Source organism: Homo sapiens, chromosome 11, assembly GCF_000001405.40.
Source record: "Homo sapiens chromosome 11, GRCh38.p14 Primary Assembly".
Lineage (NCBI taxonomy): Eukaryota > Metazoa > Chordata > Mammalia > Primates > Hominidae > Homo > Homo sapiens.
The window spans coordinates 102,573,919-102,626,806 of record NC_000011.10 but is presented as its reverse complement, the minus strand read 5'-3'; the positions used below and the strand labels follow the sequence as shown (position 1 = coordinate 102,626,806).

The following is a 52,888-nucleotide window of genomic DNA, read 5'->3' as shown; positions in this document are numbered from 1 at the left end:
AAAGGAAAGAGGCTTAGTTGACTCACAGTTTTACATGGCTGGGGAGGCCTCAGGAAACTTAGAATCATGGTGCAAGGCAAAGGGGAAGCAGGCACCTTCTTGACAAGGCAGCAGGAGAGAGAAGATCAATGGAGGAACTTTCAAACACCTATAAAACCATCATATCTTGTGAGAACTCACTCATTGTCATGAGAACAGCATGACGGAACCACCCCCATGATCCAATCCCCTCCCTCCCTCAACACATGGGGATTACAATTCGAGATGAGATTTGGTTAGGGACACAGAGCCAAACCATATTAATGTGTGACAAACTCTTGTTCAGTGCCTGGGGTTGTACACTAGATACCAAACATTGGCTGTAACTCCACCATCTTCTCTTCCATGCAAAGAAAGCATATCAAAATGCAACAGAGTGAGAAAGACTATAGGAATTCACTGTATTCACTATAGGAATAACCTTGAATTTAGTCTAAAATCAAAATTAGGATTTGAATCCACATCTAGTGGATGCCAAGTGGTGCTTGCAGATGTCATGCTATATGTGTTACTCCATAACACTGAAAAGTTTATACATAGTAGTAGTATTGTCAGTCTTTTGTAGATTAAAAAAAACTTGATATTCAGAGATTAAATGACATACCCAACATCACACAGCTAGGAAATATCTTTTTAAATATTTAGTCTTGCTTTGTCTGACTCTAAGTGCTTTTCCCACCATATGACACCATTTCACCGTATCATCTCTGGATCCAAATCCATCTTAATCAGACCCAGGAAAAACAATATGACTCCAATTAACCAGAGTACACAGAGATTGGGGAGTTCTGGCTATTGTTTTGGTTAACGAAGACGTAACTCTTGCCTTAATTCATCCAAAAGCTTTCTAACAGTTACCAGTTCACTTTCCACCCTAAGTCAGCACAGTATAATGTAATCTTGCCTTGATGATTCAGGATCTTATGTGTCTCAGAGCCATCATTATGAACAGCAGTTGCTACTAAGAAATTTTGAAGTGAATGCAGGAGATACAGGCGATTGGGTTGAATGCATGGGGAGTTTGGGATTACTTGGAGGACAAATTCAATTATACTGTAATCATCTAACTTTTCTGTAATCAGAATGGAAAAAGGCCCCCAAATGAAGACTAATCAAATGTTTCAGTTGAGTTGGGTTCAAATCAATCAAGTTTACTTCAATTTTTGTAACTAGCTGACCAACTTCATTAAAAGTGACTGTTTTTCTCCTTTTGCCACTTGGTAAATAACAAAAAAAATATGAAGCTTTCCCTGATTCCTGTGTACAGTTGTGTTACCCCATCATCAGGGAGAGAAATGAGCTGTATAATTACTGTTTGAGACATGAATCATCCTTGCTCGGAGGGTCCAGACCTGTTTGACTCTATAAAAGGAGCTCAAGGTCGAAGTGCAAACGTGCACTGTCTGCCATCCCCCAGGCTGATATAATTACCAAGCTACTGTGAGGGGATGAAGGTGCTCCCTGCATCTGGCCTTGCTGTCTTCCTCATCATGGCTTTGAAGTTTTCCACTGCAGCCCCCTCCCTAGTTGCAGCCTCCCCCAGGACCTGGAGGAACAACTACCGCCTCGCACAGGTTTGTGAATTTTTGCCCAATTCCTTCTTGCTCCTCTGCCCTAGAAAACCTAAAAGGGCATAGTGAGAAAATAAGAAAAAAATTCTATTGTTCTTTTAAAATCATTTTATATAAGTCCATTGAAGTCTAACTGATGCTATCTTCTGTCCACCTAGATTGGTGTCTGGTGCATATTAGGTGTACCATGTTACATGACTGAATAAATACATGAGGATATATCTACCTAGCTATCTTGCTTCATAAAGAATTCCAGGTGGCTTGTGAAAACCATGCAATATAAAAGGAGCAAACAAGTACTTCCCGGGAATGATGTAGGAGGAAAAATAGAAGCAGAAAAATAAAAACCGAGGCATAATCCACACGCTAGAGGCAGGTTGTGAATTTAGTGCTAAGCTTTAGCGGTCACAACAAGGAGATTTCCTGTGTTTCCACTTTTTAAATGGCTCTTATATTCAAGGTAACCCTGATCAAAATTTAAAGTGGACTAAGTTCTTCCTGGGTGCCAACCCACTTCTCATTTGAAGGCCTTTTCTCCCTAAAGCATATTCCCCAATGAAGTAAAAGTTTATGTACAAAGTACATAACAAAGTTTATGTAGTAAGTACAAAGTACAACGTTTATGTACTTAAACTTTGTGTATTTTCCTCTTTTGAGATCTCTCCTCTATGACTGCTGGAAAGGGTCTGATAGAAATGATCCATATTCAAATATTTCACAAAGACTGCTTGACTCAAAATGATTTCTACATATATATATATATATATATATATATATATATATATATATATATATGCTTCCAAGCGTGTTTTGTTTTTAAAAGAAGGGTGGCATCCTTAACCTAAAGAAATGGATGTCTACGGATGGAATTTCCAACATTAGTGAAAGATATATAGAGGAAATGCTTTTGCACACAGGCCTCCCTTTCAAGAGTCTGCCAACATTACAGCACATCTGTGATCACCAGCTCCGCCTCAGGGCTGCTTTCCTGACTGCCAGGCTGCACCTGTGTACCGCTTGGCTGTCTGCATCGTAGAGCTGATTTGCACCCATGTGCAATGGCATGTCCCTACCGATTGTTTCTGCCACTCATCCTTATTAACTGGTCAGTTCCCCGGCCATACCAGTCATTAAACACTTAAATATCAGCCCCGCAGATGAACAGCACAGCTGATGCCCAGCACAACCATGTTGAACTGAACTTCTTTTGACTTTAGCCCACTTTTAGATGAACTAAATTCAAAATAACTCAGGATACTGGGATCCTTATTCAATTGTATTTTGTCCATGCCACCTAGCTTTAGGTGCCTTCTTCCCAAATGTAATTTTCCCTACCCTGCCTCATGCCACTGTGATTCTGAAACTAAAGAGGTTTTGTGACCTCCAGAAGGAGAGCCATGCTGAGGCCAGAATGGATCTGAGGTGTTGGGAGACCCCCCTTCTAATCCACAGTTCAGGAAAACTACAGTTGGCCCTGCCCCTTAGTTTACAGATTGTCTATGATTGCTTTTGTGCCACAATGGCAGAGGTTAGCCTAGAAGCAAAGAATATTAATTATTGGTCCTTTGCAGAAAAAATTAGTCACCCCTGACCAGTCTATTAAGGAATAAGGCTAGACCAGCCAAGCACCAGTTTCATAGAAGACAGTTTTTCATGGACGTGGGAAGTAGGAGGCTGGAGGGGTGATGGTTTTGGGACGAAACTGTTCCACCTCAGATCATCAGGCATAAGATTCTCAAAAGAGCATGCAACCTAGGTCCCTCACACATGCAGTTCACAATAGGGTTCTGCTCCTATGCGAATCTGATGACTCTGCTGATCTGACAGGAGGCAGAGCTCAGGAAGTAATGCTGGCCCGCCACTCACCTCCTGCTGTGGGGCCAGGTTCCTAACAGGCCACAGACTGGTTTCCGGGTGCAGCCCAGGATCAGGGGACCCCTGGGCTAGACACTCTTGGGTGGAGTCACTCTTGCTATTCTAGCTGGTCAGGAGTCAGCTAGGCACGTTTAGAAACAGTAGCATGGCCTGGGAATATTGGGGACCTTTAGTGATTCCTTACTTCTTCCTCTCCAAAATAAATCAACCCTTCTCTGTCTCCCTTATGACATACTCTCAGAAAGACCTTAGACCAAGGAGCAGGGAAACTTGTCCACATCTCCTCACCTGACACACAGCACCTTTGCTTGCAATGGCCCTGGTCCTCAGCTCTGGGCAGGGACACTCAGGAGCCTGGAATGATCTGGCTGAACCTCTAATGAGGATCACAATGACAGGAAACAATTATTTAATAACATCCCACCTTATAATTTATAGAAACATTATATAACAACCTCATCAGCCTCATAAAATCACAAACAAAAGCAGTAAAATAGGCAGCATAAGTTCATGTATTGAATGCTTACAGCATGGCATATGCTGGAGAAATATGAGAGAATCAAACAAATCAAGCCCCTGTTCTTATGCTCCTTCCATGAGGATGAGGGAGCTGGTGGGAAGGTGCTGGGAGAAGATAAACAAGTCAACCAATGAGTGCACAAGATGTTTCAGAAAGTGATCAGTGAGCCTGGAAAGAAGTTAATCAGGATGACAGAGTGTTGCTGACTGGGACAGTGGTCTGGTGAGGGAGTATTTTTAATGGCGTAGTCCAGGAAGTCCTCTCGGAGGAAGTGAACTTTGAGATGAACCTGAGCTGCATGAAAGAGCCAGTCACGTGAAGACCTGGAGATGGGGCAGTCCAGACGGAGGAAACAGCAGCTGCTTGGAATGCAATCATCAGGCCCATGTGACTAGAGCTCAGAGGTCAGGAAAGAGGGTCCCAGAGGAGTCCCAAGGACAGGTGAGGCCAGCAGGTCCTCTGGTGCCTGGTGGCCTGGGTCACGCTAAGCAGAGAGAGTGCTTAGGGATGCTCTCTTCTTGCTAAGTGATCTGTTAGGTCACTCGCTAAGAAAGAACAAATGGCTCCTGGAAACACCAGAGAGGCCACGTTTCCAAACACCATACACCTCTCCCTCCCCTAAAAAATCTACACTTGAAAAGATAAACAGCTTCTTGATTTATTTAATGTCCACTTGTGTCCTTTAAATTCTGATTTGCTAATTTGCCTAAATGCTTTGAAAATGGTAAGATGGCAAAATGCTTACCTATTCTCATAATCCAGGATTTTATTCTGGGTTTGTTTGTTTGTTAAACAAAATTAGTGTCAATATGACATTTAAAACATACTTTTTAAATTATGCTTAAAAATAAAAATTTTAACTACCACATTATTATGAACTCATAACTAAGGAAAATGAAAATACACACTGTTAATTCAGGTGTTTTTACTACCATTTTATTTTCTATGATAAAGACTTTTTAAAATTGTTACTGTCTTCAAAATGTGGTTTTTACTTTTCTAACTATTATGTCATAAGAAAATTTTGGTTTTATACTATTTTCATAACATCACTTTAAACAGTCAGAAATATTCCAGAATATGAGTTATAATTTATTTGACCATTTCCTTTAACAAATAGATTACTTCCATATGAATAAGGCTTCTATAAGCATCTTTGTACATCAAGCTAATTTAAACAATTATTTTTTCAGGATAGGTTTCCAGACATGGACTTAATGAGTAAAAGGGCATTTGAAAGTATTTTGTCACATTTAAAAGCATTCATATTGAGGACCTCATTGGATCCTCACACTCACGTAGCCAGTAGGGCAGAAACCACTCTATAGATGAGAAAACTGAAACCACAAGAAATTAAAAGAATTGCCCAAGCGTGTTAGTGACACAGCCTGGACTAGAACCTAGGATTTTTCAGACAGCTTTAAAAGTTCTCACAAATCTATTTGTGTGACTGTAAGGAACATGGCTGTGCTGCAGCCAAGCGGGCATAGGCCAAGGTAAACATCCTGCGTGACTCAGCGAGTTTAGGGTGCAGGCGTACATTTCCACTTGTTATCACAGCCATGTAGCCATAACATGGGAAGGCCATCACTTAGCTCTAAGCCACTATTGTCTGTAAAAGGTATAATTGCCCTGCTGACATTGTACAGGAGTCCTCTCACCCAGAGAAATAGAGAGAGAGCCAAAGGTATCCATCTTGCAGGCGGGTAGGAGGGAGCCAGGAACCGGCTTGTGCCCAGAGAGAGAAAGAGTTAAGCTGCTGACCCTGAAGGGTGGGCCAGCCACGCAGATGTGTGTGGGAGCAGCCGGCTCAAGCAGCCGAAACAGGGCGGACAGTGTGAGAAAGCTGCTGATGAGAGAGCTGCTGAATAAAACCATATTCATCTGCCTATGCCCTCACCCCCTCCCTGAGGATTCTTTCAGCTATCTGCCACCCACCCATTCCCCTCAGACCTCAGCATGGGCTGGAACCTGACACTGAGAATGACATTTAGTGTAGTCGTGGCCCCAAACCTGATCCTGGAACCTGACAGTGACTTTGCCAAAAAAGAAAAATGTTGAGGAAATGTACCTTAAGTTTCACCCTGTCCTGGAGCGTACTTAAACTGAGTTTTAAACTCTTAAGTCTCAGGAAGGACACTAGGAAAATGCACGGAATAAGGGCTTGGAAGGGAGACCTAAGCTGCTAGCCTGCAGGAATGGAACCCCTGGCCTCCTGTACTTTTATCTGTCAGATACCAGAAGAGAAGTGGAGAGAGGACCACCTGATAATTGACCCAAAAATCTACAATTTTAACAATGAGGAAGTGGGGAAGATTGGAGGGAAATGGGACAACTCTGGTGAATTCTGAATTCTTTGTCCCAGTGCCAACATTAAGTGCTGAGCCAACATATGCAAGTGTTAGAGCATCACATGAAAGCAATTCTAAGTACACACCTAAGTGCCTGATAGAATATTGTGACAGTGAAAAGTATGCCAAAACCTTGTCAGTAACTTTAGCAAGAAAGTGCCCAGAGTTCTGAGCTCTCAGTACTTCAGGATATCTGATAATTCTTCAAGGAAACATACTTTCATATTTTGCCTAAAGAAAAAGAGCTCAAACATTAACTGAGCATCTACTCTGAGCCTAGAACTGAGTCAAACACAGGGTTTGCATCTGTGAAGGCAAAACGGTGCCTGACTGGAAGGAGGTTGCAAACAAGCAGGTGAGAGTGATAAGAAATTGGTAGGAAGTGATGGTTTATGGTGCAATGAGACAAGTGTTTTACTAGAACAAGAATCACATCTTATGGAAGCACCAACTAGGGAGAGATTTTGTTTATATCACTGCAGTGATGAATTTTTGTTTTTAAGAAGGAATAGTTTCTAATTTTATTTTTACTTCATTAAAAGGTACTATTTCAATCCTGCCTATATGACCAGCCAGAAACCTTTTGTGCTCTAAGACTAACATTTTGTGCATATTTTAAAGAAACAAACAGCTGGTTATAAAAATTACGCAGGTTCATAGTAAAAAAAAAAAAAGTAAAAGCCCTATCTTTAAAAATACATCATCTTAAATCCATTATTAAGGTTTAACCACTGTTAGTCCCTTAGACTATATCTTTCATAATACTTTTCTATGATTCAGGGCCAGGATTAGTGTGAGACAACCAAAGCAGGAATGCATCCTGTATTTAAAATTTTGAAATTTTGTTTATCATGGATTTTTTTGGCATTTATTTTGTTTTTTTTAATTCTGCATTAAATTATGATTTATCTTGATTACGGAGTTTTTGGTAACCCACCACTGGCCTCATCTCAGCCCTGGTGATATGACTGGGATGGTGTGACTAGATACCACTTATGTTTATAAACATGGCTCATGTTGTAACAGCAGTGGTAAACACGGCAAACATGTTTTCCACTTAATTTATCATGAGCATCTTCCCTTATATAACCTATTTTGTGAAACAAAAACTAGAATGTAGAGTGTAATACATAACCTAACAGGAGAACAAAATATTTGAAATCAATGATCTCAGAGACACAGAGGACCTGGTCTTATACATGGAGCTTAACCCTGAGGAGTATAATTCAGACATTACCACAAGCATTGCATTATCACAGCATCAACTTGCACAGACAGGAACAATTCATCCCATCAACCTCATTTGCAAAAAAAAAAAGATGAGAAACATCAATACTTAAGGTGGTCTAACTAGAGACGGAATGGAACCAAATAGTCGCAGCTTTGTTTCAGAACACCTAGGCTAGGTTTCAGAGCCTGGGCACCCCATGTTCCCTCTCCCTTTTCCTCCTCTTGGCTTCTCATCTCACCTAAGGTTTTTACAAGGGACAACAATGGGGAAAGCGATCTTCTCTCACAGGAAGGGCAGGGAGTAAAGGATCAGCTGATCCTGCAGTGAAAAAATAGCGTACCCTCTCCAAACATGAGTGATACTTACTCCTTTTTATTTTTTCCCCAGCAGTAATGGTTCATGCTCATTGTAAAAACTTTTGGAATATAGGAAGGAATAAAGAATAAATTAAGTCATCTGTAATTTCATTACCCAGACATAATCAACATTAATATTCAGGCAGACTTCCTTTTATTATTGTATGTGTGTGCGTGTGTGTATATGCGTGTATATGTATGATTTATTCAGAAAATTATTATTATAACCTTATAAAGATTTCTCCTCTTCTTTTCTCAGTATATTGCCATTACATAAAGAGCATTCTTTCATACCATTAAATATTTATTTTTCAAAACTGATCTTAGTAGAGGCCTAGTACTGTCTCATATAAATATAGGATAATATATATAATAAATCCCCTGACATCAGACATTAAGGTTACTCCCAATTACTTATTATCTTTATATATATGTTAAAAATATGTGTGTATAATATGTAAGTAAACAATTTGCATAGTTTATATGTGGTAATATATGGTTAATATATAGGCTAATAATATGTAATTTATATCTAATAAATAAACATGTCTATACTATATAAATATAAAATTGTATATAATTAAATACAATCAGTGCTCTGTATCCATGGGATCTGTACACATGGAATCAAACAATTGTGGATTGAAAATATTCAGGAAAAAATCGACGGTTGCATCTGTTTCAGGGAAGACATGTTCAAAACAGACATTTTTTTTGTAGCTTTTCCCTAAACAATACAGTATAACAACTATTTACATAGCATTTATATTATAGTACATATTATAAGTAATTTAGAGATGATTTAAAGCATACAGGAGGCTGTACTTAAGTTGTATGCAAATATTATGCCATTTTATATCAGAGACTTGAGCATCTGTGGATTTAGGTATCTGAGAGAGGTCCTGGGACCAATTCCCCCATGGACATGAAAGGAGGACTGAACCCTTAGCTGCTCTTTGGTTATTTTCCTAAAATCAGCTGAGTAGGTGAAATTCCTGAGCCAAAGGCAGGCCTCAACCCTGTATTTGCATGCCCCTGCATCACTCGTTTTACCCTAATCCCAGCCCTGAGTCATAGAAAAGTGTTTTGAACAATATATACTGAGGGGCTTTATGTCTTTTTGTGCAAATGAAAGCCTTATAATTTATGGCTTATTTTATTTGCTTCAAGAGACAAAGAGCCTTGCCTAGGAAAGTTGTCTCATGGAAACAAAATCCAGCCCACATACTAAACACATCTGAACTCATTAAAATCCTCAGCTGAAAAAAAGGTGGACCCTCTGCCTTTGTAAAGTGTGAGAGGCTGGAATACAATGCCTTTAAGAGTTAAAAGCATACTGATCTTGCATTATGTACAATGGAAAGATGATACCAATAACTGTTTACCAAAGAAACCAGATAGCCTTTGTTTTGCAAATTGGGTAAAGAACTTCAGTGACAAATAAGTGATCCATGGAAATAATGTTCACATCAGCTTCCTTCCCTGAATTTTTTTCTTTTAAAAAAATTAGAAGCAAAAAGGCGTATTTGTTATATTCATTGCATTGTAGAAAAACTATAAAATGCAGGTGGACAAAAGGAAATAATTAAATAATCTATAATCCCCACTACCCAAAACCAATCATCGTTAATAATTTGGAGTATAGCTAAGCTTTATGTAAACAAATATGTCTACTTTTTTCATAAATGGGAAAATACTCTACACACTGCTTTTAATACATCAGGAATGCTGTCCCCTGCCTTACCTGAGCATGAGTATTTCCCAGACTACGCTGTAGACGCGTCAGCCTGCCTCTCCATTTCAGGCGTATCTTGACAAATATTACACAAATAAAGAAGGACACCAGATTGGTGAGATGGTTGCAAGAGGAAGCAATTCCATGATAAGGAAGATTAAGGAGCTACAAGCGTTCTTTGGCCTCCAAGTCACCGGGAAGTTAGACCAGACCACAATGAACGTGATCAAGAAGCCTCGCTGTGGAGTTCCTGATGTGGCCAATTATCGCCTCTTCCCTGGTGAACCCAAATGGAAAAAAAATACTTTGACATACAGGTAATGAGATCAAGTCTTTCCAAATTCAGAGAAAAACACCACCTCTCTCTTTTTCCCTTTTCTTGAAAAAATATTTTCCTTCTCATCCGTATAAAAATCCTGACACCTCACAACCATAAGAATAAGAACTTTTTACATCCATCCGTCAGGCAATGACAATGGGCAATTCACCAGAAAATACGGTTTTAGGATTATCATAATGACTGGCTATTTTAGGCATTCCAAACAATTTTACCAGCTAGAAACAACACAATTATCTTTAATCTAGTCTAGGATTAATGACCTGGCAGTACAAACCAGTTTTCTTAAAACAACCTGCTTAATGAGAAAGAAAAAAATAACCTACTAATAAAGTAATTTATTTCATTGATTCCAAAAATCTTTTATTGATGATTCAAGAAATGCATTCCATTTGAGGGTTATAAAGGTGAACAGGTCAACTTTCTTGACCTTAGGGAACTCACAGTCCTTTAAGGAGAGACAGACATGCAAACAGACAGCTGTAGCTCTGTGTGAAAAGTGCAAAAGCATAGCTCTAAGCAGTGAACTGTGGGACCACAGTTCACATGGACAGAGCTACCAAGTGGCCCAGGGACCAGCAGTAACATCTGAGCCTGATTCGAAGGCAAAGCAGAAGCAGTTCCACTCTTAGCCCCAAGCTCCCCTCACTCCTTCCCTGCCCTCTTTCTTCCCTCCCCTAATCCTCTGGCTTCATCCCTTATAAACCAAGGGGACACACCCAACCAGAACCTCTGTCCCTCCCTGCTGTGCTCAGGGTACGGAGTCTGGAATTCCCTCTCCCACAGCCAGACCTGATTCTGGGAGCCAGCGCAGACTTCCTCCCCAGGTTGGTCCAACCAAGGGCAAACTATGTATGGTACCTGCCCCTCAGCCTGAGGTAGGGGTGGATGGTGCCTGCCTGCGTGGGCCTCATGCATGACAGATGGGTGCAGGTCAGAAAAGAAGAGTGGACTCCACTCTTTGTGGTCCTGCCCCAGGCCTTGCACATGTAAGGAGTTTTCTAAGGAGAAAACCAGACCAAGCATATAGCAGCAGAGAGTGGACAGACTGGCATGTTGATGGGCAGCATTCCCACCACAAGTGCCTAGTGCATGCGGCTGCAGCAGAGGGTGCAGGAAGGGCAATGGCAGGAAATGAGCTGGAGGGGCAGCCTGAAGGGCAACTAGAGCGTGATGTCAAGGAGTTTGGACTTTATCCCCAGGGCGGTGGAGAGCCAGGCCAGGACCAGGATCAGATTTCCCTTTTAGGATGAGCACATCTAGATGATAACTGGAGATGGGGAAAGGCTGGACTCGTGCAATAGTCTAAGCAGTGGTATGGTAGAGCTGCCGCCTAATAGCTCACAGAAGCCAATCCTTAAAATGTCAGGAATTTTGCAGCCACTTGTTAAGCTCCCAAGAATTTTGTGAGCTGGTTGCTAAGACAGCCATTGTTAAATTATGTAAATTTACTATTAAATAAATCATATTACATTACATTAAATAAATTAAATTATATTATATTAAATAAATTATATTAAATAAGTATATTATTTCATATTTATATTTATTATTAAAATATATTTTTGTAGTAATAAATAAAATACTATTTATTAATAATATATTATTAAAACATTATTTTATAATAATAAATAAAATACGTTATTTATTATTATATGTTATATTATTTAATAGGTATAATTATTTAATAAATTACATTAAATTATATTAAATACATTATATTAAATAATTACATTAATATAATAAATTATATTAAATTATATTAAAAATAAAGGTAATAACATATTGCCTCTTATTTCACTACATTTTATTATTTTCTCTGTTCATGAGGCTATGTACATCTGTATAATCTGAGTGGTTCATTCATGCTCATCTCTTCACAACCTGGCATTCAGTGATGGTAAGTTGGTAGCTTGAATTAGCCATAGTGAGAATATTTACAACACAGAAATCAGCAAGTCATGCAAATCAAGTGGGTTTTTTTTTTTCTCCTTGTAGAGCCACTTGTTAACCTGTTCCAGCACACCAGTGAGTCCATTTGATCAAAGGAGGGGCCAGAATCCAGGGAACAGTCATGAATCCCCTAGGCCACTTGTTACCTGCTATCAGCCAATAAATCCATAAGGTGGCAGGCTGAACAAAAAAACAAAGCAATTGGGGGAGAAAAACCTCATAGGAGTTGAACACAAAAGTGATTCTGAAATAGTAAGAATAAGACAAGAAAAATGTGTACGCATCGACAGAGTCTTTTCATAGTTTTCTTAAAGTAAACTGTGTTCTGGAATTTTAGTCCATGACTATGTACAACAAAGACAAGAAGCCTGGGTCAAGATAATGTGATGCTTAGGGAAGTATAATATTCTTGTGATAAGCTGGGCAGTCTTAAAAACCCCTCAACACACACATTGCCTATCCACTCTTGCTCCCCAATAACTCTACCATCGCCTCCCCATGAAAAAGGACACTAGAGGCTATCACAGTACTCTGCCTGTGTAGCTACTGACTTTCAGAATAACTTCTTACAACATAACCCAGAGGATTACAAAAGGAAAAAAAATACAGCATAGTGCTTATATGCATAAGCTTTGGAGTCAGACAGAACTGGGCTCAAACCTGACTAATCATAACATGTAGATGATGATGATGATCTTCCTCTTAGGGGTCGAAGTGAGGATTAGATAAATGCCACATTAAAAAGTGCATACAGCAACAGCACATAGTGTGACTTCAAAGAATATTGGCTAGTATTACTATTGCTTTATCAAGCTCCAGACCCTGATTCGGGGATCCCTTTTTCCATGTTCTCTTCTTCTCTGGTGCTATCCCTCTCTCCTTCCTTGTCTTCTCCAGGCCAACACACAAAGTCAGCTCAAAGATATGGCTGACTTACCAAAAATGCGAGGGCATGTCAAAGTACTAAGTCCACCTAGTTGTGATAAATTGCAGACTCATATTATGCAGTGGGCTTGGCATATTTTGAAAGCATTAAATAGTCCCTTTAAGGGTCTGTCTGGTATCCCCCTTCAATTCTATAGCTCTCTTCTTTTGGCCCCAAACCTGGGGTTAAAGAGCTCCTTGTTCCTTCCCTCTCAAGTCCTGAATTGAGCTATTTGCTATCCTTTCTGTGGGCACAGTCCTTTCATTTGGGACCCTAGGATTACTGCTGTTGGTTTCTCATTGAAATTGCACCATCTGCATTATAATAACCTAAGATACCTTTCAAAACACAGATTTCTGGATCATACCTGTATTTTTAACAAGCTTCCTAGGTAATTATCACAGGTCCTAAACTTCGAGAGCCACTGAGTGGGCCCTAAAACAGCTAGCTTTAATTCTTTAATTCATTCATTTATTTATCAAGCAATTGCTAAGCATCTGCTATGTGCAAGGCACTAAACTAGGAGCTAGAGAGAGAGAGAGAAAGCAGGGCCGGTCCCTGCTCATGGGGTTGGCTCTCACAGACACAGCTTCTCACTTTGCATCATATTCCAGCCCAGCCCAAGGTCTCGGGTAGAAGTTGCCCTCCCTGCCTTTCCTTTGTGTGCTGCCAGAAATCCCCAGACCCTGGGCTTCAGAGCAGAAAGTTCTAACAATCACCAACTCTGACTCCACCCACAGTCCAAAAAGCACTACATTTTTCTGCCTTCAGGTGTCATCGTCACACCAGTAATTGCTGAAAGGCTCACCCTTTTTTCAATTCCAGTGAGCCTCCGTTTTTAAAGCTAGCCCTTCCTCTTTAAGAATGTATTATTTTGGGCTGGGGGCAGTGGCTCACGCCTGTAATCCGAGCACTTTGGGAGGCTGAGGAGGGCGGATCACCTGAGGTCAGCAGTTCAAGACCAGCCTGGCCAACATGGTGAAACCCCGTCTCCACCAAAAATATAAAAATTAGCCCGGCGTGGTGGCGGGCACCTATAATCCCAGCTACTCAGGAGGCTGAGGCAGGAGAATCAATTGAACCTGGGAGGCAGTGGTTGCAGTGAGCAGAGATCATGCCATTGCACTCCAGCCTGGGCGACAAGAGCAAAACTCCATCTCAAAAAAAAAAAAAAAGAAAGAAAAGAAAAAGAAAAAAGAAAAGAATGCATTATTCTGAGGGAAAAAAAAACCTTCCCCAATAGCCCTGGGGAAATCCTGAGGAGCTTTGAATAAGAATTAGCAAAACTTCAAAACTCCACATTTCTATTTTTTATAATTGAAAACATCCAGTCCCTTTGGGGAAAAAGAGGTCCTCTCTCAATGAAAACGACTTTAAGAAAAATTGACTACTTACTACCTGTAACATTTCACAAGTTTTATTTATCTTATTTATTTATTTAATTATTTTTGAGTGAAGTCTCACTGTGTCACCCAGGCTGGAGTGCAGTCGCCCGATCTTGGCTCACTGCAACCTCCACTTCCCAGGTTCAAATGATTCTTCTGCCTCAGCCTCCCAAGTAACTGGGACTACAGGTTTGCACCACCACGCCCAGCTAATTTTTGTATTTTTAGTAGAGATGGGGTTTCACCATCTTGGCTAGGCTGATCTCGAACTCTTGACCTCAAGTGATCCTCCCACCTCAGCCTTCCAAAGTGCTGGGATTACAGGCGTGAGCCACTGCGCCCGGCCACAAATTTTATTCTTTTAAGTCGGTGGTAGTATAATAACAATGAAAGCTAAATGGTTTCAGTACCGGATTATCCCAACTGTCTCTCATCTCTCCCTTTCATTTGTCTTGTTGTTTCATATGCAGAAATTTAACATATAATAAAGCAAAATAAGAATTATTATTTCAGAGAAAAATCTAAATTGTAGATTTACATTTAACATTTTTTGAATACAACATATAATTCTTGCCTTCTTCGGAGCAGTTACTGAAAAGAAAACATGTTCCTTCCGTTTTCACAGAATATCTAAATACACACCTTCCATGAGTTCTGTCGAGGTGGACAAAGCAGTGGAGATGGCCTTGCAGGCCTGGAGTAGCGCCGTCCCTCTGAGCTTTGTCAGAATAAACTCAGGAGAAGCGGATATTATGATATCTTTTGAAAATGGAGGTATTGTGGTACTTGGATTCCATCTACTAATTCAAAGGAGAGTTGTCCCAATACTGTTCCTTCTACATCTTTAATTCGAGTGATCACACACTCCTCCTTCGCACAGTGCTGTGATGGGCCAAGGCCAAGACCATGGCAAAGCCATGATCTTCATCTGGCCAGAAAATAGAACCAAAGGAGTTCTTAGCATGTCTTGTCATCATCAGACACAGCTGTAGAGTAGATTCACTGTAACAAACTTTCATTATGACTTTGCCCCACTAGGGGACAAATTCTTGCAGATTTTGCTTTCCCGTTAGCCACATGACCTCATCCATTCCCATGATAGTGTTTATCACTTATATAACCCCTTCTATATTAGCCAAGGATATCCTACCATGAATCCTCACTGAAGCAAATACCTTCCACAGTGACCTTGAAGCAGCTTTCCCCCTGCAGCAATGGTTAGGAAAGTATCGTTTCTGTCTTGCCCACACTTGCAGACCACCTTCTGGGAGATATGCAAGAGGTCTGCCTCCAACTTTCCCACTTCTTCTCCATTCCATTGCTCACCCTCCTCAGATAACATTTCTAGTGTCCTTGTCATTTCAAGCCCAGATCTTAATTTTAATCTGATGTCACTGGGGGGAAAACATGCTTAGGAGCTAGAAAAAAGAAGATCAAGCAAGTCCTGAGAATAAAGCCTTTAGAAATGGCCCTGGGCGTGACCTGGCCCAGGTTATGTCCTATTCCTCCCAGAAGAGAAAGGCCACCCCTGGTGAAGTGGCAGGGAAAGCAGTGTGACTCGGGGTAGCTTTGAAGGCCAAGGAATGAATGTCTGGCTCTCTCTTGATCTTTCAAGCTTACAGTCTGTCCCCTAATACACAAGCCAACCAGGGACTGTGCTGCCATTGCATGAAGTCCTCGGTGTGTGCACCTGAGTAGACTGCATTTCACTGAAACCTGAGAAATGCCATACCAAAACTTTGTTCTGTCGGCTTTTTAAAAAAAAAAAACAAACTAAAACTGGGTATCCTTACTAAGATTTTTTTAAGTGGTAAACTATATCCCTTATTTTGTTCTTCCTCCTCCTCTTCTATTAAATTTGTAATGAATTGTTAGTTAAAATAGATAATTAAACAAAAACTTAAAAAGCTTTAAAAGTTAGGATTTTATAAACACCTTTATGACTTTCATATGTTTTCCACATGAAAGTATGTCAAAATTACAGAGAGATTTTTGACACTTCCTTAAACTGTATTGTGCTATAGAAACAGAAAGCACACACTTGTTCAATTCACTATCACTGTCTCAGCTGAATCAAATTTGAAAGGTCATTCTGCTAACAGGTTCACATTCCAATCAGTGGGGTAGGTTTTGCTATCGAATGCCGCCCCCCCGCCGCCCCGCCCCGCCCCAGTCGTTCTCCTTTTGTAATCTGTGGCACATGCAAAGTCCACAGTATCCTATGTGTCAGTTAACAGATGTCATGATAGCAACAATAACCCAAAACAGGTGTTTTTTTATTGCTAATGCTTACTATCTTTGCAGTATGAATTAGCCTTTTTTATTTTTCAATGGGCTGTTACTCATTGACAAATGAACTTCCCATTATAACAAATAAATACTGAAAAGTGAATTTAAGTGTCAATGCTACTCAAAATGTCCCTTTTCTGTAATATGATGCGCCCCTCAGAATTTCTAGAAGGACTCAATCTTGTTGGCCTTTCTCCCCACTTGTTTAGATCACGGGGATTCCTATCCATTCGATGGGCCTCGGGGGACTCTAGCCCATGCATTTGCTCCTGGAGAAGGCCTGGGAGGAGATACACATTTCGACAATGCTGAGAAGTGGACTATGGGAACGAATGGTATATATGCACAATTCACCATAACCTGGAAAATATTGTACCTTCTTCTGGGCTCCATCATGAAACCTTGAGGTTCAACGTCCCAAGCCACCCTTTAACTAGGGGGGCTGGCTAGGAAAAACAAGTAAGCCAAAAATCCAAAAGGGATCACATAAGGGAAAAAAATCCACCCCAAATTGTGTTGTAGACTTGTCTGATCTGTTTCATAGCATATCATCTGAAGAACCAGTCATCCCCTTCTCAACGCACTGCTCTCGTTTCCTTCAACAACCTAGTATTTATGATTTCTTACTTATTCTTGGAAATGGGCTACATTCAGAAATGACCCAAGAGAATCAGTACTGTCCTGAGAAGTGTGTTGGGGATGGGAATAAAGTTTCCAGAATATCATACAGGTCATCTGGAAATCTTCAGTGTGAAACGTGTGGATCAAAAGGTGTAGGCTGTAATAGCAGGGAACTATTAAGGCATTTGTGGTCTAAATTTATGAATTATTGCCAAATAGCATTGCCACTATTTGTTCCAAGGCTCTGCTTTATCAGTCTACCAAACATCACTGATGATGAATAAAATGGATTGATGTGCATTTCTGTCCTCCCCCACCCCCAACCCCCTTCTAGCCAAGGGGGGAAGAATTAAAGTCACCAAAGCTAAGTGCCAGAATAACCTACCAACCTTTGAATAATCCAGTTAGGAGAAGGAGATGGGTTAACTGTAATGTGGGCATAAATTATACTATAAAGATGGAAGATGGAGAAAACAAAAACCTGTGTTGATACTGTTTTTTTCTCTCTCATATTGTCTAGGTTTTAATTTGTTTACCGTTGCTGCTCATGAATTTGGCCATGCCCTGGGCCTGGCCCATTCCACAGACCCATCAGCACTGATGTACCCAACTTATAAGTACAAGAATCCCTATGGATTCCACCTCCCCAAAGATGATGTGAAAGGGATCCAGGCATTATACGGTAAGATTATTACCTTCTTTGATGACTCACCCTGAAATTGGCAGGCATTCAGTCTCCGAATTAAAGAAAGTGCATTTTATCTGCATTGGTAAAGATCAATCTAGAAACCATAACCCCAACTATGCCTTCTTGTGAAGAGCTGATTTGCTAGTTATAAATATGTGTGTGATGTGTGATTAAATTTTGCATCTTTCCTTTACAGCATATTAGTCCTGGATAGCCTTAGAAAATATAGTCATTTGTCGGTTTATGTTTTTCCTTTGAGTGCAGGTTAGAATTTACACATTGGGAGAGGATGGATATAGTTTATAGTTCATATATGTGGTGCTTACCCATTTGCAGATAAGTGACCTTATCTCCCTAAAAATAGCAATCATGATTAAAATAACTCTGCACCCAGTCATGTAGCCAATCTGCAGTTTACAAAACAGGTTCATGTGTGTAGTCTTACACCAGCCTCACAACCAACCTGTGGGGTGTGAAGTGTTTTCCTCATTTGATAGCTGAGAAAGCTGAGGTTTGAAGACAGTAAGTATCCTAAGATATCCTAAGATAAGTTACCTCAAGTATTAATATTCTTCCAAAAGGTAATAAGGGATTATTAGAAACTCTGTATCCAATTTTCCTTAAGGGAAAAACAAACCAATTAATCCATCAGAAGGAATCTTGAAACATCCTTAGACCTTGACAATTTTTCTTTAATGGATAAAAGGCAAAAAGATCTAGGAAATTGCTTTTCCTTTGAGCCCTGGAGACCTGGTTATTAGGCTTCTGATTATCAGAGCTTCTCCCCATCTTCTCAGTGCCTAGAGACCCAGATCCCCCAACAGCTTCCTGGGGTGCTAGGAATCTGGCCCCAGGGGATCTGGAGGGTGGGAAGCCCAGAAATGGGCACACCATTCAAAATCAGTCAGATTTCACCTGAGGCACAAAAGACAAATTTCATCCCAAGAAGCTTTCAGCCAGCTCTATCCATTTCCAGGAGGGGGAAAGCACCAGATCTGCCTGACCCTTGAGGGACAGGAAAAATGCCATGAATGTCTCCATGTCACAAACTCAGCTCCAGAGCCTTGGTGGCAGTGTTCCAATGGGAAGCGATTCCTGTGGGCCACCGAGAAGGGCTGAGCTCAAACACTTGCCTTTGGAGGTCCTTGTGCCCTGGAAAGTCACTGCCTTCGGATGGCCACTGTCACTCAGCCAGGAGGCAAAGCACATATTTTGGCACAGCTATTATGACACAGGTGAACAAAATGTGAAAACATGGGTTTATGTTACAAGGGAGCATTCATATCACCCACCCGATCGCTTGCCGCTGCTGACCCTCTCCAATTTCCAGCTTCGATATTCTCCCAAAGCCTCACCCCGCCTCTGATCTTCGCCTTGATGCTAACCCTACTTCATCCCTGACCTCAAACCTCATCTGACCCTTATCAGAGGCCTGAACCTTTCCCTTCCCTGTGCCTCATTCCTTCCCTGACTCTCACCTGTAATTATGACGAGGCTTCATCAAAGAGCAGGAACCTGCCAGAGGTGACAGTCCAAGCTGTGCAGGCTCATTCTTCTGGAGCTGGGACACAGTCCTGAGAGATGCAGAGCAGGAGAGGAGACTCACTGATAGCTCTCGCAAGATTTGGGTCCATGTTTTCCAAGACGATCCACCAGAAGATACCTTTAAATAGCAAACACCTTCAGTGTACTTCAGTTTCACAAGAACTCGCTCAGTTTTTCCTGGATGCCTAGTAAAAGACAAAAGCACAGGGCAGGATGCCAAGGAGTCTATGAAAATAATAGGAAAACACACAAGAAAGTTTTCTTATTGAGAAAAAAAGAACTTAATTACAAACAAACAATCCATGCCAATTTTTAAATTACATTTCTAATTTGGAACACTTGTAGATATCAAAGAAGTTCTATAATAAAATAATAATCTTTAGAAGACTTACTATGTGCCAAGCACTCTGCTACCTGCTTTACAGGAATTATTTAATTCTCACAACAGCCTTCTGAGGTGAGTACTATTATTATCCCTCCCTTTTAACAAGTGAGGAAGCTGAGGCTTGCAAAGTTGAATAATGTGCCTCAAATCACACAGCTCAGCAACCAGGAGAGCCGGGACTCAAACCCATACCTGCCCTCAACAGCCATGATCATGATCACATGTCCAGCGTGAAAGTGTACAACCTCCCCTGGGGCTCTAGAGCAGAAGTGTGTGAACTCCAAATTCCCGTTACCATTTTGACCAACTCATTTTGAATCCTAGGACCTCGGAAAGTATTCCTGGGGAAGCCCACTCTGCCCCATGCCCCCCATCACAAGCCATCCATCCCTGACCTCTGTGACTCCAGCTCATCCTTTGACGCTGTGACAATGCTGGGGAAGGAGCTCCTGCTCTTCAAGGACCGGTAAGCCTCAGACACGCCACCGACTCTCATTGGGCCTCATCTCCACTCCCAGACAAACGTCGTCCCACAGGTCCTTGTTGCTGCCTTGTATGAAGATCATGCAGAAATGCTGTCCTATGCAGCAGAAGGGTGGTAGGCAGGGGTCTTTGGGGGAGATAGAGAACTGCCAAAACTACTGTTTGTGGTGCACCTACTGTGGTCTTGCTACTGTGCTAAGTTATGTCCATATATGGACAATATTTATTGTAACCTTTTTCACTGTAGAGATTAGAATCCCTAATGTGCAGATAAAGAAAGCAGCTCAAAGACAGCAAGCAAGTTTCCCAAGGTGACAGTTAAATGGCTGAGCTAGGACACCAGCCTGAATTGATCTGATGTCCATTTTGTTTACCACTTTATCCCTAGTGAGTGTGCATAGCAAATGCTCAATAAATATTTGGTGAATGAGGGTTGGCTAGCTGGACAGATGGACAGATAGGAGATTGGATAAAAGGATGGATGGATGGATGGATGATCAGATGGATAGATAGGTGGGTAGATAATTCCAAGGCCAGCATTCTTCCGAAACTGCTCCTTTTCAGTGCCTCCGGGCCTTTCACAGAGAAGGCAGATCCCTCTTCTCCCCCAACTCTGGTTTCTTGGGGAGTAAGGCTGTTGTCTCCATGATGCTGGTTACTCCAAATACTTCTTTCCATGGAGGCAAAGAGAAACATAGCAACATTCACCCCATTCCTCCCTTTGCTGGGGACAGAATTCAATCACACCAGAATAGGCAGAGGCATCTCAGGAGCATTCATGTGTGGCATTATTTTTTCTTCTTCTTCACTATTGCAAAAGTGTTTATGGAGCCCATTGTGGTTTTCAAGCAGTGTAGTCTCATGTATGAGAAGGTGTATGAGTAGGGGACTCCAAAAGCCCTGCAAGATAGTGAGACATGAGCTCTAAAAGTTAGGCCCATGAAACAAAACAAGAAGCAAGTACCTGGGAAGATCTAGAGAGAGTTCCCTGAGGAGCAGACGTTTGAGAAATGTGATGTTCCTTATCTTGTATGCTTTTGGGGATATATTGTTGAGCTACTATTATAAGAATACTTTTTGCTCCTTCAGCACAGAGAGAAAGTAACAAAGTATTTTTTAAAAAGCAAAATTTACCCAGAATCCCACCACCTGGAGTGTATCAGTCTGCAGGAGCTGCTATAACCAAGTACCATAGACCAGGTGGCTTAGACAACAGAAATGTATTCCTCACAGTTTTGGAGGGTAAGAAGTTCAAGATCAAGGTACTGCAAGGTAAGTTTCACCCCAAGGCCTCTTTTCCTGGCTTGTAGGCAGCCGCCATCTTGCTGTGAGCTCTCATGATCCCTTCATGTACAGAGAGAGAGGACTGAGATTTCCAGTTTCTCTTCTTATAAGTGCACTAGTCCCATCATGGGGCCCCCACCCTCATGACCTCATGAGTCAGGAATGTCCTCTTCCAGCACTAACCCTAATTACTTCTTGAAGGTAATACCATCCCATTGAAGGTAAAGGCTTCAGCATAGGAATTTGGAGGGCACATAACACAGAGCATTCCCATTGTTAAGCATATTGTTTTATGTCCCTCCTGACGTTTTCTCTGGATAGAGAGCTAGATATTGTACATATGGGAGTAGGGCGCAATGATTTCTAAAAAAATAGGATTTTACTAGTGGTGTTGATTTATAAACTTTTTCACTCACAAAATTTTATTTTTTCCTGTCAACGGATTTTAATTCTCATCCTTTATATATTATATGTTATTCCAATGAATAGATATATCATTACTTAATCAATCCCATACTGGATTATTTCTAATTTTTAAAAATTAGAAACAGTTTGAACTAAATCTTTGACAATGGACAGACATTCACTTTTCAAAGGCAAATTAGAGCTGAGCCCAGGAACCCAGGCTTTCACAGCAGAGTCAGTGGGTGGCCCTACTGCTTACTGATGAGGTGATCCCCAGCAAGTAATGTGCCAGACACATAGTGTCAATAAATGGCAGTTACTATTCTTAAGAGTGGGAATCAAAAAATATTTACAATGGCAGGGAGGCTTATAAACAACTTCAGGTATTTAGAGAACCCAATTTATTCTTTTGTGTTATTAATTTTCTGATGATTTTTTATTTTTAAGACACTGACCATTGACATTTTTCTTGAATATTACCAAAAAGTACACCAAATGGAATTGGTAAGCAATGACCCGGGAGTGGTAGACCAGGCAGGGCAGGAGGAGCTTGGAGCACAGATCTGAGTAAACTTGGCTTCACCTAAGGGATATCATTGTCAGGCTCCACACTCCCAGACACTGAAATAGCATGTAGCACTCATTCAGTGATAAAGCAGTGAGGTGCTAGCCATCATGCAGGGTGTAGCTTATTCTTGTGGTAAATATCAGAGGTTGCAGTGGGGGTAAAGGAGGTGGTGAAGTCAGACATATGATACCATTTCATTCAATGATCATTGTTTTCTTAAAAAAAAGCAAAAAAAAAAAACACCTCTGTTTATCAAACTGTGAGCATTTAGCAATTACTAATGACTACTTAAAGTCAATACATCTTTTGACATAGTCTTGATTATAAATACTGAGGGTGATAACAGACTAGTAAGTGAGACATTGGTGCAAGAGACGTCTAGAAATGAAAAATCAGCAGAGGGACCGCAGGAGAGATGGCCTGCTACAATGTACGTATCTGCTTAGTCACCACCTTCTCATCTTCTTCCATTTCAGATTCAATGAGCTACTGGGGTAGGGCAGATGATTCCAAAGAACTAGAACGAGCTATAAGCAGGATGGGGAGTCAGGAGTGGTCCCAGCACTGGACTTGCCACTAACTCACCGTGGCACCTGGAGCTTCTCTTCCTTTTCTATAAAGTGAGGGAGTTGTCTGTAATAATAGTGACTTAAAAGTGTTCAGTACTTATTATGCAAAGCACTATATTATCACATCCTTACAATTCCCCTGTGAGGCCTGAAGTATTATTCCTTTTACAAGTCATAGAAAGGATAAGCAACTTGTTCAAGAGTACATAGCTAGTAAGGGGTGGAGCTGGAATTCAAACCCAAACTAGCAAACTTCAGAATCCGTGCCCCTAACTACCCTGCCTCCTAAGGTGCTGTCCAGAGCTGGAATCCCATGACTCTATAGCTCTGATCCCCTACCAGCTGCCGCTAAAAGTCCCAGAGTGCTTGCTAAGCCTGGACAAAGAACAAAGAATTCTTTCAAGCCACAGTTCTAATGGCAACCAGGGAGCCACTGATTATGAAAGCGCTCCCAGTCTCTTCTCTCCCACTCAACAGCCTGGAATTCCCCGTCACCAACAATGATCTGTTGATGGGACATTTCAAGCTGTGGGCATAATAACCACATGGTTTGTTTCCAAAGCAAGATGGAATGCAGTACCTTTTAAAGTCACCGTGAGATTTGTCAGATATTCTCCATAGTGTATAAACGTACATTCAAATGTTCTGTGTGAAGAGAAATAAGTGTTAGCTATAATAAGTTGAGAGGCATATATATAGCTAGATATACTTAATGAACATACACTTACTTTTTATAATAGATGACAAATTTATTAAGGCTATATCACATTTCCTCAGTCACTTAGGGAAAATAAGAGAGAAATGACTGGAATTGTAGCCACACCAAAATTATATTTGCATCTATCATATTATGTTGGGTTTTGCCCAATATAATTTTAAGGGTAAAATCAAGAATATCACACACAATCATCTATAAATCTTAGAAGTACAATAGGTTTTACAAATAGAGTAAGCATAAAGGTTGATCATATCCAAATCCTTCAGTGTAGAGATAAGGAAAATAGGCACAGGTCTTTTAGCCTCAGCAGACCCTCCCATGAGACCCAGATCTTCTGACTCCAGTCCAGAATCTATCCTAGCACTAATATAGAAAGCTTTCTGCCTATGAAATGGAAATACCAAGAAAAGCACTGAAATTTAACCTGAATGAACATATGCCCATTGACTGTTATGCATTTGAGTTAGTAGGAAGAGCACTTCCGAGCTGTTCCTTTGCTTCCACACCCTCTGCTTGCAAGTGGGGCAACCAGCCACAAAGAGGAGGATGTTCATAGACTATCTAGGTTTCCCAAGGATGTCTAATATGTTTCTTCACATTTTTTTTTCCAAAATAGGATTCTATATATTTTTTTAATCTGTCACTAATTGTCACATTTTAAAAGATGTTATGTGTCTTAAATTAGAAGGCAAAGAAAAGCATTTTTGGCCGGGCGCGGTGGCTCAAGCCTGTAATCCCAGCACTTTGGGAGGCCGAGGTGGGCAGATCACAAGGTCAGGAGATGGAGACCATCCTGGCTAACATGGTGAAACCCCGTCTCTACTAAAAATACAAAAAAAAAAAAAAAAAAAAAAAAATTAGCCGGGCGTGGTGGTGGGCGCCTGTAATCCCAGCTACTCGGGAGGCTGAGGCAGGAGAATGGCGTGAACCCGGGAGGCGGAGCTTGTAGTGAGCCGAGATCGCGCCACTGCACTCCAGCCTGGGCGACAGAGCAAGACTCCGTCTCAAAAAAAAAAAAAAAAGAAAGAAAGAAAAGAAAAGCATTTTTAAGGGTTATGCAAGTAGGAATTGGAGAGAAGAATGGATGTATTAATAAAAGGCATTCTGAGGACTCACCAGTGGGATTAGGACACTAATTTGGTGAGAAGAACAATGGAAAAGGGAAAGTTAAAGCAGGTAGAAGCCTCATGGCTGAGAGTATAATATACAGCATTGTTCACTTAGAAAAATTCAGAGGATTTGTTGGGAACACGATGTAAAACAGGGTTAGATGTATCAGATTTAAAGCAATGACAATTTTCACGGAGTTTCATAGAAATAAGCTAGTGCTCAGGGAAGAGGTCACAGTTGGAGGCTTCGTGGGTTTTGAATCTCCCACATAAAGGAGACATTTAAAGATGTGGAGATGAAAAACAGCTCTGTAGAGAGAATGAGGAGAAAGAAAAAAAGTCTAAAGAATGAGCCTAGGAAATAGAAGAAAAGGATTTAATAACAACCAGAGAGATTCAGCACTCCGAAAATAATAACGATAAGAATAGCCGAGGCCGGGCGCGGTGGCTCACGCCTGTAATCCCAGCACTTTGGGAGGCCGAGGCGGGCGGATCACGAGGTCAGGAGATCGAGACCATCCCGGCTAAAACGGTGAAACCCCGTCTCTACTAAAAATACAAAAAATTAGCCGGGCGTAGTGGCGGGCGCCTGTAGTCCCAGCTACTTGGGAGGCTGAGGCAGGAGAATGGCGTGAACCCGGGAGGCGGAGCTTGCAGTGAGCCGAGATCCCGCCACTGCACTCCAGCCTGGGCGACAGAGCGAGACTCCGTCTCAAAAAAAAAAAAAAAAAAAAAAAAAGAATAGCCGACACTTCGTGGTCATTTGCAACGTGCTATGTGTTGTGCTAAGAATTTTACAGATATTCACTCATTTAATCCATACTGTCATTGTCCTCAGCTGGAATTATAACTTAGTTCTGTTTGACATCAGAGACAAAACCCCTGTGGTGAAATCCCAAATAAATCTGGGAAAAAAGGGTGTATTTTTTTTAAGTGATCAACAGTGGAAAATGTTGCCAAGGTCACCAGACTGAGGACTGAAGAAAAGGGACTGAGTGGCCAGGATAGTTTGGAATATAGTCACAGCAGAGCAGTGAGGAAGAAAGCCAGATCATGGAAAGGGGTTAAAGAGCAAATGGGGCCAGGCGCAATGGCTCACACCTGTAATCCCAGCACTTTGGGAGAGGCGGCGAGTGGATCACTGGAGGTCAGGAGTTCAAGACCAGCCTGGGAAACATGGTGAAACCCTGTCTCTACTAAAAATACAAAAAAAATTAGCCAGATGTGGTGGCAGTGCCTTGTAATCCCAGCTTCTCAGGAGGCTGAGGTGGGAGAATCACTTGAACCCTGGAGGCAGAGGTTGCAGTGAGCTGAGATTGCACCACTGCACTCCAGCCTGGGTGACAGAGCGAGACCCTATCTTAAAATAAATAAATAAATAATAAAAAGCAAATGGGGGGAAACAAAAGAGTTGAGATAGATCATTCATTTGAGAAGCTTGTTAATAACAAAAGAAGTTAAGATAATAGTTGGCAGTGGCAGCAGGGCCAAGACAGGATTTCAAAGAGGGAACTGTTCATGTTTGAAGACAGTGGAGAAAAAGAAATACAAGATGCTACAGGAAGGAAAACAATAACAGTAACCACTATTTCTGGAGAGTAGATTTGAAATTGGGAATTCCCAGGATGCCATGGGCTTGAGGTAAGCCCACCATGGAACAGGAGGAAGTCTTCCTCCTTCGCATTCTCCCTGGGAATGTGTCTTTTCTGGCTGTAAGATTACTTCCCTGAAAGCCAACAAATGGCATTGTGTTTACTTAGAGCGGTTCTCTGTGATCTATTAAGAATTCAGATAAAGAAGCAGAGGTGAAGTAACATCCCTGACTCATTGTCATTTCTTCTGAACCACCTGATTCTGAGAGAGGAGGGGCCCTTTACATGTTCACAGGTTATGGCTTATGAATATGGATTTTCACGGGCTCTTCAGATGGGTACAAACATTCTTAATTTAAGGGCACTATGCACAGCTTTGACTATCATTAATCCACAGCACTGGCTACAGATGGGTTTTTAGTTGTATGAACTATATTTTTCTTGGGTTCAGTGAGGTGGATGATTCATGGTTGATTTCTTGGCTTCTGACTCATCATGAACTAAGCAGCCCTGGTTAATGAGTCCCATAGAATGAATGGCTTCTCAGCCAATGACATGACAGTTTGTACTTCAAAGTTTCCAGTGAAGCAAACTAAGAAGGAAACTTGGCTATATTGATAAACTCTAAGTTTATATTCTGCATATCATCTATTAATAAATTTGTGGAGTAAAAACATGTCTTTTTAAAGTGTCTACAAATAAGAATAGTCCTGAATTTATAAAACACTTTCATATGCATTATTTCAATTGATCCTTTTAAGTGTTTGTGCAGATATTATTCTCACTCTTATTTGACAGTAGGAAATTGAGTCTCAGAAAAATTGAATGACTCACACGAGGTCACACAGCCAGTTATAAAACAAGGTTTCAAGCATTTCTTGTTCTGTTCACTGCACCACATCACCTGATCTCAGGGGAGTGAGCAGTAATTAAACAGAGAATCAAAAAGATAGAGGCCGGCATGGTGGCTCATGCCTGTAATCCCAGCACTTTGGGAAGCCGAGGCAGGCAGATCACTTGAGGTCAGGAATTCAAGACCAGCCTGGCCAACATGGTCAAACCCCATCTCTACTGAAAAAAATACAAAAATTAGCTGGGCAGGTGTGGTGACACGTGCTTGTAGTCCCTGCTACTTGGGAGGCTGAGGCAGGAGAATCGTTTGAACCCAGGAGGCAGAGGTTGCAGTGAGCTGAGATTGCGCCGCTGCACTCCAGCCTAGGCACCAAAGCAAGACTCCATCTCAAAAAAAAAAAAAAAAAAGATAGAAGAAAGACACCCCTTCCCACAAATAGGAAAGAAGATGACAGAGATCAGAATCTAAGAGAGTGTGAGACTAAAGACGATGAAAATTGGGCCACTCATTCAGCTTGTGCTGAGTTGCCTTGATTGTCCAGCAAATAAAGGGTGAAGGCATCTCCTGAAAATGAAAGTCTGATGGGGTCAGCTTAGGTAGGTGGAGAATGATGACTGGGTAAAACAAAAGAAGACCTTTAAGGCTCAACAACATGCATCAAGTCCCTGGATGCACCAGGCAGCATGCTAAGCCCAAGGATAAAAAGATGAATAATACATGATGCTGGAGGAGGAATTCAAGGAACTAGCAAAGAGCTGCAAGAGGCCAGGTGAAAGTTATCAGAGACCAAATCTCAAATTTGATGAGTTAGTTACTGTTCTTTGGTAAAAGTGAATGAAAATTTTAAAGAATATGAAACTTGTTGATCAGGTAAGTTCCAATCATCTCTCTGGCACCCGTTCATTTAGCCAACAAATGTGTATTGAACCCTGACTATGTGCCAGCATAGCATAAGATAGTGGGTACATGAAGATAAACAGTGCAGCTAAATATCTAATCAGCAGATCTAAAATATCAATAAACTCCATTGTTTTGCCTTCCTTATCAAAGATCAAATTATAGACTAGTGATATAATCTGTTTATTTTCATTCCAATACATCCTGCAGCTGTTCTTTTCCAAGAGGCTTATAGATTTTTTTGTTTATATTTTAAATCCATTCACAGATGTATAAGGAAGTTACTTGCTATCATTGTTTTTGTGAGTTTTACTTCACTTATTACTACAATCTATAGGTCTAAGGATGCAAATTGTCTGAGTATGTTACTGTTTTATTGCCACAAGACATCATTTTTTTCATTAGTTTACTGAAATTTTTCATGACTACAGATTCTTTTTGAAATTTGTGATAATTTGGCCAGGCATGGTGTCTACGCCTGTAATCTCAGCACTTTGGGAGGTGGAGGCAGGCAGATCACCTGAGGTCGGGAGTTCGAGACCAGCCTGACCAACATGGAGAAACCCCACCTCTACTAAAAATACAAAATTAGCCGGGAGTGGTGTCACATGCCTGTAATCCCAGCTACTCGGGAGGCTGAGGCAGGAGAATTGCTTGAACCCAGGAGGCGGAAGTTGCCATGAACTTAGATCACGCCATTGCACTCCAGCCTGGGCAACAAGAGTGAAACTCCATCTCAAAAAAAAGAAAAGAAAAGAAATTTGTCATAATTTATATAAGTGATGGATAGCATTTATTTCTATCCTATGTGCACATTATATACATTACACTACATCATAGTGGTGTTTAAAGCAGGGTTTCTTAACATTGACACTACTGGTATCTTGAGCCAGATAAGTCTTAGTTGTGTTGAGCTGTCTTTTGCATTAGGATGTTTAGTGGCATCCCTGGCTGTACTCATTAGACTCCAATAGCACTGCTCATCCCCACCTGTGACAACCAAAATTGTCACCAGATATTGCCTAACGTCCCCCAGGGTGCAAAATCACACTTGATTTACAATGACTACTTCAATTTAGTCCTCACGATATCCTACATCAATATTTCCTTAGTAAGGAATTTGAGAGTCTACCACTTGTGAAAAGTTTCAAGAGTACAGTTTTCCTTTGCCTGAGCTCGTAACTACTACCCTTTACTACTTCTCATGTTGAGTCATTCAAGATATCACTGTCCCAAAACTTCAACTAAAAAGTAGGACTTAGCTTTGCCTAGAGTTGCTTGTTGATTTTTAAGTGAGAAATGCAAGAAAATGCATCTGGCTTTAGAGTGATCAAAGAGAAAGCAGCTGGAAGTCTACTACACCTCATCAGAGACATCATTCAGACAGAGCCTAGTTTTGGGAAGACATATCTGCTCCTCTACCTCCCCACTTTCCCCACATGGCCTCATCATTATAATATTCTTAAATGCACACTTTGTGTCTTAGCACAGCAACTTATAAGAGAAAACATTTCAGAGCTATGTATTGAATTGCATTAATTGGAACACACTTGCTCTTCAGGTTTCATCCCAGGTTCCCAATTAATCCAAGAAGTAGTTGCGGGATTCTGGATACCCAAAACTGTATTCATTACGAGGTGGTGGAGAGAAAAGGGAAAAGGGAAGCAGTCCCTCTGGCCTTCAGAAAAGCCCAGGTCTGATTGGACAAAGGGTCAAAGTACAAACAAAGAAAAAACCAGAGGTCACGAGACTGAGCATGAGCAAGTAGGTGAGATCGGACATGTGACTAACCTCAAGGCAGCTAGAGCCTGAGCTGGGCCGTCTCTGCCCCTCACCACCAGTGACCTTTGGGCCAGCAGCCCTTCTGGATCTCAGTTTTTCATCAGTTAAAACATACGCTTTAGATAAGGCTGTGATGTTTGGGGCTTGTGTATTGTCTATGGAGGGTGCCCAATTACCAGGTAATTAAGGCCTAAGCAAATAATACCTTTTCAAACTAACAGTATCTATCCATATGGCACCTTACAGTTTATAATACACTTTCATATTCATTATCTCATTTTATCCTTATAATGGTCTCATGATATTGGCCAGGAAATTATTTTTCCCATGTAAGCTGATTAAACTGAGGCTTGGAGAGGCTGGTCAGCAGTGGAGTTAAAACTCTAGCCCACATCTTCTCAAACACAATGTGTTTTTCCTTCTGCACCATGATGCCTCTTACGAAACATGAGGAAATATTTATCTTTTCCCAATACATTCCTTTTTTGGATTTTATCATCAGCTTAAGTTGCCTCATTAGGGATACCTTTATTAAGCCCCTAAATGCAATGGGATATACTTCTTGTGTGTTCTCAAAGTATCCTGAACTTAACTCTTCGTAGCACCAATCACTCTGATCGTTACTAATCAGTCTCTACTATTAGATTGTAAACATATTGAGGGCAGGGCCGACATCTTCTTCAGTGTTTCATCCTTGATGTCCACCACAGTGCCTGATGATAGGTGCTCCATAAATATTTGTTAGATTAACTGAATAGGAAAACTCTACATAAAATTTGGAGAATTCCTAAATTAGCCACTAGGAAAGTTCAATGTCAAAATTTTATTACAGTTTCCCAGTCCCCAAATAATCCTGTGAAGTAATTCTGGGCTCCTAAGAAGACAAGTAAATTATTCGTGTTTTATAAAAAATGATTTTCATCTTCAAACTATAAAATAGAGCACATTACATTGTCAGTTTCAATCCAGTACCCTCATGGGTATACTGCCACAATTTTATGACTATAATATTGGGTAAATGGATAGATGAATTGCTAAGCCTTAAATCAATATGTGTGTACTAGATTTTCTGTTAACTAGCCATCAGACTCAAAGATGTAAATGCTTCCAGCGCACAATTATGTAGGCAACACCATAACTTATGATTATTAATGTTTTCGCTATTTTTACAGGGTCTAATCAGCATGACTCAACCATAGACTTCTGGTTCATTTACATACTATTCACAATGTCCACCTTCTGGATCATAGTTACCTTTGTAAGATTTTAACTTTTAAAAGATCAGAAAAGGAAAGAGAAATTTGTATCAAGTGATATTTGGAATGGGGGGGTGCATAGCTTAAATGTGTAAATAATTGATACTATTACTTTGCTATATTCTTTCATTATTTTGAACATCCTTAAATAAACGAAGGAGAGGGGATCACAGAAATGCTAAGACAATGAAAAGGGAGTAGAAACTGTTTACCAAGGTCCAAAAAGTTGTGTTTTTCCTTAAAAACATGGCAAGGGTGGAATGGACATGGTCATTCATGTCTGTAATCCCAGCACTTTGGGAGGCCGAGGCAGGTGGGTCACTTGAGGTCAGGAGTTCGAGACCAGCCTGGCCAATGTGGTGAAGTGAAACCCTGTCTCTACTAAAAGTACAAAAATTAGTGAGGCATGGTGGCACACAGCTGTAGCCCCAGTTATTCGGGAAGCTGAGGCAGGAGAATTGCTTGAACTGGAGAGGTGGAGGTTGCAGTGAGCCGAGGTTGCAGTGAGCCAAGATCATGCCACTGCACTCCAGCCTGGGCCAAACAGCAAGACTCCATCTCAAAAAAAAAAAAAAAGAAAAGAGAAAAAAAACAAGGCAAGGCAAGGCAAGAGCAAAGGGCATTTAGTGAGTGGCCTCTGAGTACATTTCAGTCAAAGTGCAATTTTATATGTAAATCAATCATTGATCTTGATTTTTTTTTTTTTTTTTTTTGGAATGTCCCATAGGATTTTCTGGAGACGGCAGGTTCACTTGCGGACAGGAATTCGGCCCAGCACTATTACCAGCTCCTTCCCCCAGCTCATGTCCAATGTGGATGCAGCTTACGAAGTGGCTGAGAGGGGCACTGCTTACTTCTTCAAAGGTACCCTACAGATCCCTCAAAGAAAGAAATGGCAGGGCTGCAGTGCCCCATTCATTTGGCATATCTAGCCCTGCCAGCATTTTTCCAGTCATCATGGAGCACATTTCAGTTGCTCTTTGTCCTCAGGTTGGGTATGAAATGCCACCCTACATTTGTTATACCCGACATTGTGTAACAATGGAAATGATGGCAGTGGCCCTGAGAACCAAGCCTGTTAGGCTAGTAAGGCACTGTGTTAGGTGATAGTGCCTAGGGAGCTAGAAACATGGTCCCTGCCACACAGGACCTCTGCTCAGAGTGACAGTGTATACTCTACTGACATCCTTTAATAAATAAAAGCCAGTGTGGAACTCAGTGGGAGGTAAACAATACCCTTACTTCTATGCTGTGGTCAGAAGCAGCCAGGAGAGGAGGACGCCTTTGACTTCAGGAGGTGGACACATATACCAATCTCTGGCTCTAGCCCTTTACTATTTGAGTGACTTTGGAAAGTTATCTAATGGCTCTGAGCTCCATTTCTTCCTCTGCAAAGTGATTATAGCAATATAAACCTTGAAGGTGCGTTGTGACAATGGCGAGCCAATGGAAGTTATCCAGTAGGTGATAACTATCAGTTTTAGCTTATATGTTCTTGATACTGAGGGATAAGGTTAGAAAGCAAGTGCCAATTTAAGTAAAAATCATGACATTTGCATGTCACTTGCCCATTCTCTCTCGTAGATCTATGAAGGTGAAATGAGATTATAAATGAAGGATATCTTGAAAGACATAGTATGTTAAATGTAAAACACAATTTTATCAATGTTATTGCTTTCTTAAGGCATAACTAGGGACTTTTGCCTCCAGGGAAGTTTGAAGTCTTTTACTGAACTGAATAGTTAGAAGCTTATATCTCTTGTTGGGTTATAGCCATGGCAAGTATCCCATAAACTAACCCCATTTAAGAGCCTTCATAGAAATCTTTATGAGAGAAGTGCATCACCAAGTGGTGCAGAGTTTTCGTAAACTTTAATTTCTGTTTTCAGGTCCCCACTACTGGATAACAAGAGGATTCCAAATGCAAGGTCCTCCTCGGACTATTTATGACTTTGGATTTCCAAGGCACGTGCAGCAAATAGATGCTGCTGTCTACCTCAGGGAGCCACAGAAGACCCTTTTCTTTGTGGGAGATGAATACTACAGGTATGGCTTTTTTCCTTTTTACTATCTATCTTTATTTAATGAGAATGATTTTAAAAAGATAAAAACCCTTCCACGAAAGAATGCAAAGCAAGTTTGCGATAGGCCCGTTGACTCTTCTCGGCCACTGGGGTGCGATTTACAGATGGTTGACTGTCTTCAAGATATGGAACCATCAAAATGATGAGTGAAACCTTCATTCAATAATCCCATTGTTTGGTCTGTAGGACTTGACACATCCTGATCTTTCAATGCACTCATTAACCGGACACCTAGTGGCCTAAAAGCGTAGATGCAGCATCACCAAATCCCTAACTACCCACTGAGAATGCCTGACTTTGCTGTTATGTGACCATCAAATGCATCCCACAATACTCCATGATTTGGGGCAAAATGGAGATGGTCCTGACCATGGGTCTCTTTGAAGGATAGTTCTGCTGGAAGGAAAAGGCCTTATTGCTTAGTCCTTTTATCCAGCCTAGAATATGAAAATCCTTCTTATCCAAAGGAAAACATATAATTTCAATTCCTGTCCTCAGGGGCTTCGTATGAGCAAGTCTGAATCAGATGTCATCTGTCATCCAATCACTGCACATAGGGTCACACCTTATCTTAGCTACTGAGTTTCTATCCTTAGTTGACTCATGTTGAGGAATGAGAGGAGCTCCTTCAAAGATCACCTCTGCCTCTGCACAGCTTTCCTCTGTTCCCAGTTTTCTCTTTTTTGCCTGTTTATCTAAACATCCGAAGAGAAAAGCAAAAGCAGATTCTAAGCAGGTGACAATGCTAGACACCTTAGGCTCATGAAAGGGTCTTGAAGAAAACAGGAGAGCACCCAACTTTGTTCCAAGAGCTTTCATTTTATTTTCTATCACGTATTTTAAATAATCATTTTTGTGGTATAAAAGAAATTTCAAAACAAATATTTGTCATCTTATTCTATCTGATTCATATTTTCTTCCCCAATTTGGAGTTGAGAAAATAATATAAGTGAGGCACATAAATATATTTCATAAGAAAGCAAATTTCTTTTATAAAGAAGGAATTGCAAACAAATATGGACTCTGCTGACTCTTCTGGGCCACTGAGAGCCCTGGAAGCATTGCTCAGTGTCATGCGGTGTCATGAGCTGTCACTTCCAGACCAGTGTTTAAGCCACTAGGCCAGCTATTTTTCTCTCAGACCTTCCTTTTTAAAACATGATGACAGGAATTCACTTATTAAGGCCCTAATATCTGCAAGACAGAGTATGATTCTCTAAAGTCTTTCTTTAAGATAAGGTGGCTGTAGTCACACAGCAGATATACAGGAAGATAGGTATTGAGAAATCCAATTCCCCTGGTGAATTTTCAGAGAATAAAATCAAGAGATGCATGTGTAAGCACGTCTGTTGGAGTATGAGGGCGTTTATGTTAGGATTATTCAGTTAATGTTTTAAAGGGTATTCACAGTGTGATTCTCAATGGGGGAATTATCCACTCTCCCATTGTCTCTCTTGCCCATTTATCACCTGATCTTTGGTCTAATCTACCACCCACCAGCACCTGCAGTAAAGCATATACCTTCAGCCAGGCTGGATTGAAACTTAACAGCTAAGTTAAGAGATGTGGGCAGAGGTTCAAAATTCTCTGTAAGTTTTAGGATGGGGAGGTCAAGGCTCTCTGATTTTAGTGATGCTCTTTGCCCCCAGAGAAAATCGTACTGTACCTTTCCAACTGGGCCTCTGTGAGTGTCTACTAAGGAGAAGTCTTTTGTAATCTAGATAAATAGATTCACCGAAAAGTTGGTCTAGGGCATTAACTAAAATGTTAACAAGCTCATTTTTCTGGTTAAGGAAGGAAACCATCGTAGGCACTTCTAACCTTCTCAGGTTACAGAGGGTATTAAGTGATGTAATGCATGCAGACACAGATACCTAGCAAGGTCTGCATAGAGCAGGTGCTCAAAAAGAGTTATTCTTCAGCAACAGAACTTATATGGTAACTAACAAATAATTTCTTAACAAGTTGTGATGCATAACAAATTGCTTAAACCTCAATATTTCTCTGAGCGGCGATTCAGTCAAAAATCTGGTCAAAGGGAATTTCCTTTTTAAATACTGAAGGCCCCTAACATTGGACTGAAATTGCTGCTTTTGGCAAAACATAGACAATCCCTTCAGCAATGGCAGTCTTCTACTTTACGCACTCCAACACATACACTGGTGTATGCAACAAGGAGTAAGACAACCCTCACCTATAGCTCAAAAGTTTAGAGAAACCTATTGTACTGGCCCTATTCATAAACACCCCTGAATTCTGCACAGTGTGCTTTACAGGGCCTCATATGTGTGACATCTTATTGTCATATGAAGCCTTCTATTGGTTTGAAATTTAATTTAGCCACTAGTATCAGAGACCCCAAAATAATTGTGGCTTAAACACATGAGGGTTTGTTTTTCTCATATGTGTAAAAAGTCTGACAGTTTAGAGCCAGTATGGCAGGCTGGTGATCAACAGGGACCCAAGTTCCCTTAAACATTTTGCTCTGCTATTCTTAACACATACTTGCATTCTCGTGGTTGCCTCATGACTCGAGGTGGCCAGGGGAGCTTTAGTCATTATGTCCCTACTGTAGAAGGATGGAACTGAGAAGAAAGGACAAAGGAGATAAATGAAGTTTTGTAGGTAAGCACATGGCCATACTCAAAAATATGGAAGGTCCCAAGCCTCAAGTTATGGAATAAGAATTTCACTACATTGACATCCACTGAAAGTGTGTTAGGTTTTATTTGTCTTAGACATTTCTCAAGTTCTTCCTTGCTCCTCATGCTAGTTCAGTCTGTGACGTAAGTAATGTGCCAAGGGAAGAAAAGTCTCTGGAAATTCTGCAAGAACTCCCAGAGTTTGGACCCAGTTTTAGTGAATGAAATGCCATGAGGAAATGACCGAGGAACTTCCTCCACAGAGGATTGAAGGTTGGCTTGGGGCCAGGTTGGATTAGGCTCTAAAAGGGAGGACCCATGTCTCTGTGTGGTAGTTACTTATAGGGGAGCAGCGCACAGAGGACCACAATGTCAAATCCAAATAGGAGGCTCTACTATGTTGATGCCGTTACATGCTACATCAGCAAATGACATATTGGTTAAACTTTGCCAACTAGAACCACTTCCCCTTACTTTTATTCCTTCCTATTCTCTTTCTAGCAGGCCCTAATGGTTCCATCAGTTTTTCATTTTTTACATTATTTCCACTACCTATGGCTGATTTCTCCTTTTACATATTCTTCCTTGCCTACCAGTAGCAGAGCAGTGGCTACATCAAGGGATTTCTGGCAGCAGGGGGTGTCACCACCTCCATAATTCTTCAAGATAGTCAATGATTTCTGAATTTTATGCAAAGTGACTTGCAAATCTGCAGATCCTACCCCTTTTCAATCATATTGCCCCTCTACCCTGAATCACTCTTTCTGTACAGTCAGACTCGGGGCATCATTGCTGCAAAGTAGAATACGTCTTCCACATTCTCTTCTTCCTGAATGCCTCAGAAATACTAGAAATAGATGTTTTTATTTGAGGATTTTATAGTCACCATAAATAAATAAATAATAAGTAATAAAAATAAGATGAAATAGGGTTCAAAAATCTTGTTTTTTCATGTTTTAAATTTTAAAAAACTTATGACTAAACTACCACATTCAACCTACATTTATTAGACATATTATGTGTCAGCCTGTGTACTAGTGACATTCAAGAGAAGGTGTAGAGTTTGCTGGTTAAGAATGGGCAGAAGTAAAAAGTCCTAGTGTTAATCTTAACTCTACCAACAATTATCTGACAATTTGGATCACCTTTCTGTCTGTTTCATCATCTGCAAAATGGGGGTAGAAATAGTATACACTTCCTAGAATTATGGCATTGAAAGGGAAAAATGTGAAATGCCTGTCACATAATAAGCATTCAGCTCATGTTGGGTGTTATTAATGCCCTCAACAGATCTTACAGTTGAGGGTAAATATATAGATAAATAACTAACAGAAATCCAAGTGCCAAAAGTGCTCTGATACAAGACTTCATGAAGATCAGTGGGTCAAAACAAAGAGGAAATGGCCAACTTAGCAAAATTATCAGGAAATAATTCTTAGAGGAAGTGATGGCTGAGCTCCACTTTGAGAGTTGTGTAGGAGTTTCCCAGACAGAGGGTGAGGTGCGGGTGGGTGGCTTCCAGGCAGAGAAAGCAGTTGAAGCAAATTTACTGATGCACAAAATAGCATGTGAGCATGGGGAAAACCTCAAACAGTTCAGTATGACTAGAATATAGACTAAAATCAGAACGATGGCCCAAGGAAACCAGGTTACAGATCATGTAGTGTCAATGCCTTTCTAGGGAGATCAGTGTTTATTCTGCAGAGAAGAGGGACATGTTAAATACCTTCCATAAGGGAGAAACTCAATAAGATTAATGTTATAAAAATAACACTCCCCTAGCAATGTGACTGAATTAGAGGGAAACGAGACTTGAAGCCAGATAAACTAGTTAGGCCAAAAGGCAGTGGAAAGCATACTCAAAGTTCTCAAAGAAAAGACTCAACCAAGAATCTTATATCCACTAGAGTTATCTTTCAAAAATGAAGGAGAAATAAAGACATTCCCAGAGAAACAAAAACTGAGAGAATTTGTTACTTGCAGATTGCCTGACCAGAGATACTAAAGAAAGTTCTTTAGGCTGAAAGCAAGTGAGCTTAGATAGCAATTCAAGCCCCCACAAAAATCCAGAGAGCATCAGTAGTAAGTGTAATTATGTAAAAGACAGTATAAATGCATATTTCTTCTTCTTTATTCTCTTAATTTAAAAATGGAAAATCAATTATATTAAACAATGTGCATATAATTGTATAATTGTATTGTTAAGGCTATGACATGTAGAAATATACTTGTCAATAATAATATGAAGGAAGTAGGTGGGAGCAAAACTGTATTTGGCTAAAGAAAAGACACTAGATGGTAACTAAAATTCACAGGAACAAAAGAACAGAACCAGAAATGGCAACTAAGAAACTTAATATAACAAAAGCTGCAAATATATACATCTTCTCTTTTCTCTTCTCAGCTTCTTTAGAAGACATTAAATTATATAAAATAATAATTATAACAATTAATTTGGGGCTTCAGATGTAGATAGATACAATAGGTATAACAATAATAACACAGAAGGAAGGGGAGAGAAATAGAGTTATATAGGAGTAATGTTTCTATATCTCACTGGAATTAATTTAGTATAAGTCTTAAGCAGATTTTTATAAGTTAAGATGTATATGGCAAGCCCTACATCAACCACTAAGGAAATCACTTAGGAAAATACAGTTAAACAATTATAAAAGAAATTAAAATGTTACATTAGAAAATTTTTACTAATGCAAAAGAAAACAGTGAGGATGAATAGAGGAACCAAAAAGACATGAGTTATACAGAAAACAAAAAGTAAAATGGCAAGCATAAATTCAACTTTATCAATAACATTAAATGTGAATAGATTAAACCGTCTAATCAAATGGCAAAGACTGCCAGATTGGATTGTAAAAAACAAGACCCACCTATATGCTGTCTACAGCAGATACATTTTAGGTTCAAAGATACAAATAGATTGAAAGTAAAAGAATGGAAAAAATATATCATGCAAATAGCAACCATAAGAAAGCTTGAATGGCTATACTATTATCAGGCAAAACAGACTTTGAAATAAAAAATGCTACTAGCAATAAAGAAGGACATTTTATAATGACAAAAAGTCAATATACCATGAAGATGTAATTATAAACATATGTGAATCTAACACAGGGCCCCAAAAATGTATGAAGCAGTAATTGACAGAAATGAAGGGATAAGTCAATAATGAAACAATAATAGTTAAAGATTTCAATACCCCACTTTCAGTAATGGATAGAACAACCAGAGAGATCAACAAAGAATAAAAGACTTGAACAATACTGTAAACCAACTAGACCTAACATATATCTATAGAATGCTATACCCAAAAAGAGCAGAATACACATTCTTTTCAAGTGAACATGGAACATTCCCCAGAATAGACTATATGTTAGGCCACCACACAAGTCTCAACAAATTTAAAACAACTTAAGTCGTACAAGTATCTCTTCTGATCACAATAGAATAAAGCCAGAAATCAATACCAGAAAGACAACTAGAAAACTTACAAATATGTGGAAATTAAACAACATACTATTAAACAACCAATGGGTCAAAGAAGAAATCACAAGGGAAATTAGAAAGTACTTAGAAATAAATGAAAATTAAAATACAACATACCAGAACTTATGAGATGCAGTGAAAGCAGCACTCAGAGAAAAAAATTATAGCTATAAAAGCCTATATTTAAAAAGGAGAAAAATCTCAAATCAATAACTTCACCTTCCACTTTGAGATAATGGAAAATCAAGAACATATTAAACCTAAAGCAAGAAGAAAGAAGGAAATATAAACATTATAATGGAAATAAATAAAATAGATGATAAATAAACAATTTGAGAAAACCAACAAAACTGAAGGTTGGTTCTTTGAGAAAATAAACAAAGGTGACAAACTTTCTACTAGATTGATCAAATAAAAAAGAAACAATTTTTTTTTTTTGAGGCGGAGTCTTGCTCTGTCCCCCAGGCTGGAGTACAGTGGCATGATCTCGGCTCACTGCAAGCTCCGCCTCCCGGGTTCACACCATTCTCCTGCCTCAGCCTCCTGAGTAGCTGAGACTACAGGCACCCGCCACCATGCCCAGCTAATTTTTTTTTGTATTTTTTAGTAGAGATGGGGTTTCACCGTGTTAGCCAGGATGGTCTCGATCTCCTGACCTCGTGATCCGCCCACCTCAGCCTCACAAAATGCTGGGATTACAGGTGTGAGCCACTGTGCCCAGCCAAAAGAAAAAATTTAAATTACTAAAATCAGAAATAAAAGAGGAGACATTGCTACTCACCTTACAGAAATAAAAAAGGTCATAAAGGAATACTATGAACAATTGTATACCAATAAATTAGATAAATGAAATGGACAAATTCATAAGAAGACACAATCTAGTAAAACCGAGTCAAGAAGAAATACACAGTCTGAATATGCCTACAATAAGAAAAGATATTAAAGCAGTAATCAAAAACTATCCACAAAGAAAAGCCCAGGCCCAGAAGGGTTCACTGGTAAATTCTACCAATACATTGAAAGAAGAATTAATGTCAATTTTTTTACAAACTCCTCCAAACCTTAGAAAAGAACAGAATTAATACCAGTTTTTCACAGACTTTTCCAAAACATAGAAGAGTGGAAAACACTACCTAACTCACTGAAGTCAGCATTATCCTTATACCAAAACCACACAGAAACATGACAAAAAAATAAAGCTTCAGACCAGTATCTATTGTGAATATGGCTACAAAGATCCTCCAAAAACACCAACAACCTAAATCCAGCAACGTATGAAAAGAATTATACACCAAGACCAAGTAGGATTTGTCCCAGGAATTCATCCAAAAATCAATTAATGTAATGTCCCATATCAATAGAATAAAAACAAAAATCATATGATCATCTCAGTAGATACAGTAAAAGCATTTGGCAAAATTCAACATTATTTCATGATAAAAAAACATTCAGCAACCTAGGAATAAAACCTAGGAATAAAAATAACCGTTTTCAAATCAATAAAGAGCGTCTATGAAAACCCACAGCTGATGGCATAGTCAGTGGTGAAAGACTGGATGCATTCCTCCTAACATCAAAAACAAAACAAAAATTTCTGCTCTCATCTCTCCATTCACATTGTACTGGAGGTCCTAACCAAGAGAATTAAGCAAGAACGAATGAAATAAAAATTATCCAGATAGGAGAGAAAGTAAAACTATTTCTTTTTGCATATGGTATTATCTTTTATATAGAAAAACCCTAGAGAATACTCTAAAAAAACTTTTAGAACTAATAAATGAGTTCAGAAAGGTTGCAAGGAATGAATTCAATGTGTTAATCAATTGTGTTTTTATACACCTGAACAAACAATTTGAAAATGAAATTAAGAAAGCAATTCCAACTGGAATAGCATCAAAAAGAGTCAAATACTTAAAAATAAATTTAACAAAAGAAATGGAAAATGTTGTTTTGTAGTCTGAAAACTACAAAACATTGTTGAAAGAAATTAAGCAAGATCTAAATGGAGTGATATCTCATGTTCATGGATGAGGATATTTTTAAGATGATAGTAGTCCCCAAATTGATCTGTAGATTCAACACAATCTCTTTCAGAATACCACTGGTTTCTTTGTAGAAATTGACAAGTTTTTCTTGAAACTCGAAACTCACGGGCCTAGAATAGCCAAAATATCTTTAAAAAGAACAAAGTTGGAGGATTCATACTTCCCAATTTCAAAAGTTACTACAAAGAAACAGTAACTAAGACTGTGATATTTGCATAAGGATAGCCATACATGTTAATAGAATAAAATTTAGAGTAAGGAAATAAAGCCATGTATCTATGGGCAACTGATTTTTGACAACGATATAAAGTCATTCAAAGGAGAAAAATGGTATCTTCAACAAATGATGCTGGAAGGAGTGGATAGCCACATGCAAAAGAATGGACTTAGACCCCAACCTCTCAACATATACAAAAATTAACTCAAAATTGATCAAATTCCTTAAATATAAGAGCTAATCTGACAAAACTCTTAAAAGAAAATGTAAGATAAATCTTCGTGATCTTGGATTTAGCAATGAATACTCAGATACAACATGAAAAGCATAAGCCAAAAAGAAAAAAAGGACAAGTTGGATTTACTCAAAATTAAAAACTTTTCTGCTTCACAGTACACTATCAACAAAGTAAAAAGACAACCCAGGGAATGGGAAGAAATGTTTGTAAGTCATATATCTGATAAAGAACTTGTGTCTAGAATATATAAACGACTATTCAATTAATAACAAGAAAAATAACTCAGTTAAAATATGGGCAAAGGATCTGAATAGCCATTTCTCCAACAAAGATATACAAATGGCCAATAAGCACATGAAAAGATGCTCAACATCAATAGTCATGAGGAAAATGCAAATGAAACCCGCAGTGAAATACTTCTTCACACCTACTAGAATGCCATAATCAAAAAGTCAGATAATAATAAGTGTTGGTGAGAATATGGAGAAATCAGAACCCTCATACATTGGTAGTAGAAATGTAAATTAGTATAGCCACTTTGGAAAGCAGTCTCCTGCTCCTCAAAAAATTGAACATAGAATTATCATTTGACCCAGAATTCCACTTTCTTGAGGATATACCCAAGAGAAGTAAAAACATAAGTCCACATAATAGCTGTATACAAATATTCATAGCAGCATTATTAATAATAGACGAATGCTGGAAACAACCCAAATCTCCATCAAGTGTTGAATGGATATATAAAATGTGATAAATTCATACAATGGAATATTATTTGGCCACAAAAATGAATGAAATGCTGGTACATGGTACGACATGGATGAATCTTGAGAGCATTATACTAAGTGAAAGATGTCAGTCATGAAAATCTGCATATTGTATAAAATGTCCATAATAGGCAAGTTAAAACAGACAGAAAGTAGATAGTGATTGTCTAGGTCTGGTTGAGATGGGGGATGAGGATGTGGAGTATGGGGACTTACAGTGAAAAGGCATAAGGTTTTTGTGGGGGCGGGTGATGGCAACATTCTAAAATTGATTGTGTTGATGGTAGCACAATTCTGTGACTATAGTCATGCATCGCTTGCTTAACAATGGGGCTGTGTTCTGAGGAATGTGTCATTAGGTGATTTGGTCAATCAGTGAACATCCTAGAGTGTACTTACACAAACCTAGATGGTATTGCTTACTACCCACTTAGGCTATATGGTATACCCTGTTGCTCCTATAGCTCCTACAGACCTATACAACATGATACTGTACTGAATACTGTAGGCAATTGTGATACAATGGTAAGTATTTGTGTATCTAAACTTAGAAATGGTACAGTAAAAATACAGTGTTATAATCTTATGGGACCACTATCATGTACATGGTCTGTCATTTCCTGAAATGTCAACATATGGCAAATGACTGTGCACTAAAAAACCACTGAATTGTTTAAATAAGAGAGAGAACTATTGCAAGAATTCTGCCAGAGATGATGGGTTTGGGAGTTGGGGTAGATTTGATTGTTCTTCAAACAGTAGAAAACATAGGTCTGGATGACTGACTAGTTGGGGGTCATTTCCTTAATAAATGGGTTTTCAATTTTGGCATTTATCAAGACAGTAAACTTAAGAAATGAAGCAGATTTAGGGGAACAAGAAGCAGCTTCAATTTGTACATATGGAGTTTGACATGCTGGTGAGAACTGAGAAGAAAAATATCAGAAGAGATTTGGACATACAGGTCTTGAACTCAAGAGCAGTCAGGCTGGAAAGATAAGTTTGGAATTCATCATGTAATCAGATGGTGATTGAGGCCATGTGAGGATATAAGACTGCCCAGGAAGATGGGGTCCAAGGACAGCATGTGATGTTTGTTATAGAAAACACAGAATGTATGAAAAGGAAAGAAATTCTTCAATGGTCAACACTTGCAACATCTTTTGATACTCATTTAATATTTTTCTTCTATTTTTTTCCTGCAGTTTTCCCCATTTTTAAGTAATTATGTATGAAATTTTGTGTCCTGACATTCTTCTACTTAATACTATAGGATACATATTTTTCTATGTTGTTACAAATTATTTGTCCCAGAATCTCCTCACTATCATTTTCCTCATGGGGTCCTGTTTCCTGACCCTCATCTGGGATTGTACATGGCAGCTTCCTCCTCTCCTGCCTTCTCTTCATTCCCGATCACTGTCCTACCTGCCCTTCTCTAGTATAGATCACAAAGCCCACTTCATTCATGAAAGTCATGTGATTTCTGGCTGAAATCATTAACTTCAAAATGGAATTTCAGATTTCTATTTCATTGTCCCTCCTGACCCACACTGGAAAGGTCACCTTGAGAAAACTTCCTGAAACCATCTTAGAAACCTTATCAGTAAATTCCCCTTTTTGCCGCCCTTTCTTGCATTCTCTTTAAGCATCCTTTAGCTGACTCAGTTCCCCATTTAGTGCTTCTAAGAGGGTAGAATGGAGTCAGTTATGCCCTTGACATGTGACTGAAATCAGCACAATCAAAACACCAAAAATACCTAACAAATCTAAGTTCTAAGCATGCAGATTAGGTTAAACAAAAATGCAGGCACTTTATCAAAACAGTCCCTGAGTCCTTAGAATACAAATGTGGAGAGTAAGATAACGTATCTGAAAAACTACATCAGATATCTGTTGCAGGCAATGATTTATTTAATATATATTAAATGTAAATACCTTGAATCAATATTAAATGATGTAACAAATGCCCACAAAGGAAATAAACATAATTCAGATCACTATTTCTAGTTTGGTATTTAGGTTTCACAAACAAGACCTCAGTGATGAGAGGATATATGCAATGATTTTAGCAGATACTCAAGATATAGTTGATTCTCAATAAAAATTGTATTTATTTCCTTAATATTGAAATTCAGTTACTATTTCTTGATGGCTGGCTTACTGTGTGCCAGGAATCATGCTGAGCGTTTTCTCATATTCTCTCATTGTCCCATCCACCTTTCAACAATCTTGAGAAGTAGGTATTTCTTTTATTTTCATTGAACATTGTGTCTCTGAGGGGTTACATGATTCACTCAAGATCACACAGCTACAGTGGTCCATCTGAAGCTGTATTTCATGTCCTCTGAATTCAAATTCAGTGGGCCTTCCCAACCACCACATATTTTCATTCTTCAATTCTCTTCATCATTTATTTATTATTGGTAAAAATCCCCGTGATCTTCATCCTATCATATAATCTCCTTTTCTGTTACTCTCTCAGTAAAATCCTCACCACACCAGCAGACCTACTTCATCTTAATCCCCTCTCTGACTTGGTTCTCTGGACTGCCTCCAACACTTTTTAGCCCTCCTTTTTCACCCCTTCTCAACCTTGCCTACCACCGCAAATATTATCTTGTAAAGTAAGTTTAAAGATTAAACTCCTTAGTGACTTAGAATCTCAGATCAAACCATGAAGTTCACTCAACCTTACACTGACAAGTCAGAGTTAATTGTTCTTGGGGCCAGAATAAATGACAAAGACTGCTGGCTTGGGCCTACTCTTGGTGCTACATGTGCCAGGTGTGTGTGTGTGTGTGTGTGTGGTGTGTGCGTGTGCATGTGTGTGTGTGTAAATTGTCTCTTACCCTCATGACCAATGTTTTCCAGATGAGAAAAACCAGGGCTCAGAGCTCAAAGTACGTTTTCCTGATCACGGAGTCAGCAGGTAACAGAGTCAGAAATTCAAACCCAGTACCATCAGACTGTATCTGTTGAGCTCTTTGGACTATAACAGAAATCCTTAAATATCTGTCCACAAACAAAGGGCTAGATCATCACAAAGTTCTCACCAGTTCACAGCTAAATAAGGACAGCACAATATTATAAATCAGGGAGCTGCAGTCTGTGTCAGCATAAAAACAGATTATTGGCGAGAACCATCTTTTATTCTCAGTTTATGTCCTTCCTGCCTTTTTGGTGTTAACGTTTCTTTGTCTTTGTGAAATGAGTGTGAAAACAGGTGGTAGTAGTTCTTTTGATGGTTAAATGGTAATGTTCTTACTTAGTAAAATGAAAAGTAGGTAACCTCGTGTTTGTTATGCAGGCCCCTGCATAATGTCTACACATAAGGTCCACATGAAATATTAATGGTTATAGTTAATATGGATAATATGCTGGGACAGTTAGCTTCCACCCCTAGCTCCAAACATTCTGTAAAGCAGCTCAGACTTGCACTTAGTTTCAGCCTGAGTACATCTTTTTCAATGTTTGCCTTTGGCTCAACATCACTAGAGAGTTATCCCTGGCCTGTGTAGTCATAGCCACACAAGAGGGACATTTCAAGAGATGGTGGGTGGATCTGCTGCCACAGGAAATTTTTCAGTAGCCCAGGCACTGGGAGAAATTGTCTGACCTTTTGGTGGGAAAGGAGTGGGGTGTCCACCTGGGAGTGTCCCCATTTGGAACTCTGTGCTAATGAAGAAGGGACTTTCTCAAACTTTAAATGAAGTCTGATTCTCATACAAGTCATGCTGACTCACACAGTCACAGTCTTTTTTAACAATGAGTAGTTTAGATCACAAAGAGATATATTAATCAATCTTCAGAGTTATCATTGAATGCTGGTTGCTGATCCAGAAAAAGAAATCAGGTCTACTATTCAGTCAGTCATATAAGCTTTCCAGGAAACAAAAGCAATGGAATTCAAGTAAATTGGTTTAAAAGGCAGAAGTTCAATTATTACATATTTACTTGCTTCTTATTTACTTATTGTTCACACATTTCTTTATTCATTCAGTGTGCATTATTTGTTCAACCCTTTCTCCATGGATACATAGCACTAAGTTCATGAATAAAAGCACCTATGAAAGGCTTTCAATGATTTGATGAACCAAGGAATTGATAGAGAAATAATTACAACAATAAATAAGGCAATAAAAAATATAGAGAGTTCCTTTCAAATGGCAAGTTTTTTTTGAGTTAACAGAACATGTTGCTATAATATATAGAATGAATATTTCTAAACAATGTATGTGGAAACTTTTTGGAGACTGCTTTAAGCAAGTGACTTCCAAGCTTGTGGTACCAGAATCTCAGGAACATGGGAGCATAGTGATAAAGGTCTATAATCTCTTTTAGGTATTTTAAGAGCCCGATTTAAACAACAAGGGCCAGGCCCAGTGGCTTATTCCTGTAATCCCAGCACTTTGGGAGGCTGAGGTGTGGGAGGATTGCTTGAGACCAGGAGTTTGAGACCAGCCTGGGCAACATGGCAAGACCCTGTCTTTATAAAAAATAAAAATTAGCCAGGGTGTGGTGGTACATGCCTGTAGTCCCAGCTACTCAGGAGGCTGAGACAGGAGGATCGCTTGAGCCTGGAAGGTCAAGGCAGTGGTGAGCCATGATGGCACCACTACACTTCAGCCTGGGCAACAGTGAGACCCCATCTCAAAAAAAAAACAAAAACACAACAAAGAAAAAATAAATAACAACATAAATGCATGTGTATGTGTATGTGAAACAGAGAGAGAGAGGAACACCTAAATAAGTTATGTGTCCATATGCCTGACCAGTATAGTGTCATCTACAACCAGTAAAAACCTCTTAGTAATATTATTTATGAAATAATACTTTTTCTAGCTACGACGAAAGGAAAAGGAAAATGGAAAAAGACTATCCAAAGAATACTGAAGAAGAATTTTCAGGAGTAAATGGCCAAATCGATGCTGCTGTAGAATTAAATGGTAAGTGTTTCCACTGAAAACTTTCTTCATGAAAACTATCATAAGAAATCTTGGCTTTGCTTTAACACAACAGAAAGTGGATTTCCAAGTGGGAGTCCTTGGTTTTTATATTTGGTCTTAGGTCCTTTCATAAGTTTATCTAAACAGATTGTCCACTAGAAAGAGTAACTGTAAAAGTTCTGGTATTTTAGTTCTCTCTTTCCTAATGGAAAGTTTTTGTTTGTTTGTTTGTTTGTTTTTGTTTTTGTGTGTGTGTGTTTTGTTTTTTGTTTTTGTTTTTTGTTTTTTGTTTTTTGTTTTTTTTGAGACGGAGTCTCGCTCTGTGGCCAGGCTGGACTGCAGTGGCGCGATCTCTGCTCACTGCAACTTCTGCCTCCCAGATTCGAGCGATTCTCCTACCTCAGCCTCCCAAGTAGCTGGGACTACAGGCGCTGGCCACCAGGCCCAGCTAATGTTTGTATTTTTAGTGGAGATGGAGTTTCACCATGTTGGCCACCTAATGGAAAGTTTTTAAAGTATAGCTTCAATCGATTAGTCAGCTAGATCATAAAGTCTACCGGGGTCAAGATTACCTTTTCTATCTTTAAAATACACATAGTCTTGGTTGGGCACAGTGACACACACCTGTAATTCCAGCACTTTGGGAGGATGAGGTGGTAGGATCACTTCAGCCCAGGAATTCAATACCAGCTTGGGCAATATGGCAAAACTCTGTCTCTACAAAAAAGTTAGCTGAGAATGATGGCACACACCTGTAGTCCCAGCTACTCCGGATGCTGAGATGGGAGGATTACTTGAGCTCAGGAGGTCGAGGCTGCGGTGAACTGTGATTGCACCACTGCACTCTAGCCTGGGCAACAGAGTGATACCCTGTCTCAAAAAAAAAAAAAAATCTGTCTCAAGCTTCTCAGTGCTTTTTCCCACTCCATCATCCAACTCCTGCAATTTAACACATAGCTAGGAAAGTTGAATAGAACTTTGTTGAATACATTTAATTAAATCTTCTGAAGTAGTCAGTTAGCACACTCTTCTTGAAAAAATAGCACAGGGCTGGACACTGTTCAGAAGTGCAAAGACCATTCCAGATGTGGCCACTGCTCTCACAGAATGGTTCACCCAACACAGATGAAATGACTGGAAAACAGACAATCTATAATTTAGTGTTGAGTCATGTGGTAGACTGCACAATAATTGCAAGAGCTGATCTGAGAATTAAAATATCAGAATCGGCAGCAGTCATTGGAAATTTTATAGTAGGACTTCAGATGGGTTTTGAAGATTGGCCGGAGGCTTAACTAGGGAAAGAAAAGGGGAGTGGCTTCCTGGAGGAGAGCAGCCTGAGCAGAAGCACAGTACATAACTGAGCATGGCACATTGGATGACCCCAACAAGAAGGCCTTACCCCGGCTGGAACAAGGAGAAAGCTCAGAAATGACTGAGAAGTTCAGGAGTCAGGTTCTAGGGCATGAAGACAGAAGACAAGCTAACTGCCACCTGACAAATTCACAATTCCTCTTTGGTGACACTTTAAGAAAGTGACAGTGACAAATTCTTCCATTTATATATGTGCTGGACATCTTCAGTAACCCAATTTCAACTTTGTCTCTTTTAGGCTACATTTACTTCTTTTCAGGACCAAAAACATACAAGTATGACACAGAGAAGGAAGATGTGGTTAGTGTGGTGAAATCTAGTTCCTGGATTGGTTGCTAAATAGAAAAGCCTAGTCTTCTCAAGCAATGAGGATGACTACAAGCAGCCTCTAACTGGATCTTAAGGACTAAAGCAGAATGTAGGAGAGGGATTCTTCCAAAGGCCTTCAAATCAAATTAGAATTCACTGAGAATAATAATACTTCCAATTTTTTTCATAGTTGTATAATCAGAATTTCAATCCACATTAGAAAAGTTTTTATATGGGCAACTTTATGCGAAATCCAAATCAACACAATGCACTCTGCAGTTAGACACCATTATTTTTTCTTACCTAATATACTGAAGCAGATTGATCCGTTTGATTTTTATTTCCAGGAGGAAGACTAGTGGTGGATTCCATGACATATATTGTAATTCTTTTCATAGGAAATGTCATTACAGTATGAATTATAATTATTTACAAGCAATGGCTTTTGTGGCCATCATTTGGCCATCATTTGTTATAATAAATATAAATTTCCCAATTTTTACTTAAAAGACATCACAACAAAATACTGCATAAGAGTGGTTTCTTGTGTGTTTAACTTTGTGTCTACTCACTGGTATCTGATGTAGGCTTAGGTGGATAAACCTATTCAAACAAATTTTCATAGTAGGCAAGAGATGGGCACTTTGCAACAGAAAAATTTTTTAACAATAGCTAATAAAATGTTTTAATAGAACAGTTCCTCATTTCTTTTTTCTGTTAATATTTACTAGCTTCTATAATACTTTAATTGGCTACCCACACATCCTGTGTACCTATAGAAAAATTAAACCGTAAGATAACATCATAAGTACACAGACCCGGAAAGAAATAACAGTAACTCATTCTACTTCCTGCTTCCTGAAAACAGCCTCAGTGAAACTATCTTTTACCCAGCTAAGTGAGTGTCTTTTGAATAGTCTTCCATTCAGGGGAGTTCATCTTTTTGTTTTAGTTTTTCTTACGTCAAGCTAAACCTTTTTCCCCTACCTAGTCATCAGAATAGATAAAACTATGGCTCTGTCATTCTTATAATTTTGCTTTAATCTTACTCTCTAGAATGTAAAGATTCTAAAATATTTTAGTGATTCTAAAATTGAATGATAAGATACTTGTAATACTTCATAGACCTCCTGATACATCTACAGTGTTTAACAGATGCTACTATTGTTACCATCATTTATTAAATTTGTTTCATATAGTCACTTAAAAGACCTAATATTAAGAAAGGATGGGGTAGTTACTCAAGATTATTCTACACTTTCCATTTGGTTTCTGTTACTGAAAGTGGCCACTTATAGTCCACCAGATGTTGAATATTTGTTGAAGACAAGGTCTGGCATCCTTGCCTTCTAATGTCAAGGTGCTTCTATAGAGGAGAAAAGTCACTTTTGCAAAAACTGCTAAGAAGGACTTCTTACTATCAATAAGCAAGGAGAAAAACAGGCTGGCAATTTCTTAAAATATTTAACGTAGACTTACCCTATGACACAGCAATTTCACTCCTAAGTATATACCTATGAGAAATTAAAACATGTCTACACAAAAAACTTGCACATAAATGTTCATAGCATCGTTATTTATAATAGCCAAAGAGTGGAAAAATGTCCATTGAGTAATGAATGAATACGTAAAATGTGGCAAATTCAGACAACAGAATGTTATTCGACAATAAGCAGAAATGAAGTCCTAACACATGCTGTAACATGGATGAAGCTTGAAAACATCATGCTAAATGAAAGAAGCCAGACAGAAAAGGTCACATATTGTATGATTCTATTTATATGAAATGTTCACAATAAAAAAATCTATGGAGACATAAAGCGGACCAGTGCTTGTCAGTAGTTGGGGGAGGGGGTTATAAGGAGTGACTACTAATGGGTATGGGGTTCTTTTTTTTGGGATAATGAAAATGTTCTAAAACTGATGATGGTGATGGTTGCACAACTCTGTGAATATATTAAAAGCCATTAAATTGTACACTTTACATGAGTGAATTATATGTTATGTTAACTATATCTTGATAAAGCTGTTACATTAAAAAAAAGAAGGAGATCAAAGTAGTGTGATGATCCATGGAGGTCATGCATTCTGGCAACTGTGTCAGGGACCACATGACAATGAAGCACCAGCCTGAGGACATCCAGTGCTGCACGCAACCAGCCAGATGTCCTCCTCATGTCCAGCACTAGCCCAGAATCGTGCATACAGAAGACACTTCACTAGTCAATGAATTCACTGAAAGCAATAAAGCATATGCTCTCAGGTCTGACTGATGGATTCAAACTCCAGATCTTCTATTTTCAACTGTGTGATGTTGACCAAATTCCCTCATCCTCATTCTCTGTCTCAGTGTCTTCCTTTATAAAATTGGAATAATGGCAGTTTTTATCTCCTAAGGATATTTAGAGCCTTAAATATATGAGTCAAAATATGCAAAGTAGTCCCTGGCACTCTACAGGGGCTCTATAATTGTTGTTTTTGAAGCCATTAGAGTTCATTTTGTTTGGTGATATTTTGGAGAATTTGTATATGTCCCTTGAGATAGCTAAACATCTGATGAGCTATAATATCACAAGAATTGATAATCAATGACCTGAAATTTTTCTCTTCCAAATGTCAAATTAAATCAAATAATTAAAAATACTATGTTTATCCCCCATCTCCAAAAAATAATTCTTATAAATCATTATTTTTTGTTGAGTTAAAGAATTCTTGGCTTTTAGGCCAGGCATAGGGGCTTACACCTGTAGTCCTAACACTTTGGGAGGCCAAGGTGGATGGATCACTTGAGCTCAGGAGTTTGAGACCAGCCTGGGAAAGATGGTGAGACCCTGTCTCTACTAAAAATACAAAAAATTAGCTAGGCATGGTGGCGCATGCCTGTGGTCCCAGCTACTTGGAAGGCTGAGGTGGGAGGACCACTTGAGCCCAGGGGTCAGAGGTTGCAGTGAGCTGAGATTGTGCCACTGCACCAGCCTGGGTGACAGAGCAAGACCCTGTCTTAAGAAGAAAGCTCTTTGCTCTCAGATATAAAATTAGTATGTATTTTGGAAAAATACAGTCTCTCTAAAGCACAAGAAGGTGTGATTGTGTCATAACACAGAGCACTTATCCTCATATGATACAAGAACGTTGTGCAGAAATAATTTATAACATAAACTACTCATTTGACTTCAGAGTAACTGAGTGCAAACATGACTTATTAAATAACAGTTTTGGACAAAGTGTGGTTGAAGTACTCCCTTGAGGATCACGAGGTAGCAAAACAGAGTTCACTTCCTGATGAATTCTATGCATTATCCTATTAATCTCAGTGATGACTCTTTGTGGGCTGAACCTTTGAAAGCACTACACAGGCTACTAAGGATGAATGGATTCACCTCCTTGGGGAGCTTTCCTAACAGCTCCATATTAAATTTTCTCTGGTATAAACCAAG

General features: G+C 39.5%; 1 protein-coding gene across 1 annotated transcript, besides 2 other annotated features; it reads left to right on the top strand.

Moving 5' to 3' along the window:
• On the top strand, positions 1,475 to 49,975 carry MMP20 (matrix metallopeptidase 20). Its single transcript, NM_004771.4, has 10 exons — positions 1,475 to 1,613; positions 9,748 to 9,995; positions 14,904 to 15,052; positions 16,777 to 16,902; positions 17,709 to 17,870; positions 20,131 to 20,272; positions 32,050 to 32,186; positions 33,212 to 33,368; positions 47,665 to 47,768; positions 49,381 to 49,975. Exons 1-10 carry the CDS (start codon positions 1,488 to 1,490, stop codon positions 49,479 to 49,481), a joined length of 1,452 nt encoding a protein of 483 aa, NP_004762.2. The 5' UTR covers positions 1,475 to 1,487; the 3' UTR covers positions 49,482 to 49,975.
• Positions 10,496 to 10,995: an enhancer, noted in NCBI's record as "H3K4me1 hESC enhancer chr11:102486543-102487042 (GRCh37/hg19 assembly coordinates)". NCBI's record gives its function as "activates a minimal SCP1, AML or CMV promoter by ChIP-STARR-seq in primed H9 embryonic stem cells {active_cell/tissue: H9 hESC(primed)}" and the evidence as "EXISTENCE:reporter gene assay evidence [ECO:0000049][PMID:30033119]".
• Positions 10,996 to 11,497: an enhancer, noted in NCBI's record as "H3K4me1 hESC enhancer chr11:102486041-102486542 (GRCh37/hg19 assembly coordinates)". NCBI's record gives its function as "activates a minimal SCP1, AML or CMV promoter by ChIP-STARR-seq in primed H9 embryonic stem cells {active_cell/tissue: H9 hESC(primed)}" and the evidence as "EXISTENCE:reporter gene assay evidence [ECO:0000049][PMID:30033119]".

Coding starts and splice junctions, on each gene's coding strand:
- MMP20 (NM_004771.4), top strand. CDS start 1,488: ATGAAGGTGCTCCCTGCATCTGGCCTTGCTGTCTTCCTCATCATGGCT. Junction 16,903..17,708: donor GTGGACTATGGGAACGAATG/GTATATATGCAC, acceptor CATATTGTCTAG/GTTTTAATTTGTTTACCGTT. Junction 17,871..20,130: donor AGGGATCCAGGCATTATACG/GTAAGATTATTA, acceptor TTTGAATCCTAG/GACCTCGGAAAGTATTCCTG.